This window comes from Diadema setosum, chromosome 16 (genome assembly GCF_964275005.1).
Source record: "Diadema setosum chromosome 16, eeDiaSeto1, whole genome shotgun sequence".
NCBI lineage: Eukaryota > Metazoa > Echinodermata > Echinoidea > Diadematoida > Diadematidae > Diadema > Diadema setosum.
The window spans coordinates 7,785,779-7,857,867 of NC_092700.1; the positions used below are offsets into that span (position 1 = coordinate 7,785,779).

Consider the following 72,089-nt stretch of genomic DNA (forward strand, 5'->3'; position numbering starts at 1 on the left):
ACCACCACCAAAGTTGCATAGATCAGGTTTCATGTTAAGAATTTGAAAAATGATCATAAGAAAAATACAGATCCCATGAAACACTTTTCACAATGTCACATATCAGATCACAGTACAGAAATTTCAGTCAGGTAATAATCAAAGGCTGATCATGTCAGGTATTCAATTTTTAGCTATAGTACATGAATGTCTATCAGGGCCTTTTTCCTTCAGATCATGTAGGCTCGGTATTGTTATTAGCAGTACATACTCTTTTCATCTTTAATAATCACTATTGTGAATGCTGTATCATCACTGTACAGTGTACTAACATTCATTTCATGAGACCAATACACAATGCTAAAACATTGACAATTTTAAAGGGATGGTACAGTTTTGGTTAAGATGGTGATTCAGCTTTTAACTTTTTGCCAGAAAACTACAAAACCACTTTTGAAGTATGAAAGAGCCGACAAATCTAAGAGGAATTCAGTTATCTTCATGAGATTCGTTTTTGAAATGGCTGAGATATCCAAAAACAAAGTAAAATGAAACGATCCTAATAAAAGGTGGGTCCCATCTTTGTTTTTGATGTCTCAGCCATTTCAAAACCAATTTTCGTCAAATAAACTTTGAATTCCTCTTAGAATTATATGTTTGTTTAATATTTCGTAGGAGGCTTCTCATTATCTTACCAAAGAGTAGGGATCCTGAAGCCTGCCCTCTGCACTAAAACTATACAATCCCTTTAATAGTCTGCACACTTTGGCCCGAATTCACGAAGGCGGTACAAATGAAACCATGGTTTAAACTATGGACAAAAACCACGGAGCGCCAAGTGTCGCACGGAATATTTCGTTACGAAATTGGTGATTTCGTCGACAAAATGACCGTTTCGTTACGTTAACGAAATTATCATTTCGTGGACGAAATGTTCATTTAGTTACGAAAAATGTTGTCATTTCGTCACAAAATAATCATTTCATCGACGAAATGACTGATTTCATAACGAAATATTCCATGCGACACTTGGCGCTCCGTGGTTTTTGTCCAAGGTTTTAAACCATGGTTTAATTTGTACCACCTTCGTGAATTCAGGCCTTTGTGTTTTTACCAATGCAGCAGGATGTTTACCATGCATACCACACTGACCTGCAGTCTGTATTATGCAGGGTAAAACAAAGCAAACGGTTTAAAGACTCATAGGGACAGAAACTTGAATAGTAACAAACATTATTTTTTTGCGCGATATGCCCATGATATATAAATACATGCATGTGATGACATAGAATATGCATCTAAGCGCTCTTTAGGATAATGCCCAAGCAAGTTTGGTGTGAATGGGAAACTTAACATAGTCTGTCTTGTAAGAAATACACAATAATTGCCTTTCTTTTTAGTGAATGGAACAATTTTTAATCTATAATTACATCATGAACAACTACGACTTGTCCACACCTATATCATGAACTACTATGATATAGATTGCACCATTTTCATCCCCAGGGTAAATGATACATAGATATTGATAATGCCATTTAGAATTTGGACGGAAGAAACATAACAGGTGGATGCTACCACATGCAAAACACATTGCATGTCTGACAGCAAATGAAAACAAAAACGGTGCCTCTCTACCTGGTATACTGAAAGAAACTTGCATAGATAACAAAAATAAATGCATAAGCTGTGATATGTGGTAGAGACAGCAAAAACTGAGAGAGTGATAAAGCTTTATGAGAGCTTGCATAAGTCAATCACTTGAAAATCATTTACATACATGTAGATACAGAGTTATTGCATCAAAGTTTGGCATTTTTCCTCATGACAATTTGATACACAGTTACATGGAAATTTAGTTAGAAATGATTTTTCTTCCCTTTCAGCAGAAACAATCCACTTTTACTCCACAGCCACGGTGGTATCATGGTTCCAATGCAGGAATAGCCATATCTGAGCATGGGGTGCTATACGAGCACACATAAATAGCAAATTGTTTTGTGTTTCTATGCCGCCACGCCTTTCTTCGTGCGAACTTTCCTTGGTATAGGCATGCAGAGTTCTTCAATGCGTGGGGTCGGCCTGCCGTGAATGGCAGCGGTTGACACCTTGTAAGGGTCAAACTGCTCTGACTTGCCCCGACTCTTGGGGCGGGCAAGCTGTTGGAGGCGCAGTGTGGCTATGGCCTTCAGGGCCGAGTCCTCCGTCTTCCAGCGGATGGGCTTGGCGAAGCGGAAGTGGTTGTGGAGGCTCTTTGGCTCTGCGAGCGCTTCTAGCCGCTCCGAGCAGCGGGCATTCTTGGCGGCGTCTGTGATCTCGTTGTCCCAGCGGTAGCAGTCAAACTCCCACGATTCCTTGATCTTGAGTGGCTGGTATGTCTTGGGCATTGCCAGCTGCTCAATACGTGCAGAGGGTGCGGCATTCTTGGCCGCTTCGCTAACAGTCGTCATGATAGGACGGTGGAGAGTGAAGTAGTTGGCCCAATTCTTGGGCTGAGCGAGGGCTTCCACACGAGCACTGGCATCGGCTTTTTGAGCTGCTTTACTCACCGGCCATTTGGGGGACGGTCTGTAAAATGCAACATGGAGAATATAAGAATATATCATTAGGATCATAGTTCAACAAACATACAAAATTAGCATCCTCCAAAACAGTCTAAATCAGAATAAATACAGTGAAATATATCTATCTTGCAAAGTCGTGCTTAGTTCGTTCTATAATGTAAATTTCATAACTTGCACTGTATGACTTATGACGATGCACATAAAATGGCCTATGAGGTGGTCACATCAAACAAAATAAAATCTAAGCATTGTAAGAAGAACATCAGAGAGTGAGTGCAAGAAGTGTGGGAACAAAATGACAAAAAAGGAGAGTTTCAGTAGATTTAAAGCTCTACATGTGTACCCTTGTTTCAGTAGCTTACCTGTCACTGACATATCTGCTGTAGGATTTGTGCTTGCTAAGGCCATCGACCCACTGTGTTACATCTGCAAAGAAAAATGGAGGATCAACATAAACTGATTTGTCACCAAGATGCAAACAATGAACAAATTGTGAAGTGATGAAATACATCGTGTATAAAGCCAAATGGGCATGAAATATGAATGCATCGTGCATATATTTCCCAGCAAAATGACTGACTATTGGATTGCTGGAAATCATAACAAAAGCTACACGCATCATATTCAATTACCCATGGAATGCAAACTTGAAATCATGAAACATCTGCAAACCAGTGTACATTTATATTTTATACTCGAAAGCATGTTTCATATTATGGATAACTGACAGAGTCCAATTTACAAAGATACCAAAAATAATAAAAACTGAAGCAAATAATTTTTGGTATGTATGTCTATGATTAGTGGAGAAATCTACCGTTGAGAACTGAAGCGATGGAATGAGAAATGAATGTTTTCCCTTTTAGATAAGCTAAGTGAATGATTTCCATTCTTGGAGAAGATTAGTTGTAACAGGGGGTATTGTTTTTGTGTCATTAATATTGCAAATATCAGCAGAGTCACAAAATTCAAGAAAAAAAAAATCACCATACAACGCTTTGCATACAAATCAACAACACTAGGAATTTCACCTTCTTATTTTGCTTAAAATTATCAATAGATAAAATGTGATTATTTCAATGCTCATAATTAAGCAAACTATTAGTGTTGGATATGACACTTACCAAATTTTGTGGTACCTTCTGGGCCAGGCATAAGAGGTGGTTTGTCGACCCAGTAAACCGATCGCCTGGAGGGAAACATGGTAGTTGGAATACGTTAAAGAAATATTGTAAAAATCTATAGATGTTTGATGTAAATAATACAGCATAGTGACGATGTAAACAAAAACAAACAAAATCTTTTGGTATTTGTAGGTGTCCACACATGATTTCAAAAAAAAAAACAAAAAATCCAAAATGATTATTAGATAAGGTTATTGCTCACAGCACTCACCATTGTATCGTTGATGGCAACACTCACTCTTCAGTACAAACGAAGTTGAAATTGAACACTGTTCAAAATCATACTTCCCACTGCATGATCATGATGATCGATTCTACACTACATTGCATTGTATATCTATAGTCGTATAGAGTTAGTATAGTATAGAGTAGGGCCTAAAGCATTTGTACAAAATAATGTGCACAGGTAAAAAGGAAACAGGATAGTGACGCCTCATGGCTCTGAGACCACATCAAAGTCGACGGATATGCAAAGATCTTGAAAGCCCCCGAGCCGAGGGAGTATTCTATGGCTTTATGCAATATATACCCGCATGGAGAGTCACACTACGTCTACGGTCGCGACTTACCTGTCCTCCCGGTATCCAGGCGGGAGCTGCTTGGGGTGGGCTAGCACGTCGATGCGCCTCGCGGAACCTGAGAACAAGACAAAAACAAAGCCAGTGTAAAAGAATGAAATCTTTGCTATAAAGAGTTCAGAATATCTCGAAATTGCGGATAGAGAATGATAAGAACTTACTTGTTTCAACCGTTGCCATATTTTGTACAAATAACCTGACGGGCAAGACTAAATCTATGATAGTTTCTTCAAGTGTATTCCCGCTACCGCTATCTACTTGTTGATTCTCTGCAAAGGCGTTTCAACTACACAAATTAATACAGAGCAAGCTAGCGAGAGCGTACGCGCGTGTGTGTATTATGTCGCGTGTGATCCACGTTGCCAAGGTACAGCAATGAATGGTTGCCACGGGAGCCTTGTGCAGGTTTACTTCCGCGTTACGTCTAATGAATATGCATGACCAGCTGCTTATATAGATAGTCTGAAAAACTAAGCCTGGCTGTGTCGTTGACAACGACGAATATACAACGTTAGTATCAAAAATTTTGATATCCGACATTGAAGAATCTTTCGGCAGGATATTATTGAAAAGCAATTGTTTTTCAATGTTTGCATTGACAAAATATGATAAGTAAATGCACAAAAACGACCCTCTGACCCAGTGGGACCTGTATTCATGCTTTGATTTCTTCTCGGTTGGATTTTTCGAATTCATTGTTGTGTAATCTTTCAAAAAAAGATGTCACAAAACTTCAACGGTTGCAAAATTCTGCTGCCCGATTGTTAACTTTTACTAATAAGTTTGATTCCATGTCACCAGTTCTCCGTTCCTTACATGGGTTACCTGTAGAAAAAAGGATTATTTTCAAGATTCTGTTATTAGTACATCATTCAGTTCATTCTTTTTCCCCAATATACATAAGTAATTCTGTTCAAAAATACAATCCGACACGAAGGCTACGTTCATCATCAGATGCATTCTTACTCCAAACACCCAGAGTAAAACATGGGTATGGTGATCGTGCTTTTTCCGTTATGGGACCAAAATTGTGGAATCAGTTACCTCTTCAGTTAAGGGAACTGTCATCTACAGAGTCATTCAAATCCAAACTTAAAACTTATCTGTTCCTTTCATACTGAGGACTGTAATTGCTGTATGTCATTAATATTGGATCAATATTGTATTTTTAATTGATATATGTTGTATTCTTTATTTAGTATATATTTGCTTTTGTTTACCATTTTCTTCTTTGTTGAAATGTTTGAATATGTATATGCATGTAAATATATGATATTTTTTCATTTTTGAAGCGCCATGAGCACTGAAAAGTGGACCTGTGCGCTATACAAGTGGCCACTATTATTATTATTATCATTATTATTATTATTATTATTATTATTATTATTATTATTATTATTATTATTATTATTATTAAAAAAAATAAAATAAAATAAGACACTCCTATATAATAAAATGAACAGGGGGTGTTTCATCAACGCTTGTCAGCGCCGACAACTGTCGGCACTGACCAATTTCAGCAAAATCATTGGTTTTGATTGGCTGAGATGCTCTGGTCACTGACTGTTACTACAGTGATTCAAGTTGTCAGCGCCGACAAACGTGGATGAAACACCCCCCATGATTATCTGAGATTTAGGCATACGGTCTCCGGACTAGTCATCGATTAAACCCTGCTTATCCAATCGCAAGTGTAAAGAGAAATTGAGGCATGTTTTCTTTCTTTCTTTCTATCTTTCTTTTTTAATGAAGGGGGTTGACAGCTATAGAGACTCTAAGTAAGTAGTGGTTGTTCTTGTGGCTTCCATTCCCGACTTTGGGGGTTTTCTTTCGAAGCTGAGTCAATTGAAAAGCCCCCCCAAAATGTACATGTGTGTGTGTTGGGGGGGGGGGGGGGGTCAGGGAGCTTCAGTGGTTATATCCATGGGTATTTAGGCACCTACCCTGCTGCAAAAAAAAGAGATAATAATGATAATAATAATAATAATAAAAATAATAATAGTGGCTACTTCTATAGCGCACAGGTCCACTTTTCTGGTGCTCATGGCGCTTCAAAAATGAAAAGATATCATAATATTTACATGCATATACATGTTTAAAAATTTCAACAAAGAAGAAATTGGTAAACAAAAACAAATATATACCAAATAAAGAATACAACATATACCAATCACAAATACAATATTGATCTAGCATTAATGATATAATCAGCAATTACAGTCCTCAATGTGAGAGGAACAGATAAGTTAAATAAAACAAAAACCAAATCAGATAATTAAACTCAAATCTCTGAATATGTAATTCTGATAGGATGATGTCTGACTTGTTCTAAAAGAAAAGAAAAATGCTTGATTTTCTGATTTAATTTTTAAATTATTACAATACAACATATCCTGGGTGGTTTATTGCCACTTCAAGGTGCTGGATTAGGCATCAGCTTCATTACGGTTTAGAATACGAAGACTATTCATTTTCAATTTCGTGACGCAAGTCGTTGTTTGCTAAATTGTAAAGTAATCCAACAATTAAATTTAAATATGATGATCCATATATGCACTCTTATTCCTAAAATGTCTTTTTTCTCTCAGAAAAATTATAATTAGTAATTATTAATATTAATTCTAGCCTGAATACACCGGTGAAATGTGAATTACTTTATACTACGGTAAGGTGGCGCATGAAATAAAGCTAGTTACAGATTTGACCAATCACAAACGTGCTTTCCCCATGGCACGTCAATTCAAAATAGATTTTACAGACACAAATTGTATAGCGCATTATGCAGCGATACTTGCCTGGTGCCAAAAAATAAACCATCACAAGGAAGTCTCCAAATGATTTACGGGAAAACAAATATAATCACATTGTATAATTCTCAATTATTCTTCAGCATCTGATCAACTTGGTAAGCAAAGAACACTATTTCATTACAAGTTTGTGTTTGTGTTGTTGTTATTAATTGTTAATATGACATGCATCGAGCATTGCGCATGCATACCGAGCAGATCCATCACGGTCCCACCTATTGCGATTTGTGTAATGTACCTAAATGATCGCTGTCACACTAGGCCTACTCCTCGATCCACAGCTCTGGCCTCTGCGCGCCTGCTGGCGCTGGCTAGTGAACACAGCCCTGTCATGTCGCTGTACACAAGTGTCGCGAGTCACGGCGTCTGGTCGGGCTATCCTCTCGGCTCTGGCCAGTCACATGTGGTTGGCTCTGCACTGATTGGGGGTTTGGGAGATCGGAGGAGTTTAAAATAGAAAACCTATATTATCGTCATGATTATGCGCGTACGCGTCGCGTGGCAATCTAACACAGTCCAATCAAAGATGCGTCTGTCCGGAGCTGAGCTGAGGAGGTATTATTTTTTTGACGTTATCGCTCTCCTCCGTGGCCGTAGGAGGGGATCCGCGCCGTGAAGCCAGACGCAGTCTCCGCGGAACATTATATCCCGCGACGACCAGATAAATTTACAGACCGATCAGGCCGGATCTTTCGGTCAATCCAATCATGCGCATGCACTTTACGGCTGAAATATGCGTTTAAAAAATAGAACCTCTACGCCCTTCTTAAATTTTATTTGGTTTGAGATTTAAATCTAGACTCGGGTCAGAGGTAACTTGGTTTTATTGATTGAAATTTTGCTGTTCCTGATCCCGCGTGTGCTTTGCAGGCGGTGTGGTGTCTGGACGACTCTGGTCAGTGCTAGTCGGTCTAAATTACTAATGTTACTAGGCCCTACTGGGCCTATGTTAGATCTATCTTTGTTAAACTTCAATTTTTAACCGGGGTGTAAGAAGAAGAAGAAGAAGTCTTTTACTCTTATCGGGAGTCTTTTTCCAGCAATGTGTAGTTGGTAGTTGATACTCGTCATACTATAGTGTATATTAGTGTTTGACTAGACTGAGACTGTTAATCATGTTATCTGGTTATGTTGCATGTTCTACAAAATGAAGCCATTTACATGCTCTCAGGTGAGATGTGCGGTGGTACGTGAGTGCACATGTTTGTATGCATAGTGCAGTAGTGGGAGCTGTGGAGGGAGTACACATTGACAACCCTGCATTTTGTCTTTTTTGTGTCATTGAACGATAATGAAATCCGGTGACAATTTATGTGATTCATCGATAATATCCATCATTCCATTCCTAGAACAGCCCTAGAGCATAGATGATCGATGATCATTTTTGCCAAAAGGAGCAAGAGGAGGATCATGTTTTCATTACTGTTTGTTTGTTTGTCCGTGTGCAAAGTCCTTGTGAACAGATTTGAATGAAACTTGCAGGAAAGGTTGAAAATGACACAAGGAACAGATGATTAAATTTTGGCAGTGATTCAGAAATTTCAGGATTTTCAATATTTTGGCAGGTTGGGTCAATGAACTTGGGAGTTCAAGCTGCACATTGTTAAGGTTTTCATATGTGCAGTTAAATGCGTGGTCTGGTTTCTGCTAGGGCAACTCAAAGGCACCGCGCAGCTGAGGGTTGATGACACAACAAACGGCTTCTTTTGCTGTGAGTGGGCTATTTTCAGCCTGCATACACATATGAGTGGAAATAATCTCTATGAAAGAACAAGATCAGTGGTGGAAAACCTGCTTGGCGGAGGTCTGTGCTCTCAGAGTGCTTTTCTAGTTGATTTCAAAACGTAATTCAGCTGATGATAATTAGTGACACGGTATCAGTGGCGGACCCAGAGGGGGGCGCACCGGACGCGCGCCCCCTGTTTATTTTGTGCTAAAAAAAAAAAGAAATAAAAAGAAAAAAATGGGGGCGCATGCGCCCCCCTTTAATTTATCCACTATGAATCCCCTTTAATTCCTTTATGGAATTCCTGGTCCCGGACCCGCCCATGGATATGGCTTGGTTAATTAATAACAATAATAATGATAGTAATGTCTTATTAATCCAGGGTAGCCTCGTGTCTTGAGCTCTTCAATGTTGCCACTACTCTACCAGAGGGCCTTGCCATCATGCCATTTTTAGTACCCTAGCGTTGCCCCCCCCCCCCCCCCCATTTTTACACTGTGGTTGAGAGGGACATGGTGGGTAAAAACATCTTGTCCAAGGAAGTGAGCACTGGGCAGGAATCAGACTTGGGTCCTTCAATTTGGAGTTGATTGATCGGGAGTCAGATTATCCTCTATGCTACAATGCCCCCATTAATCAAGTGCGGATATTCATAGAACAGTAGGGCCTACTAACAACGAGTAGTAAATCTAGCTCTAGACATCTTTTATGTCACCAATTTTCAAAAACTTGATTATTGTCTAGGTCTGTTGTAGCAGATCAACTTGTGCATAGAAATACAGATAGAATGCTAAAAAGTCAAAACTTTGTTGTTTATTCAACTAAAAAGGTTCTACATTATTGTGTCATTGTAGATATTTCTGATCATTTTGTAACACTGGTAACAATGCTGCTTTTACTCTTGCATGCAAGGGCCTATTCATCTGATGTCATTCCCCATTCCATGTGCTGTACTCTTAATCCTAACTCTAGCAGACACGCAAAAATGGACAGAGCCGACTATTTCAAAAAGAAAGGCTCCACAGTCGACACAAAGTTTGCGCGACTTCACCGCCGCTCCATTGACCAGAGGGCCATCCGGAACAAGACTTTCATGGACCACCGAAAGATGGACGACATCAGTTTCTCACCGGTGAAGGAGAACCCAGCAAAGACATTGATGCCACCTCCCACCAGTCTTCCTCAAAAGGCAAAGAAAGGTTTGTGGTTTGTGTTTTAATTCCACAAAAATCCATTTTTCATGAAAATCACACTTTCCATTAACCTGATACTGACATACATGTACACGTATAAAGGGTAGCAATTATTCCCCCTGCTTTCTGAAAGCAGTTAGTCAAGTGCTCTTTCATTATGCTAGAAAAGCGAATTTTTGTGGAATTCCCTTTTTTATTTTCACTACATTATTGTCCACACATGATGCCATAACCTCTAGTACAATGTAGTCTCCTCATCCAGCAGTTCTGACATCAAAATTTTAAGAATTGATAACTTTTGTATCGATTGTCAGATTTTCCTCAAACTTTCACTGGTGTGTTTTACTAATGTGGCTGCTTTTACTCAATCCACATTTCTCTTTGGGTTTTGGTTTCCTTGTAGTTTGTAGACTTGGGGATTTTTACATTGTATGCATTCAAAAAAGTCACAAATAATGCAGAAAGAAAGTTTAGCGAATGGATTACAGTGTACTCATCACCTGAGAGAAATCTATGGGTGAATTTGAATTCGCTGCAAATCTCCCTCCATCTGCCTGTCCCTGTTCATTGAGTTTCTGCCCATTGTGACGTGTTCAGGAAAAGGAGCATCCGGCAAGCCTCCGGCGAAAGAACCAGAGCCCCGCCCCAGGGCAAAGACGGGGGCATCAACAGCTGCACCGCCACCGGCAGCAGCAGCAGCCGCGGCAGGAATGACGAGACGAGAAAAGCTGATGAAATGGAAGGAGGAGAAAGAGATGAAGAAGAGACAGATGGCCATGAACAGCAAGAAGCCTCAGGTATCCAAGCAGGATTAGAGCTTGATGATCTGTTTCTGTAACCCTTCAAGTCCCTTGGCCCTGTTACACAAAGGTTGAAATCAAGCACAGGGTTCATACAGGTCATGGAAAACCTGGAATGTTATGAAATTTGGCCTAGCCTTTTTCCAGGCCTTGAAAGTCATGAAAAATTAATATTTCCATCAAAAGGTCATGGAAAGTCATGGAATTGTGAAAATTATAGAAGTTTATCTGTTGTTTGTGTGAGATGTGTATGTATTCCCTAGTTGCTTCGCTTTAATTTGAGATCAAGTTTTCCGTCTAATGTGTTAAAAAAAAAAGTGTTTGAAAGTCATGGAAAGGTCATGGAATTCTGGCTAGAAAGGTCATGGAAAGTTATGGAATTTAATTCATTAGAAAGAATATGAACCCTGAAACATATGTCAGGCAATCAAACATAAGTCAAATCAAACACAAGTCTGTGAATACTCCAGTCTTAATTGGCTAAAAAGAGACTTTCATTTCATTTTCTGTTTTATGCTTGATTTAATTTTTTTTTTTTTTTTTATGTAGCAAGATCATGGGAAGATGTTTTAGGAATTAAAACCATGCCACTGTCAAACTGGTACCTGAATTTAATTTCCTCTTTTGTAGCCTCTGCAAAGGAGGTTACAGTTTTTCTGGCCTTGTTTGTTTATTGGTCAGTTAGCTATGATATTTGGTTCACCCAAAAGTTACAAACAGATTTTAGTGAAATTATCAGGGGAAATACGTTGTGGTAATTAAGTAATATTGCTAGTTTGAAAACTGGGGTTTGTTTGTTTGTCTTTTCAAGGATGTGCACACAGTTCTGTGATGTTCATGACCCCATGGTCTCGGCGGAGGTATCTAGTTGTAAACAGTTCTTAACCTAATTTAATTTTCAGGTCTTCAGAGTCTCCAAAGCAATGGACCGCAAATCAGAGGTCAGCCTGTTCCGGTCTGATGCCAAGGCAGCTCAGGTGAGGGTTGGCTCCACAACTGTTTCCACTAGGCACATTCAGGAAAATCGTGATTCAAAGTGCGATTCAAATCACGCTTTTTTGCGCTCTTGTTTACACGTACACTGGCGAACAAAAGTCCTGACAATGAGTTGTTTGATTAATTTACTTTTCACCGCTTCATCTTATGCTCGAACCTCAACTCAATGCTTTCTTCTGTAATTATTTCACTGCCATGGGTTCTTTTGTTCAGGCAGTTCTAATGTTCTCCACAACCAATGGAAAACTATTCATTTGGAATTCTTTTAATTTGAGTCCTTTTTTTTTTGCATGAACCTTATCAAAAAGTTTAAAATATTACAGACATGTATCATTTCTCTTTTTAAGGAGTGCATTTACTGTTTGCAGTGAAACTACTACCCCTTTTCATCATTTTCATTTCCGTGATTGTTATCATACTCTAGAGCAATATTTTTACTTGATATGATTCCGAATGCATGTATTCAGAAACCAACGGGAAAAGTGACTTCTGCACCAGTTACCCGAACAAGGTCATCTACAAGGACGACCTCAGCCACTGTGAAGGACGCAGGAAGGACGAAAGCTCCAGCCAAGGTTGCGGTAAGCATAAGACATATACATACATGATTAAAGGAAACCAAAACCTAAAGAGAAATGTGGATTGAGTGAAAGCAGCAACATTAGTAGAACAGGTGGTGTTTCATCAACATTTGTCAGCTCTGACAAACACCATAGTAACAGTCAGTGACCAGAGCATCTCATCCAATCAAAACCAAGGATTCTGCTGAAATTGTCAGCGCTGACAACTTATCACTGAATGTTTGAGGAAGATTGGACAATCAATGCAAAAGTTATGATTTTTTTTTTGTTTTGGTTTTGGTGTTGGAACTGCTGGATGAGGAGACTACTAGAGGTTATGATGCCAAGTGTGGACAACAATATAAAGAAAATATAAAAGGTAATTCCACAAAAATTAACTTTTCTAGCATAATGAAAGAGCACTTGACTAACTGCTTTCAGAAAGCAAGGTAAATAATTGCTACCCTTAACATAGAGTATGTCAGTATCAACTTGATGGAATGTGTAATTTTCATGAAAAATGAATTTTTGTGGAATTTCCTTTATATTTTCTTTAAATTGTTGTCCACACATGATGTCATAAAGGGACCTCTCGTTTGTCTGTACTGCTCGCCAAGAGTAGGTCCTGGGAAGCCCAAGCTGGCCCAATCTGCCCCTCCCCTCTGATACACGGCACAGGATTGTGCAAGTTGAGCAGGTTTTATCAGCAGGGATTGGTTGTGACGGCTGGGTTGTTGACCTTCAGCAATAACTTCTGGGTGGGCTAAAAAAACGGCTTCCTCGAACCCCCTCAGCATTTATACAGCAGCAGAGGCTGCTATAGCAAGTCTAAAACCAGCCCTGTAGGTGGTTTCAGGACCTGAGTGGATCAGACTTGATCGGATCACCTCTGTCTGTTTATACTGAGCTGAAAAGCTGCTCGAGGCAGTTATGAGGCATTTTGTCATGGAGGCAGTCATTTTGAGCAAACATAAACAGGATTCCCTGGACTTGAATGGTTCATGAAATTCTTTTCGTCTTTTTTTTTTGTGGCCCTCAGTAGTACTTTTTTTCCTCCATTTCCATTTGCATAGGAGCCTGTACCCACAAAGAGACCCAGACGGGGACCTGTCTCCGCCCCTGTCCCGCCCCAGAATGGCCCTGCCACCAGATCCTCTACCAGGCAGTCTGCCAGGCTGGCCGCCAGGCAGGGCAAACCGGTTCAGACTGCATCCAAGCAGCTGCAGCCTGCCCAGACCAGATCGAGGCAGCCCAATCCGGTCCAAACCAGATCCAAGAGGGAGGTGGTGAAGCAGCCGGCTGCAAATGCAAAGCCACCAAAGGAAGAGAAAGTGGAGGAGGAGGAGGAGGAGGACGAGGTTGAGGAAGAAAAGATTGAGTCTGAACCACAAACAGAGATTGTGCAAAGTAAGGAAATCCGTGCCCTGTTCACATTCTTAGCTCATTATTCATTTTATTATTGATGATACGTTAGAAAACCCGTTTAAGGCATTATGATGGAGGGTAAAATAAGATATCATAACGCAAAATCAGGTTGGTAAAATTTTGCCTTCAGTGAAAAGACTGATCTTATGGATGAAGATACCCCCCCCCCCACAAAAAAGGAAAAATAAAAGAATAAAAAGAGACAAAAATACTTTAAGAGCCAAGATTTACTTTACAATGAAATTAAAGAAGAAAACACAAACTCTTTACCACTCATACTAATACTAAATAACATGTAGCCTACATGTACGTACTAGTAGTAGATTGTAATGTAAGAAATATTATGATACTACGACATTCTCAGCATTATACAGCTGGAACAACATGATGAACTCATCAATGCACTGGTAGTTTTGTTTTGTTTTTTCTTTCATGTCTCCAGTACTTATCAAGTCTTTCTTTAATCAAGACTTCACCGTGTTCTTTACCACCACATGAATACTTCATTTGCCTTCAAGCAAGTGTTTGATTTTCAAAATGAGTTCATTTCATTCTTCTTAACTGGAGATAATCTGTGAAAAGGGCTGCTAAGAACAAAGAAAGCACTTGATATTTAAGGAAATATGAGATATTCGTACATTGTAATCATAACTTCAAAAATATTCTTTGTTATGTAGCAAGTGAGGTTTCATTTTGCTCTTTCTAATCATGGACATCTTTAATACTTTAGAGTGCTTAAGATGTTGCTTACCCTGTATCTGGGTCAAACTCTTCATATGTACTAGATGTGGTAAATATTGATATCATGTCAACAGCTGAGCTATCCCAGAAAGTGACGAGGCAGCGAGGTCCCACCCTGATGGACACCTTCATCCCCTCTGGGTTCTCCTTCTCCATGGACCTGCCCGATATTCCCTTCACCCCCATCAGCCCAGCCAGCGCTTCCAGCTTCCTCTTCCCCATGGCCTCGGCCTCCTCCTCCTCGGTCACTCAGAGCAGGAGGTAAGCTGACAATTTTAAAGGGACACACCACTCCTTTATTCACGTTGACTGAAATGGATGTTTTGGCGTCGGGGTAGAAATAATGATTGTTGGTTTACGAAGAAATCTAATGTATTTCTTTGTGAGACAAACAATTATTTCTACTGTACAGCCATAGGATTCACTGCGATGTTCACTGCGCCAATTTCTTATCGGCCTAGGTTTAGTTAACCTAAGGGATATCGTCAAAAGGGAAGGGAGACGGAGATTGGTATAGTAAGTGTGAAGATAAAAGGAAACGGTCTGAGGGGACTGAAATAAATATAATGAAATAGATAATATTCCTATAAAAATTGGACACCCCCCCAAAAAAAAAAAAAAAAAAAAAAAAAAAATCACACTTTTTTGGGACATTTCCAAGGGCTGCCTTTCCACTTGTCTAAGGAAGGAACTGGCATGGTTCCTATTCTTTCCCAGGGAAGTGCCCGTTCATTTTGCGTGCACAACAGTTACTTCAAATTTCCCCGATGATCATGTACACATATAGGTGTGTAGTTAAATCTAATTTGCATATATATGATACAATGAATACATGTTATTATTAATGCACAAGTTCTGATAAAGTGCAACTACCCAAGGTATACTGTAAAACGAGGAATGTTCGCATGCATTTTAATTTCGCGAATTTCACAAGCGCCAAGATTTGCAACATTAAAATGCACGCGAAAGTTCTTGTCTACGCTATATGCATTGAACGACTGGCAATTCGCGAAAATTTCATGCCACGAAAAAGGCCGTCGGCTCCAATTCGTGAAAATTTCATGCCGCGAATAAATCATGTTTTACAGTACTCCTCTTGGTTCAATATCTGTAATCATGAAATATTTTATCATCAAATAACTTGGTCCACAATAAGCAAATTATGCAGTGTGACATTATTGCCAGGCAAAACTGAATCTCTGTTGAGAAATTGTGAAAAAAAAAATAAATAAAAAAACATTCAATTTTATGATTCTGCTCATATGGCAGGTGCTCTACCCCATATTCAAGGGATCTTCGTAGGAGGAGGTCGCAAATGGATCAGGAAAACACAGGTGAGCAGAAATTGTTCAACCAATCAGAACGCGGGGATTTATCTGACAGAATGTCTGGGTAGATTTTCCAACAAGAGCAGAATTTGGGCCAGTTCCTTGTTGCTCCCCACCCTGTAGGCTGTATCCCACCACTTGCCAAGTGTGGGTGTGTGCATCTGTGCAACCTGAGAAGGGTAGGGTAGTGTAGAGTGATATTGCAAAATTAGTGAAGGGTTGGCATACAGAAATCCTTCAGAATTTGTCAAAATGTTACAGCTCTCAAAATGAGATTCAAATGAGCTGAATTTCTCAGTCCAGAGAAGAAGGAGACAGCCTAGATTTGTACGACCCCTTGTGTTATTTAACTTCCATTAATGTAATTATGACCACTGATATCACATTTCGTTTGTTTTTTTTTTTTTTATCACCCAGGAATCTTGAATGTGAGATAATATTCTTACTTTGCATATTACATACTTGCCAACTACATGTAGTAAGATTTTATCAGATTTAGTAAGATTTTTTACGTTAAAAATAGCAAAATCAGATTTTCTGTCAGAGAAATCAGATTTTTAAAAAATATTTAGACATACCTTTTATGTGTATTTTTTGAAGATTTGACCGAAAGTAAGATTTTTAACTTCAGTTTGCATATAAAATAAGATTTTTGCAATCCACGAGTAAGATATTTCATCATAAAATGTTGGCAGGTATGATATTATATGTTTTTTTTTTTTTTTTTTTTTTTGGGGGGGGGGGGTCACCTAGGTTTGTGTGTATTATTAAGTCAGATATATGTATTTCACTCTAGGATTATGAAATCTTACAAAAATTCTTACTTGCTCAGTTTACCGTCATGTGAAGAATGAGAATAGGACAAAAAGAAAGTTCCCTTTTTTCCCATCCTGGACTTCCTTTCTTCAATTTAACCACTCTTCATCCAAGCAGACCATTGTGACTTTATACTGCTAACTAACTAAGGACAAAGGAACATAAAAAGCTAACACTTTGGTTTCTATTAAAATCATCAGTCAGTGAGTCAAAAGGAATGTTTATTTCTAGTCAGAGGAGGAATTCCATTGACTCAGTGTCTTTAGAGAATGGTATCTTTTGTGTTTCAGCAGGAGATCCTTCCTTGGAATGCCCCTCAAGTCCTAGTCACACCATATATTGTAAGCCTGGGAGTTGTTACCATTCATACGGTGTGTAAAAAGGTGGAATTCCGGGATAAAATGAGGATTTCATCTCACCAGCAAGCTGATGGAGCTGAGTCCAGCTGTGTTCCCTGTTAGTACATGTACATGAGAAGGGCAAGGCACTCTTGTATTGATCTAGTGTCATGCATCGTTGCACAAACCAGTGAAGTACAGAGCAAGGAACGTTTACAAGAGACAGTATGACTACCTCAGAGAGCAGTTCACCATGTTGCCTTGGTATCGATGTGTTTTTTATTTCTTCGTCATTCTCTGGGCATACTTTAGGAATACCACAGAGGTTTTCTCAACATGCACAGCTTTTCCTTATGATGTGAAGTGTTCTCTGTTGTGCTGTACTTCTGGCTGCTCTTTGTGTTGAACTTGAATCCATTTGCTTGAAGTCTCAGGATTGTTTCATGATCTGTCTCAGTGTTACAAATATTTGCATGATTATTCTGCAAAGGAATCCTAGAAATGGACAAATTTTGATTGAGAAGACATTGTCAAGGGTCACTTAGGATCACGTTGCAAAACCACTTTCAAGCATTTTTCTGATTTTGTCAGTAATCTGCTACGAATTTGATCCTCGTCTCTGCAGAGTCCAAGCTACCTGTCATGGACCCACTCACCGCAGCCACAACATTCAATGTGTCCCGTGCGGTAAATGCAACTGCGGCAATTCCAAGCATTGGTGAAGAGAATGAGGCTAAGGAGACGTCAGAGGTGGAGAAAATGGAAATTCAGAGTCAGAAAGATAATGGTGAGTGTTTTGTAGGTCGTAGTTTATTTATTCTTATATATTTATTTATTTATTTATTTATCCATTTATTTATTTATTTGTTTGTCTGTTTATTTATTTATTTCCATTTTCAATCATTTAAAAAACAGAGTAATAAAAAAAGCTTAAAAAGAGAGAGTTAAAAATAATAATCTTAAGAAATTGTACATATAGGCCCAAATTCTCAGCAAAGCTGTAATAACTATCCCGCTGAATAGTTATTCCGGGGAATAAGTTATTCCACCTTTGAGAATAGTTTCTGGGGAATAAATTGCGTCATTTTACCTCACGAGGGCCTGATTTGCATAAGAGGCGCAATAAATCGGCGGAATAAGCGGTGTGATAAAGTTATTCCACCTTTGAGAATTCAGGCCATAGAGACAGTACATAAAGAGTTTACAAATGTTCATGAATACAAAGGACATATTTGTCTGAAATGTATGTATGTATTTTTATGAAGGGATTAGATAGATGAATAAACAAACAAGATTAAAAGATAACACATTGTCCCTCAGATAGCAAAATAATGTATGACAGAATATTGACTTGTCACATATTTTAATTAGTGTCAGAGTAATTTTAGTTTAGTCTGACTCTTTAACCCAATCTTGAAATCAGAACAGCAATGCTCTATATTACCATTAAAGGGACTGTACAGAACCGGTTGAGGTGGGGATTTGGGTTTATAACATATCTAAATGAGATAATGAGAAACCTCTTATGAAATATGAAAGAGCATGTAATTTCAAGAAGGATTCAACGTTTATTTGATGAAAATTGGTTTTCAAATGGCTGAGATATAAAAAAAAAATGTTAATAATAAAAGGCGACAGGCAACGCCTTTTACTGAGATATCTTTGTTTCACCTTGTTTTTGGATATCTCAGCCATTTCAAAACCGATTTTCATTAAATGAACTTTTGATCCCCTTTAGAATTGCATGCTCTTTGACATCTCATAGAGTGGTTTCTGAATATCTCGCAAAACGTAAAAAGCTAAATCCTCACCTCAACCAGAACTGTACAGTCCCTTTAAAGATAATGACACCGAAGGAAAATGAAAGGCATTGTAAGGCAGTGGGGATCCCAGTTATTGTTCCTCATTTCTTTCTTTGATACTTTTTAACAGAAGTCGCTACAGAAGTCGCTACAGAAAAGAGAGAAGCAGATGCAGTGCCTGCAACCACGGCAATTCCAAGCGTGTCAGACCAAATGCTGACAGTAGCAGATAAAGAACCCAAACCAACTCCAGCAAGCCAGGACGCATCGCAGAGCAAGACGTGAGAAAAAAACCTTTTCATTTTGTTTAAATGCTCTTTCATTTCGAGGAGTAAATGATTAACTGGTTTCCTCGATTACCTCGATTTCTGGCATTCTCATCACGCAAGTCTCTCACCAACTTGCAAACAAATTTCCACTGAATTTCCATTCTTTTTTCACTGAGTAAAAGGAAAGACTGAAGGAAAAGGCAAATGATTTGCAGTAATTCAGCAATTGATACTTTTTTAAGTCCCGAGAAGAAGTTCTAGAGACTCTAAATAAATGGTAAAGCAAAAAAAAAAAAAAAAAAAGATTCTATGATACCTTATGCACCAGATGATTGGAAAATTGAAACTTACATGACATTATCACCACATCTGATCTGCAAAGTGCAATTGCGATCCAAATCATAGTCCATTGTAAAGACATTTTAAGGATCAAAACTCCAAGAATGCCATGCTTTTGTCTGACATTTACGAATCTTTTACTAGTCAATTTTGACTGCACTTTGTGTAAAATTTGAATGCCATGTGAGGTAGAGTTTCACTTTCATACTTCTTGCATGGACTAATACAACACCTTAATAGTGATGAAAAGGCATTCTCACCACGAATGAAATCTCTTGATTGCATTTCAGCGAGGCGCCCCATGCTGAACAGGAGAAGACGCCGCCAGCGGCCGATCAGGAGCCAGAGAAAAACGTTCTGTATTTCAAGAATCTCGTCTTTACGGAAACGGACAGGTTGCTGGGGAGATGCAAGGTCTGGGAAGACCTCATGTCCAGCGAAGATTTATCTGATGAAGGTATGGTATTATATCTAGGAATATGACGGAGCAGCTATTGTTTTATGCCATTGAAAGGATGGCAATGTACATACGATGCACGTTACTATCCTCTTGTAGATGAAAATCAAACCCTTTAATTATGACTAGACATCTCTGGGTTCTAATAATGAAAGGATCTCAAGCACAGAACATGAAAAGTGAGTAATGTGACACTAGAAAAAAAGAAGAAGAGAATAATTCTACTTCCATAATGAAATAATGTATGAATTTTGTACATGTGTGAAGGTCACTGAGAGCTACATAAGATTATACATTATCTTGGCTAATTACATAATGTGTGGTTTTAACCAAAACCACTGTTTTAAGAAAAAACACTAAGAATTGAAAATTTCATAACTTTCTGTTTTATGCCCACTTTTCCTGAAGCATGATGTATTCCTGCATTTACTTGTATATCAAAATCAATTTGAATATGAATGTGTCTCGCACTTTCTCTATCAAAAGCAGTGAAAATACAGGTGTACAACCATTTTCATAAAAACTAGACAAATGAAAATAGCGAGAGATTTGAACATGTTTGTCCCAATACACTATTTTTGTAGTTTGCGGTGAGATTCGCAGCGCCAGTGGTAAGGCTAAGCTCCTGATAGACCAACGCTTCAAGCAGTTCCGCGGACTGATCAACGACTGCGAGTTTGGTCTTGGGGAAAAGGCAACCCACTGCTCTGACCTGGCTGGGTTCTGGGAAATGGTCTACTTTCAGGTGAGCCAGGAAAAAGAGGAAATTTAAACATAAGATTTTCACTCTTGGCCCCCTTGAAATGGAAACTGCATGTTTTTACTCCCAAAGAATTAATATGTGCTTTTACGTGTAACAAGGAAAAATATTTAGATTTGTGTCCTTTCATTCATTATCATGCTAGTGACATGTCTCACAAAATTCACAAAACTTTAAAATTCCGTGAAAATGTCCACTTTTACAGTAAGTTATTGGAAGGTCCATCCCTTAAAATTTTAACATGTCACTTGAAACAAAGGAAAACAAAATCTGAATGCTGTGCATGTCAAAAGTATTACAAAGTGGAGTGCCATACTATTTGTTTGATTTTACTCTTTGAAACATGATCTCACCATGGAGTGGAATTGCTCTTTAATATTGCTGACCTTTAACCCTTTGTGTTCTTTGAGTGCTGAGGGGCACAGAAAGCCTCCATAGCATTGTACACACTATCCAAAGTTTCTGGCACAGAGAGGGTAAATCCTGGTGTCTGCTCCCTTTCCTCGACAGGTGGAGGATGTTGACGCCCTCTTCAAGGAGCTGGAGACGCTGAAGGTCAACGGTTGGAAGAGAGAAGAGAAGATTGAGACCAAACCCAAAGTCATCAAGGTAAAGAGGGGGTAAAAATGCACCCCTCCATCTCCTCTTGATACCACACATAACTTTTACATTTACTGCTTTTGGTGTTTCTTCTGTCTCTCTTTAAATGAGGGGCCGTCCTTACCAGTGATCCTGCAATGTTGAGCTTGATAATGGAACTTCTGGTACTTTGACAAAAAAAAGCTACAGAATTGCTTCATGAGATACAAAAGAAATGAAGAATGAATTCCCGTAAATTAGAGTTTAGTAACGCATTTGTAGTGTTTAATGTCTCCATAGGGAAGATGTATACCTTTTTAGGTGTAGACCAAACAAATTCATGAGTGAAGAACCAGTTTTACTACATGAGATTTGCAGCCTCTTATTTAATTTGTTTTGTTTTTTATATGTAGACAAAACGATTACAATTACAATTAGTCCGAGTTCTTGACATCATATGCAAGATTCACTATCCCTTGCATTTCTTCTTTCGTTGTTTTTAGAAAAAGAAACCAATTGCCAAGAAATCTGGAGCTGCTTCGTCGGCAGCCGGACGAAACGCTGCTCGAGAAAGGCTGATGGCGGCCAAGGCAGCGATGAAGGCGAAAGCGACCCGCAAGGCGGAGGCGGAGAAAGTGGTCTTTGAGGGCGGTTTCTTCAAGGTGGAGAGTCCAGCCCGGAAGGCTGTCAGGGATCACTGTGGGGGTAAGGAAGCCCCCCTCCTACACCCTTTGGAAAATTACTGGAATCCTGTGGGTTTTTAATGTGCTGATATTAAAGGGGAAATGTTTGTGATTGGGTAGGGAAGGGAGTGACCAAAGGAGGAGTATAGTTATTTTGCACAGTTGTTTGCTGTTGTCATTAAACCATGAAGATTCTGATGTTGAAAGGATGAAACTTTAGGTCATTCCCCAAATGTGGAATGACAAAGTCAGTATAAATGCTGTTTCACATTACAGTACCGGGATCTCATTTAGAAATTTAATGCATTGCATAAATTTCAAATCCTCATCATTATACCCTCGCCAAACGAAGTTTGAAGGGGGTATATAGGAATCAGCGGACGGTCGGTCGGGCGGTCGGGCGGGCGGTTGGTCCGTTGCAAATCTTGCGTCGCGAACTACTTCCTCAGTTTTCAACCGATTCCCATAAAACTTGGCGCAGATGTGTGCCTTGGGTTGTTACGGAGCCCCTAAGGGGACATGAAATTATTATTTTTTTTTTCAATTTATCACGGGGCCCCGACTTATTATCTCGGGGCCCCGACTTATTATCACGGGGCCCCGACTTATTATCTCGGGGCCCTGACTTATTATCACGGGGCCCCGACTTATTATCTCGGGGCCCCGACCTATTATCTCGGGGCCCCGACTTATTATCACGGGGCCCCGACTTATTATCACGGGGCCCCGACTTATTATCACGGGGCCCCGTGTTAATATCTCGGGGCCCCGACTTATTATCACGGGGCCCCGTGTTAATATCTCGGGGCCCCGACTTATTATCACGGGGCCCCGACTTAATTCTCTATACGATACCGTATATGCCACGCGTACAGTAAGGTGCGTGTTTATGCTTTTATATATTTTTCTCCAATAAACAAGTCAAATTAATTTTTCCATTCAGTCTCGTTAAAAAAAAAAAAAAAAACAACGAAAAAAAAAAAAGATTTGTGGATATGATACGTGCAATACATCTTCCCAATCTGACATAAGCCTATTGCAGATTGGGATTACAATAATAAAGGACATTTATATTGCGCAGCTTCTATAATAATTATACTCTATATACTGCACATTACAAAATGACACGCATACAGGAAATTCAAACAGAAAATACATTACTTCAAGAGACGACTTTTTAACCTGGCCTTAAACTCATTGATTGTAACTGCTTGTCTTACAAACAAAGGGAGATTATTCCATAATTTTGGTGCAGCGTACAGAAATGCCCTGTCACCAACAGTAACTTTTGATTTCCCCGATGAATATTTCAATAATGTTTGATCCCGTGAACTTCGAAGATGAACAAATATTTGAAATTATGTTTTTAACTCTACAAGTTCCTTTATACTACAACACATTACATGTATTGTCATTTTTATCATTATCAGTAGTATACCGCGTAGTCAACACGAATGCTTAATACACAGGAAGCAATATAGGCATGTATATCTGTATATGAAATAAACCAGAAACCAAGTTCTTGCTGACCACCATCAATTTATTTCAGCACGCAAATTTTAGAGTAGTTCGCAAGAACACTTGAGAAAGAGCAAACTTTGTGTGTCAAAACAAATTGTTGGGGATCAGCATGGACTTTATTTTTTGATACATGTATCATGATACAGACTTGTATTGATATCCTCTTGTACCTACATGTGGACTACTTATACTGTGTATATATATAATGAATATATATATATATATATATATATATATATACACATATATATATATATATATATATATATAAAATATCGTGGGAAGGGGGGGGGGTGTGAGTAGGGCGGTCCGCTATGAAGTAGAGAAAATGTTCTCATAGGTTTCCATATAGAAGTTGTAGTCTGATATCTCCTCTACAAGTTCCATTCAGTTTCATAAAAAAAAAATAAGTGGTTTCAGGCCTTCAAAAATCATATTTTCTAAAGCAATGTCATAAGCCGCCATCTTCGTGTACAAAGCCAATGGAGTTATATCGTGGGAAGGGGGGGGGGGGGTGAGTAGGGCGGTCCGCTATGAAGTAGAGAAAATGTTCTCATAGGTTTCCATATAGAAGTTGTAGTCTGATATCTCCTCTACACGTTCCATTAGGTTTCATGAAAAAATAAGTGGTTTCAGGCCTTTAAAAATCATATTTTCTAAAGCAATGTCATAAGCCGCCATCTTCGTGTACAAAGCCTATGGAGTTATATCGTGGGAAGGGGGGGGGGGGGGGGGGGGGGGGTGAGTAGGGCGGTCCGCTATGAAGTAGAGAAAATGTTCTCATAGGTTTCCATAAATGTGATGGGTTTGTTTGCAAAAACCGATAAGTTCATACTTGCCAAATGGAGATATTTGCAATTAAAGGTCAAGAAAAATAAAGAGAATAATAAGAAAAATTTTGCTTTTTTTGACCATAACTTAAAAAATGTACTTTTGTATTAGTGACCAATATATCATTTAAAATGTATCATTTTATACTTTATCACAGAGACCTACTTCAAAATCGTCAAAAATGGACTTATCGGTTTTTGCAAACAAACTATTTATTATAGAAGTTGTAGTCAGATATCTTCTACCCTAGTTCCATTAACGTTTGTTAAAATAGAAATATTTTAGGTCTAATGCAATCTATTGTGCGGGATGACAGCTGACGCAGGATGTCATTGTCATTCTTCCCTATTGAACAAGGATGGCAATATTATCTGGAAGTGTAATTTCTTTTAGAAAATCTTTAGTTGATTCAAATATGAATACCTATTTTGACGTTTTCAATGATTATGTTTATTTCATTTATTTGATTTAATCTCTGGATGACATTTTCTTTAACAGTAGGGCTACATCAATATTGTCTGGAGTATCATTTACATTGCACAAAATAACAGTAATCTATTTTTTTTTTTGGACAATTTTATTTTGTTTTCATACATGCACCTGTAAAATTTTGTGTTACATCTTATTTTCCATAAACGATTGACAAGAATAACTGACAATACTTCACAGTTTGACAACCGATAATGAATAGCATCAGTGCAGTGAATGAAGCAAGAAATGTTTGATGAACATTCACCTTTATCAGAAGATTTATGTTAAACCTAATTTCCTTGTTGTATAAAATAATCAACAAATTTTCACTTTTCACTGCTGGATTCCATGTCGTCTTGTATATTATGATAAAAGACCAACGACATTCAAGTGATTTTGATTTGCCAACTATAACATAAAGGATGTAATTTTCACACAACCGTATAGAATATTAGAAAAAGAAGAATATATGATAACGCATAAGAGATCAGGATATTTCAACTGTGTTATGTGAGGGAAAAAAGGGTGTTTTATTACTCTGTATGAAACCCCAAAACACTGTATCTCTGTGCTGATGAACAGCTTTAAATCTTTTCCATATGCTCTTCAGAGAAAAGTGGCAACAGTGGATAATAACGACGCATGGCTCTTACCGAAAGGGTTGTCCGTGGACAAACGTAATCGAGTCGTACTTTACAATTTAGTATACTGGCTGTTGGTGAAAATGAAGATTCACAAAAAGCACTGCAAAATAGCACTGGAAGCCGCTTTGGGTATGAAAATTGAAGTGTAGGTGTGGAAAGATATAGATTATTTTTACACAAATCTTAGGCACATTCGGCCTTGGTCTTATATTTTTAAACGTAAAAAAAAATAAAACAGATTCTGGAACGCCCTCTCTCGGTTGAATGAATACAATTATTGCATTTTCTTGTATTCGCCCAGAGGCGCGCACGCAAATCCTTTTTACCCGCAGCCATGTGAAGGCCCTGTCACACCTTTCCGAGCAAGCTACGCGGGGTTGTTGCATGTACTATAGGGATTTTCCTGCATACCGGACAATTTCTGAGGTCGGACAAGGATTTGGGCGAGTTTTGCATGTGTCTTCGCGTGCTAGACGCGTGCTACTAAAGTTCTACTTGAGGGTATTCTGTGGCCTGTGGGACATGCGTGTCAGGCGCGTGGGGATGACAACTCAGTGAAGAAATTATATCCTCTGAAGGAATAACTATTTGGCAGAGGTCCCAGAGAATGTCACAATCCTGGCCTGCAGCTGTCTCTCAACTAACCAGCAAAAAGGCAGTTAACTGACCCTCAACTTGCAAGCTGGTTAACTGCCTGTGACTTGCGGCAGCTACGAGCTTCCTACTGGTGTTCTGCGTGGACCTCTGCTGGCAATCCCCGCGAGCCACCCGGAAAAAGTTTTTAGCATGCTCAAAACTTGGCTGCGGGTAAATCGGACGTGCGTGCGCAACTACGGGCGGCTACATGCTATCTACCTGCACAGTGCAGGCCATCTGCGGTGCACGTAGCAAAAATTGTTCCCCGTAAGTCACAAGGAAGGTTTGCCTGGAAAGGTGTGACAAGCCCTTGAGCATGCTCAAACTTGTTCCGGGTGAGTCGTGAGGATCGGTCCGCATGTGTCCACGCAGAACACCAGTAGAAGGGCCGTAGCGGTAGCACTTCGCAGGCAACTCCCATGCAACTAGCCCGTAGCTAGAAGGTTAGTAGAAACTCTCCCAAATTCTTGTCCGCCCGCAGAAAATGACCCTGCGTGCTGAAAAATCCATACACGCAACAAGCCTGCGTAACTTGCCCTGAAAGGCGTATCATCAGGGCCTTTATGTTGTTTTTTTTGTTTTTGTTTTTGTTTTTTGTTTTTTATAGGACATTATAAACACATACAACAGCTATCTCCAGTCTTTCACTCTTCGTTAAATAAGGTCTACCAATTATTTTGTTCATCAGTTTCATTTCTTTGCGGTAGCATTAAGGTTTCACGTTGGCGATAATTTTCATATTTCCCATTTTCATTACATAACGACACAAAAAAAAAATCAAGCAAAACAATTACCCAACAGCTATATGAAAATACAAATGCAATTTGATACGGTTATATTATGTATAGACATGATGATTATCAATAATAATATACCTTGTATGTTTAAAACATGACTTGTATAAGTTTTTTGCTGTCGTTCAACATAATCGCTTTATTTGCGGGTTGTAATCAGGGCCGGCGGAGGGTTATCAAAAGTGGAGTGGCCCACTTCCGGGTTTCATGAGCGGAAAAAAAAGAAAAAAATGGTCTTCCTTCAGCTCATCTTTATCCTTCCACTTCCGGGTTTCTTCAACTGACAAGAAAAAAAAATGTCTGCAACTGCCTATTCTGATTCCGGCGATTAGATGAGAAAAATAGAGAGGAATGTGGATACGTGTTCAATCATACGTCACCAATTTTTCTTTATTTTTAACTTTAATTCTATGAAATCAGGAGATTATTACTGGTTTATAATTAGCACAATAATGTAAAAGAGAGATCTATCATTATGGAAATAGGTAAAGTTTGAAAGTTTTAAAGGATTTGGATGTATAACTGGCTGAACTACATATTGTATAAATCATATGCAGAAGAAAGAATGTTTAAAGAAGAGAGTAGAAAGGATATGGAAAAGACAGGCGAACAGTGTTACAGACAAGTCGAAGACAAGAGAATGTAACAGAGAGAGAAGAGATGAGAAAGGTATAACGAAGGAAAAAGAAGAGAATATTACAGAGAATTCAGAGGAGCAAAGTATTATAGCCAGGAAGAGAAATGTTAAGGAATAAAGGGAGAAGAATGTTACAAACATGGAGAAAGGAGAATGACACAGATATTTCAAAAGAGAAAATGTTATAGGGGGACGTAAAGAGACGGTCAATAAAAAATTGTAAAGAGGAGAATGCTATGAGAGAGAAGAATAAAAGGATGTTATAGAGAATTCAGGAGAAAGGAATGTTACGAACAAGTATGTACAGAGGAGAAATGTGACAGATAAGAATTAGAAAAATGATGAAGAGAATTAGGAAGAGAGGAGTGTTACTAGTAAGAAGAAAGGAGGCTGTTACAAAAAAGAAAGAAAACGAATACTATACAGGGAAGAAGATTGAAAAATGCTACAGAAAATTCATAAGTAAGAATGTTACGGAAAATTAAGGAAGGTTTGTATACACGTATATAAAGGGCTACTTATGACATTGCGTTGGAATTAATGCTATTTGAGGACCTGAAACCAAAAAAGAAATTTGAAGACCTGAAACCACTTCTATTTTCATGAAACTGAATGGAACTTGTAGAGGAGATATCAGACTACAACTTCTATATGGAAACCTATGAGAACATTTTCTCTACTTCATAGCGGACCGCCCTACTCACCCCCCCCCCTTCCCACGATATTATTTATATATAAATATATATATATAATATATATATATATATATATATATATATATATATATATATATATATACATACATACATTATATATATACACAGTATAAGTAGTCCACATGTAGGTACAAGAGGATATCAATACAAGCCTGCATCATGATACATGTATCAAAAAAACAAAGTCCATGCTGATCACCAACAATTTGTTTTGACACACAAATTTTGCTCTTTCTCAAGTGTTCTTGCGAACTACTCTAAAATTTGCGTGCTGAAATAAATTGATGGTGGTCAGCAAGAACTTGGTTTCTGGTTTATTTCACATATATACAGATATACATGCCTATATTGCTTCCTGTGTATTGTGCATTCGTGTTGACTACGCGGTATACTAGTGATAATGATAAAAATGACAATACATGTAACAAGAATAAGTGTTGTCGTATAAAGGAACTTGTAGAGTTAAAAACATCATTTCAAATATTTGTTCATCTTCGAAGTTCACGGGATCAAACATTATTGAAATATTCATCGGGGAAATCAAAAGTTACTGTTGGTGACAGGGCATTTCTGTACGCTGCACCAAAATTATGGAATAATCTCCCTTTGTTTGTAAGACAAGCAGTTACAATCAATGAGTTTAAGGCCAGGTTAAAAAGTCGTCTCTTGAAGTAATGTATTTTCTGTTGAATTTCCTGTATGCGTGTCATTTTGTAATGTGCAGTAGAGTATATTATTATAGTAGCTGCGCAATATAAATGTCCTTTATTATTGTCATCCCAATCTGCAATAGGCTTATGTCAGATTGGGAAGATGTATTGCACGTATCATATCCACAAATCTTTTTTTTTTTCGTTGTTGTTTTTTTTTTTAAACGAGACTGAATGGAAAATTTTATTTGACTTGTTTATTGGAGAAAAATAGATAAAAGCATAAACACACACCTTACTGTACGCGTGGCATATACGGTATCGTATAGAGAATTAAGTCGGGGCCCCGTGATAATAAGTCGGGGCCCCGTGATAATAAGTCGGGGCCCCGTGATAATAAGTCGGGGCCCCGTGATAATAAGTCGGGGCCCCGTGATAATAAGTCGGGGCCCCGTGATAATAAGTCAGGGCCCCGAGATAATAAGTCGGGGCCCCGTGATAAATTGAGAAAAAAATAATAATTTCAGGTCCCCTTAGGGGCTCCGTAGGTTGTAGATGTGCAAGACGTATTTTTTGACAGTACCCAAAAGTACGTTGCCATGGTAACGGCATATTATGGGCAAAAATGGGTACAAATCTTGCGTCGCGAACTACTTCCTCAGTTTTCAACCGATTCCCATAAAACTTGGCACAGATGTGTGCCTTGGGTTGTAGATGTGCAAGACGTATTTTTTGACAGTACCCAAAAGTATGTTGCCATGGTAACGGCATATTATGGGCAAAAATGGGTACAAATCTTGCGTCGCGAACTACTTCCTCAGTTTTCAACCGATTCCCATAAAACTTGGCACAGATGTGTGCCTTGGGTTGTAGATGTGCAAGACGTATTTTTTGACAGTACCCAAAAGTACGTTGCCATGGTAACGGCATATTATGGGCAAAAATGGGTACAAATCTTGCGTCGCGAACTCCTCCCACAGTTTTTGATCAATTTTTATGAAATTAGGTACAGATGTTCATCTGAATATGTTAATGTGCAAGACACATATTTCCGCAGTGGCAAAAAGTGCGTTGCCATGGTAATGGCATCGTAAATGAGAAGCAGACACAAATCGAGTTTCCGAGTAAACAGTCACCTTGAAGGCATTTAATGGAACCCAGCTTCAGACCAGATACCCAGCAGTGTGTAGCAGACAGTAACGCTACAGTCACCGAGAGGTGGCGCTATATAACAAGCTTGACTTGTAACATTGATAATCATTAACAACACTGGCGTGATTGCCTTTCTTTTTTACTCTTTCATTTTTCACCTGAATGATAAAGAAAATATAAAAGCTCTACTTGAGCTTAACAAACCATTACCTTTAAAATGAATAAGGGTGTAAACTATTATAACATACAAGTAGTTGCACTGTTCATGACCTATGATACTTTCAAGAGTAAACTGCCATGAACTATAATAGGCTAGCTGGCTTATAAAAACACTAAGCTAACACCTGAAAATAACAATTACACTAACACCTGACTTAGACACCAAGAGTGTAATCATAAAAACTTATTGGGTACCGTACGTTTAACAATAACACCAGATACGCATTCTACCATCAATTCTTCTCGTCAACGTTAAAGAAAACAAAAACAATCATGAATTGTTACAAGTATATAACCATCACATCATACCAATACCTCTCTCAGACGTGCTGACACTGAGTCATACAGTCCTGATTGACATGAAACATACCGTTCAGCAAAAACAACAAATTTGACAATCATGTACGACCTGATGGGGCAAGCTAGGATGGCATGAAATAAGTAGCTCCTATAAAGGCATAGACTTACACAGTATAAACAAAAATATGAAATGATGTACAAAATGTTCATGTGGGGACACAGGAAATACACATATCTATATGAAAATAGAATTACATATGCACGTAGCAGAAAACATTGATATGTACGAGTAAAGGTGCAATTAGGGACAGGCACCAAACAGACACCAGAGAAGTAAATATATAAAGGTAACTGGGAAATATTAAGAAGATAAGGGTATGTGATAATAAACCTGGTATTACATACACTCAGAAACAAGAAGGCGTATGCACCCACTAAGGATATAAGCATCATATGTTATACACAGCACAAAGGGGCAAATCACTGAGACATAAGCGGGGTGACTGAAAAAAAATACACCTATAGAACATATCCACAACTAAATTATACGCAGAACATACCAAGACAGCTAGGTGAGAGACAATAAAGATAAACAAGGATGTCATACAAGGACGGATTGGTAGAAATGAAGAATAAACATGATACAGGTACAGCTTAAAAGAAAAACAAAAAACGCCCGTTTGGGGCACCTCAGAAAAAAGGTTATGTTAAGGGACATAATGTAATAAACCAGATGGGGGAAATGAAATAACATATGTGGCACCAGAATAACATGGCTATAAGAGAGGTACATTGTAAGGATACACAGTGAGTGGGGGGGGGGGGGGGGGGGGCATTAATCTGAGGTAGCCAACAGTTGGCACAGAAAACAAAATACATGTACATTGTATATCATTGATTAATACATCAAATAATCATCAAACCTAGGTGGGAGGCGTCGGGAGCGCTGAGGGCGCCCAGTGGGGGTCACATGGGTGGGGGGACAACCTGGACCGTTAATAGTCGGAACAGTGGGGGCAGGTTCCTGGGGCAGAGGGGGAAGGGGGGCTTCAGGAGGGGGCTCCTGCAGGGGGACACACGGGACATCTGGCCCAGGAGGCAATGAGAGTTCCTGTGGAATGTCTCTGCAGGTGTCCGGGGGGAGCAAAACTCGCTCGTCATCTGGGGAAAGCAAGTCTGTCTCATCTTCGTCGGACATCTGGTGCTGGGGAGGAGCCACAAGGGGAACAGGGACCCTCATGCATTGCGATGTCTTTACACGATATGACGATTTTCTGAGCTGAGAGCCAATGAATTTGCGAATGTTACACCACTTGCCATCTATTGATGTTACAAGGTATCGAGGGCGTGCGGAGGACTTGCTGCGATCTGACCGGAGATAAACAAGGTCCCCAACTGCGAGAGGGTCATCATTGGGGAGGATGCGGGAGGGAGCCTTGGAACGCTCGCTGTGGGGATGGTTCGAAAGGCGCTGTTCATGTTGTGAAGAGATGAGGTCTGCATCCGACAGTGGAATTTGGCTGTGCGTGAATTGGTCGCGCTGAGTCCACATTTCACGTGCAGAAAGGCCACGCGAGCGAAGACGGCTATTGAGACGGGCAGTGGCGAGGGACAGGGACAAGGATGTCAGTGGTCCTCCGGAGGGCTCATGCCGCAGGATTTCATCTTCGAGTTCACGAATGGCCTTCTCAGCAACCGGGTTCTTATTGGGATTTTTGGCATGACCTACTTCAATGGAAAGGTGAAACTGGGCGAGCAGGGCATCATCTTGTAAGGAGGCGAAACCAGGGGCGGGGTCGGTGCGGATGACAGCAGGGGGCCCATCGAGCGGGCGAAGTTCCACACAGAGACGGATCAAGGTATCGCGAAGAGTATCTCTGCGCTCATCTGGAAGGAAACAAGTGGCGGTGTAGGAAGTGACACATTCGCGGAGAAGTAAAATCAGTTGTTTCGAGCGCTTGATGACATCAGCGGCGAACGATGTACCCACGGCTGCGGGGGGATCGCCAGTGGTCTGAGGGACAACCGTGTGTGGAGCATTCCGCAGGGATGCACACTGATGGCAAGTGTCGGTGACACGTGTGATGGCAGAGTCCATGTCCAAGGCAAAAAAATGCCGGTTGACAACGGTCTTGAGTTGGTGGTGGGTGGGATGATCAAGTTGGAGATGGAGTGAAGTAAGCAGGCCATCAAGAACGCTACGGGGGATGATGATGCACTCGCGAGGTGACAGGAGAGCCTGTTCACGGCGGACAACCAACAGCCCATCTCTAGCTATGGTAGCAACACGGAGATAGCGTTTGACGTCTTTGATATTGGTCAGTTTCTTAGAAGGTCGGGTGCCCTGGAGAAGGTGAGCATGAGTGCGTCGCAAGTCTGGGCACTCAGATTGTATGCTGACCCACGCTGGACGGGAAGTGAAGGGTAACTTCTGCTTCCCTGTGAGCACGTCCGTAGGGGACACTCTGTGAACAACAGAATCCTCTGTCTGACGAATGAAGAGGCATACCTGACAAGAGGAATCAGTGCACTCTGGGGCATTCCTGCTAGCAAAATCTGACGGAACATTGGCGGATCCAGCCAGATGGAGCACGGCACATTGGAACCGGCTAACTGTGGACAGGAAGGTTGACACACGTGGGCTGGCAGAGAACTCACCACGACAGAGTTTTTCAAAAGCCTGTACACAGGGCTTGCTATCTGTGAGAATGCATGGCCGGTGCTTGGACTGCACAATGTACGGGCTGAAATACTTGCAGGATGCTGCAATAGAAAGGGCCTCTATCTCACATGGGAGCCAAGTAACCTGCCGATCACGAAGTTTGGAGCTAAAGAAACCAGCTACCTGTGGCTTTCCTTGTCGTGTTATGTACAATGTGGCACCAATACCATGATCTTTGACAGCACCATCAGTAACAATCCAAAGCTGGTCGGATGGTCGGGGAAGGGTAATGGCACGGGGGGAGGCTAAGGCTTCCTGAGCGGTCTTGAAAAATGAACGCAGGTCATCGGACCAATCAATGCGATCACTCGACTGACCACCAGCAATTGCGGCGTCCAGTGGTGTGAGGAAGATAGCGCAATGTGGGAGAACACGGGCGAGCATCTTATATGCCCCAATGAAGGAACGCATTCCTTTCACAGTAGTAGGAGGGGGGCATGAGGCAAGCGCCGCAATGCGATGAGGGCTCGCTTGTAGGGTCCCTTGGGACCAGATCCAGCCCAGGACCGTGGTAGACTTTGGGCAAATCACAGTCTTACGGGCTGAAAGATGAAGGCCTGACTTTCGGAGGGCATGCTGGACACGTGACCAATTCTGGAGGAGCTCCTCGGGGGTATCACCACCAATGAACAAGTCGTCTGCAAGTTTCACAACAATACCTTCCACAAGTAGATCCCCAAGCACGCGACACATCAGCTCTTCAAGAGCAGTTTCTGAGCCTGGCATGCCCATGGCACAGCGTGTATACACACGGACTCCACGATAGGGGGTTGCAACACCACAATACTTCATCGAGGCCTTGGACAGGGGAATTTGATAAAAAGCATTGGTGAGATCTGTGGCAATGAGATGTTTCCATTGACCAATTTTTCTGAGGGTGGAATCCACATCAGGCATAAGGGAGGGCTGAGGCTTGGCATAACGGCCTACATCGGCAAAAGCTGTAACAAGGCGGAAGCCGCCGTTGGCCTTCTTCACAAGGAAGGATGGATTCAGGTACTCAACAGAGATGCCCACATCTTCTGGGCGAGCAAAGACACCCTGTTGTTCTAGTTCATCAAATTTCTCTTGGAGATCAACCAAAGAGTTACGGGAGTAAAGTGGCAAGCGACCCTTGCGTTGGGGAGGCTGAACCGGGCCCATGTTGACAACGGCCTCAAACGGGCCAACAGCACCATTATACCCAGTGAAGGCAGGGTCAAAAACATCATCGAACTCCGCATGGAGAGACTGAAAGTCATGTTTCGTACCAATGGGGATAATGCAATCAGGATCGAGCAATATTGGGTCAGAAAAACGATGCTCAGTATCACGTGAGACACCACTGGGCACGGGCCTATCGGGTACACGGGGGAGGTTATCAGACTGAGGCTCTGAAGGAACGTAGACCGGACGGACCTGGCAGAAATGTTCATGTTTACGGATCAGGCGGGGTTGAGGCGTAAGATTAGGGATACGCACTTTGCCTGCTACACTGGAGACCATGCACGGTTCAGGCCAAGATGGATCAGTTGGGGGAACACCTTTCTGAGGGACAATCCTGGGCTCAAGGGCAAGTGTGTCATGAGACAGTAGCTCATCAGGAACTGACAGCTCGACGAATTCACCAGGCAAAAGCACAGTAGACTGAGATGGGGCACGAAGGACATGAGCACGGCGAACTGCATGTGTCGCATTGTCCGAAGGCCTGCGAGAACCATATGAAATGATCATGTCATCACCCACACACACCTGGCGTTTAGCAGGACGAACCGACACATCATTGTGCTCCATGAATGGGGTACCTGCGAGTACTTCTACATCAAGATTATCAATGACCAAACCCTCAAACACGAATGACTTGCCGTCACGAGTGAAGGACAGAGTGGTCTCCCCAACAACATCAAGGGGGGAAGACCCATCGGCTTGATGAGCAGACTGCGAGCTGGGTTTTATGACACCCTGGAGGGACTGGACAGTAGAAGCTCTGATCATGTTACCAGTAGCACCACTGTCGACAGTGATGCGAACGACCTGGTGCCCGCAAAACGCATCAAAATATGGAGACTGACGGACCTGGACTCTGAGGGCCGATGAAGAGTCGCTGGTAGCCGTATCATCCTTCAGAGGGACAGGCTCAGACAGGTGGACCTGTTCAACTTGGCACAAATCATCAATCTCATCATCAGACTCTAAAATATGTGCAACCTGGCGGGCCTTAGCAATGAATCGCCTGTCTGCTTCGGGTAAGTACGTACACTCACTTAAATAATGAGTGTCTGGCCGGCGCGCTTCACGACAGAGAGGACAGTATTTACTGTTGCGCTGGGGGGTGCGAGTCTGCAGATTGCGGCGACTGCGGGGCATTGGAGCACGCTGGGGGCGTAGGCCTACAGGGCGCGGGGAAGGGGAGGTCAGGGTGCGCATAGCACGAGAACTCTCTGTGGTGTGGATTTCATCCAAAAGACTATCTAATGCCTGAGAGATTTCGGGTTTCAGTGAAGCTAGGGTACGAGAGCGCAATTCTGTCCCGTAGCGCTGCTTGACCAGGCGAGGAAGATCTGAATGAATGAGTTGGAGCCAAGTGAGGACGATAAGGTTTTCCAACGTGGGAGTAAGCTCCTCATCTTCGCTAACACGCTTACCATGGTGAGTTATGCCACCTGCGGATGTGAGCAGGTTGTCTTCGATAAAGGCCACCACCCTTTGGTAGAGGTCCTCAGGACGCTCATCCGGCTCTAGTTTGATGTCACTGAAATCAAGAAAGTGAGCGCCGGTACTTTGAAACCCATAATGAAGCCTGATCTTCCCCCAAATATCGTTGAGGGAGGTGGAAGTCTTGACTATGGAATTGCGTGAGATAATGGGACAATAATTAGCAATCTGTCCGAGCATAAGCTCAAGCATACTGGCTTTCTGGTGTGCTGATTTTCGAGACCCAGTCGGGACGCTTTCTGGGTCATCAACAAAGCCACGGAGTGGGCAAGATTTAGATTTTTGAGCCCATGAGCAATCATCATCTAGGAACGGCGCAAAATTTGAGTCTAGGGTGAGAGTGTACACTAAGTTTTGTCGCCAATTTTCGAATGAATTGACTGTTTCACGTTTGGTGAGACACCATTGCTTGGGTGCTCTTGGAGCTGAGGCCATCACTAAAGCCTATAGGTGGGACCGTAATGTAAGAGAAAAACAAGGAACTTACACCAACTCTGGATCGTTGGCCGATTTGGAGCTCAGCAAGCTTAACGTCTGCTTGTGCAGGTGAAAACAAATCCTCAGGAGTAGGTAACGTTTCCAGAGCTGCCACCACGTAAATGAGAAGCAGACACAAATCGAGTTTCCGAGTAAACAGTCACCTTGAAGGCATTTAATGGAACCCAGCTTCAGACCAGATACCCAGCAGTGTGTAGCAGACAGTAACGCTACAGTCACCGAGAGGTGGCGCTATATAACAAGCTTGACTTGTAACATTGATAATCATTAACAACACTGGCGCATGTTATTGGTAAAATATAGGGCAAAATGCTTCATGGCAAAACTGCTTCATCAGTGTTCTTCCAATTCTCATGGAATTCATATTGAATGTTTGTCTTAGGATATAGGTCAGCATGACACATTTCTTGACAGTGACAAAAAGTATGTTGCCATGGTAACAGCTCACATATTATGAGCCAAAATAATGGAAAATTTTGTGTTGCAAACTACTTCCTCAGTTTTTGCCCAATTTCCATGAAACTTGGTACAGATGTGTGCCTTTGGTTGTAGATGTGCAAGACGCATTTTTCGACAGTACCCGAAAGTGCGTTGCCATGGTAACGGCATATTAATGGCAGAAGATCAAGGAAAGATCTTGCGGATTTAACTACTTTCTCAGTTTTTTGACCAAAGCTTATCAAATGTTGTTTTGACCAAAGCTTATGAAATGTTGTTTGGCGGGGGTATAACCAGTCGCTGTAGCGACATTTCTAGTTTTAATGTTGACTTTGAGAAAAAAAAATGAGAAAAATAAAACAAAGAGAATTTTAGGAAGTTTCAATCAAAATAGAACATGAAATGAGAAAGTTGTGGAATTCCAAGGTTTTTTGTTTTCACCCAAAATACAAAAATTGGAATAGGCAATGATATCATCTAACACCCCTTTTGCCAGATTGTACACAAATTGTACCATCAAATCATTTGTTTGGTCATTGATTAAGCAGTTGAAAACTCTTTCCAGCAGTCCTTGTTACCATTTTATCACAAGACTACCATGATTTGATGCTAGGGATACATCTTGTTCATACTGATATCATTTCAATGCAGGAAATCGAGCAAAGTATTCGTCTTCAGTTTATGGGAGTCTTGTGGGGTGATGACATCACCACTTCGACCATTTTGAATATTAGATGTAAAACAAGAAACATTTGCGACATGAAATTTTTTTTTTTTTTTTTTTCAAATTGGAGCCAATAACCTTTTTGCGGCATGAATCTTTTGTAAATTTTAGGACTGGCATTTAATACAATGTGTAAGCAAAAACTTTCATGTGACAGTGTATTTTACTTTTCCAAATCTTGGTTTCTCATGAAATTCGTGAAAGTTTCATGCAAGGGAAAATTTCTGTTGAAATTGATGAAATTCTTCCGTCGAGTTGTTTCTATTTTGTCTGACTGTCAAATTGCCCTACATCGATTTATGTCAATGTAGGGCAATTTGTCAATCACTTGCAATGTAAATTTCTGGTTTTACAGAAAATGTCAGTGTTTTATGTGAACTTGAGAAACCTTTCAATTTCATGACTCCAGTTTTTGATTTTCAACTGATCAATGTGTGTGTTTGTCACTCTTCGATGTCCTCCCCACAGCCGGATCACCATTCAAAACTTCCAAGCAAGTGACGCCCTCTTCCAGGGTAGCCACGCCTAGAGTCCACACCCCACGACTGCTGGCCACGCCCAGAAATTCCCCCGCCGCAGCAGGTGCAACCAACACCACCACCACCACACCCAAGGTTTCCCACAACACCCCGACCGTGGCCCAGCTGTTCTCCCCTATGGTGGAGCCGAGGCGCTCGCTGCGCACCAAGCTGTGTGGCGAGATCAGCAAACTTGTTCTCAGCGACAAGAAGGCTACGCCCACTAGAAGGACGCCCTCTGTTGTAAACAAGGAGAATGAGGTCAGTGTTTGCTTGAAGAAAGTCTCATACGGTTTTGTGTAATACTCTATTATTCTTCTCTCAAGTTTGCAGTGTCCACTTTTTGTCTCGCCCACCGGAGGTGAAGGCGAGACTAAGGGTTCCAAATGGCGTCCTTCCGTCGTCCGTCCGTCGTCCGTCCGTCGTCCGTCGTCCGTCACAATGTTAAAGTTTACCTGCAAGACTCTCTTATGATGCATAACCTGGCAACTGTGACAGCAATGGCAGCCACACTTGGGTGATAGAAGCACTAGGGGTATCTTCATGTTATGGTGTTGTCGGAGGTCATGTGATGATGTCAAAGGTCATTTGAGGTCATATATATTTTTTGTTTGTTTTGTTTGTTTGTTCATTTTTCATCTGACATGATGGCTGGATAGCCCATATTCAGCTACGTTAAGCTGGTCTTCCATGGGGTCCAGTTGGATGTGGGGTACAACCACTTCACCGGGTTAGACACCCTGCTCTTTGCGATGAATGAATGAAGCGGGATCTTTTACGTGCATGAGTTGTTGCTCTCTCATACACGGGACCTCCATTTTATGTCCTATCCGAGGGACAGAGTGTTTTGCCTCTTGCTAGAGGGGACGGTATGTTTACACACAACATTGCTCAGTCCAGACGCGGGTTCGAACCCGTGCAAGAGTACATACGATGTGCAAGTTAAAGTTTACCTGCAATACTCTCTTTTGACAAATAACTTCACATAAGTTGCTTGGATTACAACCTAACTTGGGTCATAGATGCACTGGGGGTACCTTCATGTTATGGTGCCGTAGGAGGTCAAAGGACAAGGTCAAAGGTCATTTGAGGTCATACGTTAAAGTTTACTTGCAAGACTCTCTTATCACACGTAACTCGACACATGTTGCTACAATGGCAATCAAACTTGGGTGATGGATGCACTGGGGGTACCTTCATGTTATGGTGCCGTAAGAGGTCACATGATAAGGTCAAAGGTCGTTTGAGGTCATATGTTAAAGTTTACTTGCAAGACTCTCTTATCACACGTAACTCAGCACATGTTGCTACAATGGCAATCAAACTTGGGTGATGGTAGATGTCTCTTGGGAAGTTGAAGGTTTCCACAAGATCAAAGGTCACAGACAGGGGTCAACGAACTTTTAGGGCCCAATGTTAAGTTTTTAGGGCGCATTTCGTTTATGGCTCATAACTTTTGATCCTTTGTACGTTTGTGACCAAACTTGGATGGACGATGTCCCTTGGGAAGGTGAAGGTCGTCAGAAGGTCAAAGGTCACATACAGGGTCAAAAAACTTTTAGGGCCCAATGTTATGTTTTTAGGGCGCGTTTTGATTGTGGCTCATAACTTTTGATCCCAATGTCCGTTTGTGACCAAACTTGGACGGTAGATGTCCCTTGGGGAGTTAAAGGTCATCACAAGGTCAAAGGTCACAAAAAGGGGTCAACAAATTTTTAGGGCCCAATGTTAAGTTTTTATGGCGCATTCTGATTATAGCTCATTACTTTTGATCCCTTTGTCCATTTGTGACCAAACTTGGATGGTTAATGTCCCTTGGGGTGTTGAAGGTCACCACAAGGTCAAAGGTCATAAGCAGGTCAGTTAACTTCTGGGAGTTATAAAAGATATTAATTCCTTGTACGCGAATGGGCGAGACACAATTTGGCACTTGCCTTGTGATTTGGAAAAGACCTTGAATAGTAGAGACTCTTGAATAAACATTACTGGTTCTGCAAACTCACATAAGGTTTTTGAGCCTCAATCGGTGTGTCTCGTGTTCAAATGTCACGTTTTATATTCGTCACACATGAGCCACCCATCTGTATAGTCGAAAATGGATTTTGATAATCCTTGTGAAAAAAAGGGGATCGCATGCATATTGTTACTTCTGCTATGATGTCCAACACAACAACAACTTCTCTTACATAATGGTGAGAATGATAAAGATGATGAGGATGGTAATAATGATTTAATAATGATATCAATATACCAACTGTCAATAGTACTGCTGCTGCGACTACAGTTACTACTACTACTACTACTACCATAATTGGCCATTTCTTTGGAATCTGCCTGATTTTGCTATGTAATTACTGGTGGCTCTGTGGAAACGTTTTTATACACCTTAGTAAAGAGGAGTAAGTGTCATGCTAAAGGCCAGAAGTACCATATAGAAGTACCATTATAGCAAGGCATGAACCTTGGCCTTTCAGAATAGAAGTTCTATGTGCAAACCACTTGACCACAACACACCCATGCATTATCATTGATTATGAAATGGGTTCAAGAATGTAGCCAATTGGAAGTGCTGAAATGAGTCATGTGTGAGCTCATGATTTTCTTACTAACATGCATGGCCGTGCAAAAAGTGTGCAACGAAAAGTTATTACAGCACAGCGTGCATAATTGCAGAGAAAGCGTATGGTAACTGCTCAGTCACTGACATCACAATGTTTACACTAGCAGTGCACACTCAATCAGTTGTTACAAGTGTGTCGCGTGCTACTATACGTGCTGTCAATCCTGTAAACAACTTCTAGTTCGGGCTGCCAGCCGGCCGGCCTTGTGCATAACATGTGGCGTACGTATACTCTTATACGTACTTATATGTGCGGAATTTCCGAGTGCGACGTGCGTAAATGTTTGGGACGAACATCTTCGGACATCTTGACTTTTGAGCGAGTGCTACATGTAGCTGACTGGTATTGACCCATAAAGGTACATGAAAAATGCTGTTAGTTTTCGACCCGTTTTATAAATCAAATGATACACAGGTTTAAGTTCGTGACGTTAGTGGATTTCCCATGCATGTTTCACAATTGTAAATACCCTCGACTGCGCTGCATCTCCACTAACGCACTCTCACCTGTGTATTATTTGTTTATTATAGAATGGGTAGCGAGAATCCTGCGATCTGATTGGTCGAGAACTATGTGTTCATTTTTACTGGCCGCACGCTGAGTCACAGTGGTAAACATGTTATCGCGCACTTAGCAAGAGTACGCGTACTTGTAACAAAGGTTCGCGCACTAAAGCAAGCGTTCGCGCACTCAGCTTGGCCATGCATCCAGTAAAAACTTATGCATGGCTGGCCATGCATCCAGTAAAAACGGGAAGTACGGGTATGCATGCCCTTTACGGAAAGCCAAAAGGAAATGCATCCAGTAATTTTGTCATCGGGTAACACGATAGAAAACTGGGTTTTTGACAAGAAAATTACCCATTCTATAAATCAAATGACGCACATGTCTTTTCGTGCGTCAGTCGGAATATAGTGTGCATGCGGTAACTATGGAATTTAGCCTAAACCCACTCGGCTTCGCCTCGTGGGTTAAGCATTCCATAGTTACCTTATGCACACAATTCCGACTGACGCACTCAGACCTGTGCGTCATTTGTATATTGAAGTCTTTGATTTTTAAACGGCTTTGCCGAACTGGTTCCTTGCAGGTGGACCTGTCACTGTATCTCCAGCCGAGCATGTCTGTGGTGGATTTGAACCAGCAGGCTGAGGACCTCATGGTGACCGAACCTGCGGACCAACTGGAGCAACTCGGGGCGCGCTCTCCCGCCAAGAACCTGAGTGAGTCTGACCCTCCTCAGGAGAATTTCAAACACAGATACATCAGTTTAAAGGGGAAATCCAGTCCAAATATAAGTTAGTCTGATAAGAAAGAGTAAAATATTACGAGTTGCAACAGTAAAATTTTGATCGAAATCGGATGAAAAATAAGGAAGTTGTGACATTGTGAAGTTTCACTATTTTGGGGGGAAACAGTTCTTGAACAGTCAATATCAATATGCAAATGGCAAAGTGAGCATGTCATTTGCTCACAACTTGCCATATAGTTTGTGCATAAAACTTTGAAGTTTCCAGTATTTCATTCAAATGCAATTATGCCCGAGGCTCAAATCCTCGTATATCTAAATGATCATTATTTTGAAGTCATTCAACCAGGAATAACATCACGTTTCAGACTTCAATGACAGAAACAATGAAATTTTTTTCATTTTTTTGTACGCGATCAATGGAAAATTGTGAGGGTACGACATACACTTGTAGTTAGCTCACTCATTCGCATATTCATATCCATTGTACAAGAACTGTTTTGCAGAAATTAGCAAAGATTCAAAATGTCATAACTTCCTCATTTTTCATCCGATTTCAATCAAGTCTTTACTGTTAGAACTCGAAAAATTTTACTCGTTTTTATCAGACTAACATATATTTGGACTGGATTTCCCCTTAACCCGAAAAGGGCGGGGGGGGGGGGGGGGAATCCGCCCCCCTCGACGTTTCGCGCTATAATTCTGTAACACGAGAAGGCCTCGTCGCGAGGCTTCTTGACTTTATTTGTTTAAGTCTCACGCAACTTTTGAGACCAAATTTGCAACGTCCGCGCATACTTTTGCGAAGCCACGCCCATTTTTGTAACGGAATGTCTCCCCAAAACGGGCACAATTTTGTGATTTTGTGTACATTTCCTATGGGAAACAGTGCTCTGTCATGAAAGTCATAAAAACCTGATTATTTTTACAATTAATCACTTTCATTTATCAATTTTGTGCTAATTATGGTAGAAAAGTGGTCAGTGACAATTTCCAATGAAAAAACAAAGAAATACATAAGAAATTCTGAAAACAATAAAATACATTTAAGAATTGAAATGAGTTTTGAAACTTCTTGTGATGTACAATTGTTGAATATGCTAAAACAGATATACAGATCAAAAATTAGACTCTCAATGCTTTTAATTAGGCTAAAATATGATCTTGAGCTTAATTTGCATAATTAATTAATTAAAATTAGAAATTGATTGTTTCAAAAAATCTTGTGACACAATCTTGTAGATTATGACGTGAGTCTCATGCATGCAAAATTTCATCGCGATCCATCCCCCCACCCCTCCTCGACATTTCACGTCATGATTCCACAATGCGCAAAGATTTTGCCGCATCATTTCATGAGTTTTTTCATTGAAGTCTCCTGCACATTTTAAGACCAAATTTGCAACATCCAGGTACACCGCTCTGAAGTTATGTACTGTTTTGCATATGACTATCAACCCGAAAACAGCTCAAATTCATGATATCGTTTGCAAATCCAATGCAAAATGTGTTTTTCTGTTAAATTGATATAAATTAAATTATTTCAATTTTTGATCATTAGAATTAATCAATTCCAATGTAGATAAGCTTGAAAAAGTGCCTGCAAAAGATTTTGGCTAAAAAACAATAAAATGACTAAAGGTCGAAAAAAAAAAACCCAATAAAATACATAAGAAATTAACAAAAGAATAAAAGACAAAAGAAATTGATTGTGATTGTGCAATTTTTTTACAAGAAAATTGTTCGATATGTCTTGAGGAATTCTTAAAAATTTAGCAATCCTTCAGTCTTTTTAATGGAGTTTCAGGTGAAAATGTGATTTCATGCATAAATTTGCATAATAGATTTACGAATAGTCCAGTTACAATAGGGTTAAAGAATGTGGGCTTCTTTGGGGAATGAAAGTGCACAAAGATAATAGATGAAGTTGTGATCAATGAAATTTCCCCTCAAAATGGAGGTTTTAAACTCATGCACTCTCCAGTGCCACATACATGCACCGGAGTTTATCCTTATTCAGGAATTGATACAGCGCCAAGCCAGAAGCCATACAGTTTTGATCAACTGATAGATCATAATGAAAATGGACAGCCATGACAGCTATTTGAGTTCCCAACAGTGATCTAATGTTAAGAACATAATGTGGCAATCAAAACAGCCAAACTTTCTAAATGTTTGTCTAACTTTGCTCAAAGCATGGCTTGTCAGTTTTGATTACACCGATTTGATTAAAAAAAGACTTATAGCAGGGAATAATTTTCCTGGTATTGCTATATTGCTATGCATTTTTGTACGAGTGCTATACAAAATGTTATTTGCATAGCAATTTCATTACATAGACTTGTACACTATTTTGTTCGAAATGTTCTGTACATGTATGTCCATCGACTTAAAGTGCTATTCAATTTCAAGAAGGAAAATTATTCCCTGTTATAGTCATTCTGCTCAAACCATAGCTTATCTGTCAATTTGATTTTATACTCGTCAAACTGCCTTGTCCAAAAGTCATTATATCTACATTGTATGAGTGGACTAGAAAAACACCAGAATCACATCAGTAGTGAACACCCTTCTTTGTTTGTGCTCACAGGATCAAGGCGCTCTGTGGCGAAGGCAGCAGACCCCATCTCTCCCGCAGTCGGGACGAGAAGTCAGGCCCTTCGCAACAGCACCAACACCCTAGGAACCAACTTGTGCAGTCCATCTAGGAGAAAGACCAGAAAGGTATGATTCTAGGGAATTGCATCTTTCAATCCTTACACTAATTACCAATCAAATTTTCCACAGAGTGTATGGTTTGTATTTGCACCACTAAACACTATTTTCTTTTATTACCGTTTTATTTATTGATTCATTAATCAATATATTCATTTACTTACTTATTTATTTATATGATGTGTTTTTCTATTCATTCATGTATTCAATTGTTTATGCTCCATTCATTTTATTCACACATTCAATTCTTCGTTGCATGTTAATTTTCTTAAGATTTGTGGCATAACTCGTTGAACAGTATGAAGCTATACAGCCAGAGTTGTGTTTTGTGCTGACATGCTGCAATTGCTGCTTTGAAAAAGAATAAATCTTCATCCTAATATCCACTCGTAAATGACACAAGGACATGTTAATCTTGAAAAGGATAATAATGGGACTTGTGTTTGCTTCCTTTAAAATCCTCTCTTGATTTTATTTGATATTAGCATCTATGATGGACTAGTCTGTCTTCCCACTGTGACAGTGGTGGTTTGTTTGTGTTCTTGAACTTTAAATTCAGTACATGCTGGTCTTCTTCCCTCTTTTTCTCCTCCTAGAGCTCACTTGGATTTGGTCTCAGCGCCGCCGCATCCCTCTTTACTCCCTCGACCACGCCCGTTCCCTGTGAAGTGGTAGACGACCTGATCTCCTTCGACTAATTGCTTTTTTATTGCTCAAAATATAGCGGGACATGGAAAATACATGTACTCTTTTTCCCAATATGTATTACGACACATGTTTAATGCAAGTAAAATTGATGTCATGTTCATGTACCTTCCATACGTTAAAGGGAATCCAAAAATAGACCAGAATGTTTCATCTCGTGTTCGATGGGGAATGCATGTCTCTGTATCTGTGTTGGACACAAATTGAATGTCCCTTTAATAACCAGGAGCAATTTCTGTGGTGAAAAATTTAACAGTTACAGTATTTCTGAGTTCTATCTGTGTAACAAGAGTGAACACATTTAAAGGTGCTATACATGTATGATAGTCACCACTAAAAATGAAGAATGTAAAAGTAAGCCCTTAAAGATGTTTATAAATCTAATTAAACTCAGGATGTAGTGGTCCATGGTATTGGGATAAAATGCTTGTTCATCATATCGGGTGTTTTATGACATCAGTAGCAATTTACAGTATTATAAACAAGAACTTACATTCCACTGAGACCAGAAGATAGAGCTTTCTATAATGATTAAACTTGTGGTGTAGAGGTCTAATCAACTGTAGATTTCATTCCTCATATTAGGCATTTTGTTGTACCATTGCCCAAAATCCTTGAGAGAAATAGGAAAGCATTTCATCGGGACTACACAGCAGTTTGCTTGGATTTAATTTCTCAAACTCAGTATATCAAGGCTTAACGGACTGAAATTTTGTCCATCATGTAAAGGATTTTGTTATATCAATAGCCCAAAGCAGCAAAGAGTAAAAGAAATTGTTCTCTCTGTACCAAAGAAGAAGAGTGTGTTACATCACATATTTCATTATATCAGATCTTTTTATGTGCAGAGCTTTGAGTCATATATCAAGTGCCATCTTCCGTACATTACAAGTATTGTGCTAGGTGTGCTATAAATTGAGAGTTCACCTCAGCAAGATTCGCATACCTCAATTACAGTGTGCTCCTCTCTTCGTGGGACACTCAAAGTTGTCATTTTACAGTGCACTCCCACTGCAGTGGGACCTAATTACCTGGTAAGTCATTGTGGTATGAGGATCATTTGAAGAAGTAATTTTGTAGCGGTTAGTCTTGTTGGATATTTATGTGTATGTAACGGCGAACATGGTGCATTGTTAATTAGATGTGACTACAATAACTCAGTTTTTTTTTTTTGTGAGAAATGGAATGTAATTTAAAGGGACTGTACAGTACTGGTTGAGGTAGGGATTCATGTTTTGAACATTCCTAAGTGAGATAATGAAAAGCCTCCTATGAAATATGAAAGAGCATGTAATTTTAAGAAGGATTCAACGTTTATTTGATGAAAATTGGTTTTCAAATGGCTGAGATATCCAAAAAAGTGCTAATAATAAAAGGCGACATGCCCCAACTTTATTAGTAACTCTTTGTTTCACCTTGTTTTTGGATATCTCAGCCATTTCAAAACCGATTTTCATCGAATAAACTTTTGATGCCCCTTAGAATCGCATGCTCTTTGACATCTCATAGAGTGGTTTCTGAATATCTTACAAAACGTTAAAAGCTAAATCTTCACCTCGACCAGAACTGTACACACCCTTTAAAAGTTTTCATTGTTCTTTCAGCCATTCAGTCAGTCTTATATAATTCTATTATACAAAAGTTACAATCAACACTTTTTCAAATTGAAACTTCTCTCTTAATAAGTATTTAACCTACATGTACATGTATCAAAGTGTTTGGACTAAACTGGTTTATTATCTGACTTAGAAATACATACAATGTATGTGAAGTACTGTACATGTGTTTTGTGATGTAGGCACGGTTGTGACCTTGCATGTACTGTATGTTCGTTAAATAATGGCAAAAGTCGTTTATAAATCATGAGGTCAAAGGTCATGCTTATTGGTTGGATAGTTTTTGTTCTCCTTCACCCCTTGTCAGCCACCATAGTTGGGAGTGTAGCGAACGTGGTAGTGATGCAGACTTGGAGACCCGGTAGCGTGGGGATGCCATGGAATGGGAAAACTGGGCCAACTCAAAACATATTCGAGAATCCCTGTAAGGAATTATGTACAGCTTTATCACTGACCTCTTGGAAGCAGGTACACTGTTTATACAAACAGCTGAAGACTCTTGAGTGGATTTGAGCAATACTGATGAGCGTATGATTTAACTGTTGACCAGTACTATTTGTGGTTTCCAAATGTATCCCGTGGCTAGCAAATGAATCCAGCCATCCTTGAATCTCCTCGCTACTGGATCATTAAGAGTGACATATCCACGAACTGAAGAGAAAGTAGTGAGCCAACTGAGCCAAGGCTGGAATGACAGTTGTGTGGAACAAATAAATCATTTTCGTGGCAGTTCTTTGGCCGTTGATACTGTATTGCCCAATCGATCCAGAGCTCTGCAGATTGCTGTGATCTCCTACTTAGAGCAAATTTTATGAGAGTAGAATCTTGATTGGGTTCAAATGGAGCGAGTCGTACCAGTCATCAACCTAAATTTCATGTCCTTATTTTGGGTGTGATAGATTCAAGTGTGTATACATGTACTGTAATATATGACATGTCAAGATGTTCAGGATCAAGATGATGTTTTACACACAATTGTAAATGTAAGTGAAAAAAGAAATACATTCTGTAGATTGTGTTACTTTTGTACTTCCTGTTCTTGTTCTATGTGTATGTATGTCATGGAGCGGAACACGTTTTTTGCTGGGTCTGTAAATGATACCGGAATGATTGACGGTAAACGAACTGACGTGTCTCTTCGGCTTTACTTTTCGTTTTGAGTTATAAACTTTGAAGGAAAATTCAGTTTTTATTGGAGGCAGAGAATAACTGAAACCAGGCAAATATCAAGCATTCTACAGTGTAGCTACACTGTATATTGCTGATAATACAGTACAGTGGACTCCCGTTATAACGAAACTCTCGGGACTGGCAATTTTCTTTCGTTATATCAAAATTTCGTTATAACCAAATGAATAAAAAATACATAGAGCTGATAATGGTGTGGCCCTAAATTTCAGTTCGTTATAACCGGAATGTCGTTATAACCCGTTTGTTTTAACAGGAGTGCACTGTACATGTCCAAATGAGATAAATTCTCAATTTTAACCTTGCATGTCATGAATATGCTGGCAGCTTTGAGAGAGAGAGAGAGAGAGAGAGAGAGAGAAAATATATACATATATATATGAAGAGTTTGTTTGCAAAAATCGATAAGTCCATATTTGCCAAATGGAGATACATTTGCGATTAAAGGTCAAGAAAAATAAAGAGAATAATAAGAAAATTTTTGCTTCTTTTGACCATAACTTCAAAAATGTACCTTTATATGTAGTGACCAATATATCATTTAAAAGGTATTATTTTGTATTTTATAACAGATACCGTACTTCAAAATCTTCAAAAATGGACTTATTGGTTTTTGCAAACAAACTCTTCATATATATATATATATATATATATATATATTTAATAAACACACCCACTCTCATTTATCACCCACCCTCCCCCTCTAAATAAATATTTCTATCCCTCATACACAGACACACACTAGCTACAATATACAATAATTATACAAGTCATTGGCGAATCTCGTTTATACAGTGCACTCCCGTTATAAGTAACACAGGTTATAACGAAATTCTCGTTACATCGAAATCAAGATTAGGTCCTAAAATCATCTCTATATGTCCAATATACACCGTACTGCTCAGTTGTAACAAAATTTTGATATAACAAAAGAAAATCACCAGTCCTGAGGACTTCGTTATTACGGGAGTACGCTGTAATTCACAATCAAAGTTTCAATTGTGCCTTCGTGAGTTTTTTGCCTCTGCCGATGTCATCAGACTGACGTTGACTCTGTCAACAGTGGTTCACTGGCGTTTAACTCTGGTAAGCACTATCTGGGCACCCGTCCCGCTTCATCATGAATATTCATCATCTACGTGTATCCGTAATACCGTGGAAATACATGATTTTTACATTTCCCGGCAAAACTGAAAATTTTTCCATCTCCCCGCGAGACGTTTTAACATTCCCCGTTGATGCAATTTTTCGAGATTTTTATATTTCCCGGCAATACGTTTTTGCATTCTATGGCACGTATCCAGCGTTCTGCCATTTACTAGTACAGTATCTTACTGCCTGATGAATATTCATGATGAAGCGGGACGGGTGCCCAAATAGTGCTTACCGGTGTAGTAGGCGATTATGTCCCCCCTGGAGAAACACTCCGGGGGACCAAATCTCCGTGTCAGGTTTCAGGATTTAATGTCTTAGGATGTGATATCCTGATTTCAACCGGCGATATGGTCCTAGGTCTTTTCAACACTGACGGAAATAGTGTCCCTACTCCCACACACAGTAACTCTGCCAGCAGCGATAGCGCCAGTGGCCGATGTGTACTGCGACAGTACTGGACACTGGGTCGATATTTAATCATTTTAAATCTACATTTCAAGTGGTGTCTGTTTGGTACCATGACCGTATCTATTAATAGTTGAGTGGAAGTTCTGATGTGATTTGGATAACAAAATTACACTTCATATCCGAATATTAGTGTTTGATTCCAGACTTACGTGGTGACTAAGTCGCTGCGTTCTACATAACACTTAGTCCCACACATTCCTATTTTTGCTGGGCAAGAAAATCGTCCTATTATTGGTGTATGTTTTCTTTTTATTGGAGTATGTTTCTGTTTTATTTAGTGGTGCTTACACTGTGGTGGTGGTGGTGGTGGTGGGGGGGGGGGGGGGGGGGTTCAAAGTTAACCCCATCCCCATTACCATGCAACGTTTCACAAGTTCTACGTCTGCATTCTGAATGCCACCATGGGTACGACTTTCGTGAAATTCATTTTGGAAAAAATAATAATGATAATACACCTGCAGTCACTCCATGTATTCAGTATGGCGCACATATTCAATGTTGGTGCCAAAGGCGCTTTGAAAAGGAAGGAAGAAAGAAAAATATACACACATTACCTAGGCCTACATGTACAAAACATGACAACAGGGTATGACAAAAAAAAAAAAGGAAACATAATCCCTGACAAGATTTTTTTTTAAATATATATATCATGGATTGCAGTTATATGTAATCCTCAACACGTAATACGTCCCTAGTTTAGATTTGAATGTTCCTGTAGATGGAAGTTGGCGCCGTGGAATATGTTACAGTTTGCATGATCCTATGACCGAGAGAGAGAGAGAGAGAGAGAGAGAGAGAGAGAGAGAGAGCGATCCCCATCCATGTTAATTTCTTGGTATTAGAATGGACAGTGCATCTCACATGAAGAACGTATAGGCTTCGTCTCCGCTTCAATGTGTATTTGGGAATCGTACAGAGACTTGCAAGTATGCGGGGAAAGAGAGTGAACTGAATGATGTACTAATAACAGAATCTTGAAAATGATATTTTTTTTTTTCAACGTAAAGAACGGAAGATTGGTGATATGTTATCAAACTTTTTTTGTGACAGGCGGGAGGAATAATTTTGGTATTGTTGAAGTTTTATAACATCTCCCTGTGGAGATTACAATAAATAGCAGCAAATTCGAAAAAAAAAAAATCCAAGTGAGAAAATATAAAAAGGAAAAAAAAAAGAAAAAGCATTCATTTTGCAGATTTAGAGAATATCTTTTTTATGAAACTTAAATTATGCAACTGCATGATATCTAATACTCCGCTGAACTTGAATAATATGATTTGGAAAAGACATTTCCTGGACCCCTATAACACCTATAACGGACTGTTTTTGATGGAATGAAGTAAAATTGCTAGCAATGTGAACATACTTACTTAGCATGTCATTTGAATCTAATAGTAAATAAGAACAATTAAGCTTTACCATTAGTCAGCTTAAGGTCACTGGATGCAAACTAGATTTTCAGGTCTGGGAAACATTCTTCAAGACAGTTTTGCATTGGCGGATGACACGGTAAACGTAGTATAGGTTTTAAGACACAAAGAGTTTTATATCACCTGCATAACAATGATAACTACTACAATGTTAGCGAAATACACTTCACTGATTTATTGTGCACAAGTAAAAAAGATAGCGGGCTTCCAACAATACCCTTTCCTGGCTTTGGTACATCAAACATTGCCAAACTTGTGCAGTAGCTTTATGACCAGGGGTAAAATAACAAATGTGATTCTGACGTACCACTGGGATTGTTCAGAGAAATGGGACTAATCAAGGACGGTTTCCTCGATCAATGTCGATACCCAAATATTTCAACCTTTGAGTCTGCATAGCGTGATTTACTGTGCCACGAGCTGAGCTCATATCAAGCATGATAACAACAGTGATATTCCCATAATCCAATTCTCTGAGCACAATAATGTATGTTAAATTGACTAACAGTGTTTCCACATCATTCGACCAGGCTAAATTGCAGATCTAATGGATAAAAGAAAACCAATCTTGCAGATAGTTGTCAATTCTGAGAAAACAACAACTTTCAAGCAGTTTACTCAAAAAGAATAAAAGTGAGATTAGACGGTAGTCTCAGAGAAACTCCAAACCTATTGTTATTTCTTAAATTTTGATAAATAGCAACTCTTTTACAATCCTGTGGGAATACACCTTATCTCAGGCTGGCATGTTTGTGATTCTTATAATAACGGGTATAATACCCAAACTGTGCTACAATTCTTAACCAAATCACTTGTCAGTGGCGTATCTAGGGAAAACGGCGCCCTGGGCAAGCGCGAAAATCTGCGCCCCTAATTTCTGAAAAAGTGTTCAACCTAAACCCCATCCCGATAGAGACTTTATGCTTTTTCATATCATATGCTTTTGAGGTCTTTTGAGGGTGATTTAAATGTAATAAATTTTGGCGATTGAACGCAACGAGCGAGCCGAAAATGTTTGTATTTCAGCTTATAAAACATGGAATTCTTGTCATTTCAGCTTATTTAATCTTACAATAGACCAGTTCGTAATTACACTCTGCGCATGAGCAGAAAAAGGTCATTTTTACCAACAGGCATTTTGGTTTGTAAATTCATTGAGATAAGCATCCGTGATGCAATAATTATTCATGTGATCCTTTATAAATGAGGCTTGCCAGCACATCCACCTGACAACAAGACTGTTATTTCGCAATCATCGCTATAAGGAAATAGAATGTTATTGCATTCAAATACAAAACATGAATTCCATAAATTGTTACGTCGGGCACGCTTATGCATTATGCCCCCTTTGAAAACGAGTGAAGTGCCTAACCAGCAGAGAAAAAAGAAAGGTCCTTTGTACCAATGTGTAAATGAGGTAATTACGAACTGGCTTACTCTAATCAAGATAATATTATAGTGACGGCCTTATAGATAACGATTTATACCAATAAACTGAGGACTTGAAAAAATACTCCATCTTAGTACGCGAGAGTGAGCTGAAATTTGCATAGGCCCTATTTCCGCGTCATCATCTCGTTTTGTTCTTATATTTTTTTATGACAGATATTAGGCGAGCGAGCCGAAAATTTTTGTTTTCCAGCTTACAAAACATGGAATTCTTGTCATTTTTGCTTATTAAATCTTACAATTCTAGTCAAAATAATAATAGTGACGGCGTATAGATAACGATTTATACCAACAAACAGAGGACTTGAAAAAAATCCTCTGAATTAGTACGAGCGAGTGAGCCGAAATTTGTATATTTCTGCGTCATCATTACGTTTTGTTCTTATTTTGTTTTGTTTTTTTGCCCCTCCCCCCCCCCATGTTCGAAACAGTTGGCGCCCTCCTTTGATCCAATCGGCGATCTCTTCAAAATAAAAGAAATTGCAGCCGCTGCTACGTGAAACATTTTGCCTGTTAAATATAAAATGACATGTGTGAACACAATGTACATTGTCATTTTGTCCGCGTCATCATCATGTTTTGTTTTTATCTTATTTGATTTGACTGCCCCCCCCCCCCCCCGGTCGGGTCGAGGGTTTTTTTTTTTTCTTCTTCTTCTTCTTCTTCTTCTTCTTCTTCTTCGTGGTTTTTTTTTTTTTTCGTTTTTTTCGTTTTTTGGCGCCCCGAAGAAGTGGCGCCCGGGGCAAGTGCCCCCCTTGCCCCCCACACCGATACGCCACTGTCTGTTGGGATTGTATTTAGTTCACGTGATTTGTTTGGTGAGTTCTTGATTAATAAGTTAATGTTCTATACCATCTATAGTGACATACTGTAACTCACTCAATTCTTACTTGGCCTCACAGACAATGTCATCTGACTGTACGATGGAAGTTTGGAAAGACTGTTGAATTGCCAGGATTCTACCAACAAAATTCTGATTAAAACAATTTTCAAGCTCAGTCTGATCACCATAAGTGAGGTATTTTGGTAAAAGTTAAATCAATAACAGCTTTATACAGTTTCTTTGTGTCTTTCCCACAATCCGTAATGCTTTTGAATGGTAATTTGATGAAGACTTAATGAAGGCATTTACATATTGCTTTTGAGTACAATATCTGCTTGTGAAATTCCCGTTTTATGGACCTTAAATTTCGTTTTATTTGTCAGCGAAGATTTGCTCGAGCTATTTCTTGGGTATGGTACCATAAAGCGTTGGGGTGAATAAACCTTGAGCCGTTTCTCATGTGCTAATAGTTATCAACCTTCCGCTGCCCGCCTTGTTACACTTGCCAAGAAACGTGAACACATAATCCGTCAAGATCTGCACTGGCTTCCTATAAGATATCGTATTCAATACAAGATCCTCCTCATTACTTTCAAGGCACTACACGGAACAGCCCCGCACTACATTACAGAACTCATAACCCCATATAAGCCTACTAGATGTCTCCGATCCTCTGCTCGAAACTTGCTTGTTGTACCTACCATTCGAACGAAGTCTTATGGGGACAGGGTTTTTTCTTTTGCTGCACCTACTCTATGGAATTCTCTGCCAGACCCACTTAGAAGTCAGATGCCAATAGACAATTTCAAACAAAAACTCAAAACCTATCTTTACGAAATAGCCTATGATTGTTAAACTTGAAGTCATTTTTCAGTAGTACTGGCAGCTCTGACCTTCAATGTACGTATATTTAAGAAATAGTGATTGTAGGGTAATTGTGCTTGGTAAATTGTAATTTTTGTTGCTACATTTTGTATTATGGTATAATTTGTTTATTTGTTTGTAAAGCGCATTGAAATTCTTTTCAAGTCTGAAATGCGCTATATAAGAGCTTGTTATTATTATTATTATTATCATCATCAAGGGCAGAAGTGAAAAAGATGCATGTTGTAAATACATGTATTCACTTATTGAATTCTTCATCAACACTATAATAGTTAGGTCAGGGAGGTGAGACACCTCCCTGGTTAAGTTCATATTCTTAGGGTCTTAGGTTCATAATATTTACAAGAACAATGAATTTTCTTAACCAATTCTCAATTTGGGTTTCGTCAGAAACACAGCACCGTTCATGTCCATTTGAAGTTTATTGACCACACACCGCGCATACTATTTATAATCATTCTCATCTTATTGGTATCTTCCTGAACTTCTCCAAGGCCTTCGATACAATTAATCATGACATTTTACTTCACAAAATATTGTCTTATTATTGAATACGGGGGAAGGCCTTGGAGTGATTCAGGAATTACCTACAAAATCGAAAACAATACATAACTCTGAACGAGAACAACTCAAGTCTATTATAGGATTCATTGTGGCGTCCCACAGGGTAGCTTGTTAGAGGACCTTTACTTTTTGTTATTTACATGAATGGCTTTTGCAGATCATGTGACATACTCTCATTTATACTCTTTGCTGATGACTCAAATATTTTCTTTTCTCGCCAAAATCCAGATACTCTCGTTCGAATCGTTAATTCCGAATTGAAGAAAAAGTGTTTCAGTGGATAAGAGCTACTGAATTATCACTTAATCTCCAGAAAACCGAGTAATATGCTTTTTAGCAATTCCAGAAGCTTTACGCATAGGTTATTTCTGATGACTCTGCACGTATCACGATGGACGATAAACTTTCGTGGAGGCCGCATAATTTCGACTAATATTGATTTCATTGATAGACTCAAGTTTCATATCAAATTACCCTGTTTGTTGCGGTTGTATTTTCTCTAATTTTACCTTATCTTGATTACGGACTCCTAGCATGGGATAGTGCCCATCAAACTATACTAGATAAACTACTGTTACAAAAGAAAAAAACAAAAACAAAAACGAGCACTTCGTATTATTTGTGGCGTCCCGCCACATTCTTATTCAGATCCATTATTCACTAAATATAAGATTTTGAAAATCAAAGATTTGTACCTTTATTTTTTCATTTAAATTCATGAAATTCTTCCGTCGAGATGTTTTCATTGCAATTCATTCATGAATTTAAATAACAAAGCAGTACCCGCTGCATGCTATAAGGATTAGAACCAACACTTGCTGTCGGGCGAAAGCTCGGTGGTCTAGTGGAGATGACGCCTGTCCGGTGATCAGGAGATCGTAGGTTCGAATCCTGCTCGAGTATGTACGCCCATGATTTTTATCATGGCTACTACTAAAACACTGATCAATTCAGTGCTTATTTACGTCGATGTAGGGCAATTTGTCAATCAGTTGCAATGAAAACATCTCGACGGAAGAATTTCATGAATTTAAATAACAAAGCAGTACCCGCTGCATGCTATAAAGGATTAGAACCAACACTTGCTGTCGGGCGAAAGCTCGGTGGTCTAGTGGAGATGACGCCTGTCCGGTGATCAGGAGATCGTAGGTTCGAATCCTGCTCGAGTATGTACGCCCATGATTTTTTATCATGGCTACTACTAAAACACTGATCAATTCAGTGCTTATTTACGTCGATGTAGGGCAATTTGTCAATCAGTTGCAATTATTTTTTCATCTTGGCAAGTTTTGTGTTTAATTACAACACAAATGTTGTACGTAGCATGTTGTACTAAACGCTTATATTGTTTCTTTGGAACCTACATCCTACAAGCATTGCTTTTTAGTAGGTTCCTCATATTTACACATCATTTTATTACATGTCCTTATACATTTGTGAAATTATGTCTAAAATTGAATGTTGTGTTATACACATTTTACTCTGAAATCAAATGGAATATGAAGCCTGAATATAGAATGTGGAATATGGAACTTAAATTAAAAAAAAAAAATGCACTTCCCAATATTTTCACTTCAATGTTCCCACGGAAGCAGTTTTTTCATAAATATCCCACTAGGCAATCGATGAGTTTCATTACCCCTCCTGAGAACTTTATTAGCTCAGAATACATTTTATTTACACCGGCCCCAGATTTTGGAATTCATTAAGCTGTGAAGCAAAAAAAATATATATATATTCATCTTTGTATCATTTTAAGTGCAAGTTGAAATTCGTTCTGTTAAATCCTCTCTGATATCTTTTTTCTTCATTAGCTAGGTCTCATCAACCTCAGGGTTCAATACACCATCAATCAGTCAGTCACTAAATTCATTATTTCGCAATGATTTAGCTATAATGATACTTCCACAGCTGTGAGCTGTGAGCTCTGAAGCACCCCAATTCCCTGTTCCATTTCCCTTGTTCAGCGTGTTCAGGCATTCTCTTTTTTCTTTTTTTCCTTCCGTTCTTTCCATCTATTCTGTCAAGACGTCTTGTGTTTCTCCTGTTTGTTCCGTCCTGTCGTAAATTATATTTGTGATAAGTATTTGTAAATAAGTAATTCATAAGATTCTTTGAGTGGTTAACAGTATACAAGCTTGTTAGTGGACCTCTCAATTTGTTTTCTTAACTAAAACATAACTTTGCATTTTTGCCAGTAAGCATTCTTATGTTAAACTGTATCATTTTATCTCTTGCAGAGGCGAATGTTTATGTTCATGATGTAATTCCTGATTTATTCTGTTTTATGTTTGTTGGAAAAAGAAGAATGAAAATAAATGAATTGAATCAAATTGAATTGAATAATCCTTTGTTCATGATCTGATTCGTCCAGATTATGCAGTAAAAGATATCATACCGTATATATGATCAGGAGCATGCAGAGAAGGGAAACCTATTTGCAAATACTTTACAAATTTCCTACTTCGTTGACTTCTACACCTGATAATCAGTCTGTTCCCTATACGATGAAGTGCAAAAAAAAAATAATAAAAATAGTGAAAACATTCATGGACAATATGATATTTATACTGCCCTTAGAAGTAGGTCCCTACATGGCAGCTCCTTCTTTGCATATTTTGCCCATAATTTGTATGTCATTCAAAGTTCATTTCGTCTTTCGACAAAAACATAGTATGTACATTTCAATTTCTCAGGCAACAGAGAATGAGGTAAATATAACATTGTATATAGAATATAAGACAATATGATAACAGGCCTATATTGTGAGATAATTTCGACAAAGGATTGAATAGCATCAACTTCTTTTCTGCGGCCCCTGGTATTACCTTCTTGTTAGTGCAGGATGTTATTAGTGTTTTTGGATTTGTCATTTCTGTCGAGAAACAGCTGATAGATTGCATGTATGGAGAAAAGGTGATGATTTCCCTTTTTTATGCCAATAATTGGTCTTGCACTGAGAATCATACTAGTTTGTGGAGGGGGGGGGGGTGTTATTAAGCGTACCTAACCCTATGCCAAAAGAGTCCAATTCCTAACATTAACTCTAAAGTAGCCTACTGCTAGGAATCACATTTGTCAATAACCCCACCATGAAGGGACTATTATGGAACAGTTATATTATTATTTCTTGAATCCACTAAACAAATCAAATAACAACACCTCAGCGGCAATTCATCCTTCTGACCTGCTGATTTAAGTCCCTTGCACTTTGACGTTAGCGAATACTACAGTATAATAGTAGGCTTGTTCTTCTAAACCCACCGATCAAGTCCTTTCTCGGCGGCGATTTGGTCCCCCCGAATTTGCGTATAAATCCGCCCATTCGACCCCCTCAGCGGCGATTTGGTCCCCCGAATAGGCTTCTTCGTACAAACCCGGCGATTCGATCCCCCCTCGGCGGCGATTAGGTCCTTGCGAAACGGATATTTGGTCCTAGGATACTATTTCCTAAATTCGAACCCGGAAATAAGGTCCCCCGGAGTCTTTTTCCGGACGGACATTACTTCCTACCACACCGGTTAAACTCTTGGACCGTAAGACTGCACATACCCCATCTACGGCGAGTCAATGAAACCTCACGAAATAAAAAAAAAAAAAAATAATAATAAATAAATAAAAATGGAAACTTGAAGCCCCACCTCAACCGAAACTATAGGGAGAGACGGGGTGGTGAGGGGGATTGAATTTTTATGCCTCCGCCACGAAGTGGTGCCGGAGGCATTATGTTTTCGGGTTGTCCGTCCGTCCGTACGTCTGTACGTCCGTACGTCCGTACGTACGTCCGTACGTACGTCCGTACGTACGTCCGTACGTCCGTCCGTCCGCTTTCGTTTACGCGATAACTTGAGTAATATTTACTGGAATTTTACCAAACTTGGTCCAAGTATGAAGTATGATGGGGCAATTATTTGATTAGATTTTGGGTGAAATCGGCTAAAGGTCAAAGGTCAAAGGTCAAAGTCAAATCATGAAATTGTATCCGTTTACGCGATAACTCAAGACTGGGTGGAGCAAATTTCACCAAACTTTGTTGGAGGATGATGTATGATGGGACAATTACTTGATTAGTTTTTCAGTGAAATCGGACAGAGGTCAAAAGTCAAAGATCAAGGTCAAATCCTAAAATTTATCTGTTTACGTGATATCTCAAAACTTGATGAAGCAGCTTTCACCAAACTTGGTCCAAGGATGATGTATGATGGGACAATTAGTTGAGTACATTTTAGTGACATTGGCAAGAGGTCAAAGGTCAAAAGGTCAAGGTCAAATGCTACAAATGTTGCAATTTCCCCCATATGTATGCAATGCCCGAAGGTATTTTCTTGAAACTTGGTGTGGACATGTACTACTGCGTAAAGATTCTCCAGAGAGAGTTTTATGTCATAAGGTCAAAGGTCAAAAGGTCAAAGGTTAGGTGAAAAGGTTGCAATATTACTTTTCTCGCAAATGGTTCGATGTATCTTTGTGGAACTTGGTACATATATGCATGTACTGTCTGGCAGGGATTATCTAGGGAATTTAGGGGTCATGGGTCAATAGTCAGGGGGTCAAAGGTCAAGGTCAACTCCTCAAAATTTTACTATTTCCCTCATATACTAGTGTATGCAATGCTTGCAATGCTTAGTTTCAAAACTTAATACATGCATTACCTAATGGAGATTCTGCGGGAAATTTCGAGCCAGAAGGTCAAAGGTCAAAGGTTAAGGGTCAAAGGCCAGGTTTCAATGCCCCCCCCCCCAAAAAAAAAAAAAAAAAAAATCTATTTTGTACTGTCATCACACTCTTTCTTCGTACCTTGGAAATTACTCAATGCATAAACTTCCCAAATATTCCCCAAATATGTGTACCTGCACTCTTAGAAAATTATATAGCAAACCCAGTTCAAAACATTTCTGACAAACCTGTCATTTCAATATTTTGCCAGTTATGTGAAACTATCATGGATCACACATTGTGAAGACGCCTATTGGGAGAATCATGCATTATGGCGGAGGCATCAGTCGCCATAGCGACATTTCTAGTTCATTCTATTCCGTTTTCTGCATAAACATATGGATGACAGACTAGTATACAATTGTTCTTGTACTACACTGTATTACCTTTTTTTTTAACGATTCGACGTACTATCGGTGAATTAACACATAATTACTTATTTATGTGTACAATAGACTGATAAGCAGAAAAAAAAGGTTGAATTAGAACTATGAAGATGATTCTGGAATAGCCGTTGATCTAACTGAATTATGGCAAAATGTATTGTGGGATTAGAATGCAGGAAGCGTCTGCTGTAGTTAAATTATAAGCAAAATGGCTTGAAGAGACGAGAGCCTTTTAGTACAGTGTACTTAGCAATGAAAATAATTTTGTTGTTTTACCTATGGTGGACATACATTTTGTACTACTATACACTGTACAATGTACGTTTCAGAAAATTCAAATTAAAGAAAATCAAACCAACAGAATACACGAGTAAATCATTAAGTGCATAGGATTCTATATTTTCATATAATAGTTTATTAGAGAAAATGATCATTAAATACATTCGCAAAGCAAAATCCAAAAGATGGGGGTTTCGACAAGATGTGACAACAACTACAACAACAAAATGAGTAAAAACAAAGACAAACACAGAACGAAGATCAGGGCCCGCGGAGCGTTTTCAAAAGTGGGGGGGGGGGGGGGGGCACTTCCGGGTTTTATGAGCAAACAAGCAAAACATAACCTTACCGCGCTCACACTTCAAGATCTCTATCTATTTCTTTTAGTGCCATTTGCGCACTTCCGGGTTTAAAAAAAGTTGGAGGGGGGCCCAAAGTGATGACACCTTATGTATTTCTTTGTATGGTGCACATAAAGTTGGGGGGGGGGGGGGGGCGAGCCCCCCAGTTCCGCCGGCCATGAAGATGTGTGGAGTAGAAGATTCTCTCTGTTCCATGGGTATGAGGAATCAATGATACTACATTATTTAAACTATTATTATTATTATTATTATTATTATTATTATTATTATTATTATTATTATTATTATTATTATTATTATTATTATTATTATTGTTGTTGTTGTTGTTGTTGTTATCATCATTACTTTATTGCTTGTGCGTATACAGTGTGGTGATTTTAGAAGACAGCTTGCTTTATTCGGATAATCATGCATCATAATGGCGTACACTCTGAGTGCAGCATGATGAAAAATAGCGCCAGCTATTGACGGCATAGATCTGTGAAGATATTTTCTCCAAATCATCTTTCTGTGGGCCTCTGAAAAAAAGAAAGAAAGAATTGAAATCAAACAAAAGCGAGAGAAGGGGAATTTTGAGAAAGTGTCTCCAAAGCGGAAAATCTCCCGCCGAAAGAGTTTTCTGCGCTGATTGGCATTCTCCGCACACTACAAGGGTTTATTTACTGATTGGTACCAACTGGCGGGACGGAAGTATTACATTTGTAGGTCTATGTCCACGTGGACTTTCGAAAAATCAAATCAAAGCTCTTTCGTATACATTAAACCACGGAAAAGGGCCCTTTGTACAGGGCAGAGGGGGTATGATAGAAGCCCGAGGCCGAGCAGGATTATGCTACTGCGTACTAGAAGTGGGTAATTCCCCTTAAATTTGACACGAGGCACGCCAAGTGTTCGTACTAGGCAGCGCAAAGGGGTAACACTGGGTGGTCCAATTGAGTCGGTCAGCCTAGCGCCCGTCAGCGAACGATTATGTGCTTCGATCGGAAGCATACTAGTTCTTTCATCGGTAACGTTCGACTCCAGTCAAGAATTGTCGGCTGTCAGTGTGTATGCTTACCAAGAGATCAGTGATAAAACTGTACACAACTCGTGACGGGGATTCGGGGATATGTCGAAGCCAAGCCAGCCTTTTCCAGCACTGAATGGCCTCCCATCATGCACGCTCCCGTATCATCCATTCTGTGATCATACAAGAGGGGCGAGACTCTTGAGTTCTTGCTTTTAAAACTCCTTTAATAGGATAAACCCGAAAAATCGCGTTATCGCTATGCGGAATACAACTCCCTATTAGGACGCAACGGGTTAATATTAGGCCTATTTTGATGGGCCAGTGACCAGACATAAAGATTTCTGACTACCTGGTGATGGAAATTTGAGATCATTCATATGAAATATCTAAATCCCTGCTCCACCCTCACCAGCCCGAGGCTTGCACATTACCACGTGACTGCTATTGATTCCAAGGAGAAGTATCGGGAAAAAAAGGGGGTTGGGTGGCTGCATTTTACTATGCATTTAGCCTACCTCGTAAAACTTATTCTATAGAATACACTTATGTTTGGGCACGGTGCCGAATCGGGTATGCCGATTGTCAGCGAACGTTCTTTTCTCCAACATGTTTATCTATTGTGCCAGAATATTACTGCGCTGGAGAAGACGCGTTAACATGAATTCCGTGCACGGAGTGTGCCTGAATACAGATTTATTATATTTTTCATTTTTTTCCCCTGTGACATAGTTTTCATGTGTCCGGTATGAAATCGAATGAAATATGTCGTCCTGTCATTTTGTTTTGGTGGCTGCATGTCTTGATGCTCAGCAGGCTACAAGATGGGTCTCAGCCCAATGGTTTTGAAACAAGCTTGTGCTTGTTTGTATATCTGTCATCTGTTATTCCCACGTCTGTAGTGCTTAAGCTTGTGTGTGTTTGTATATCTGTTATCTGTTATTTTCACGTCTGTAGTGCATAAGCTTGTGTTTGTTTGTATATCTGTTATCTGTTATTCCCACGTCTGTAGTGCATAAGCTTGTGTTTGTTTGTATATCTGTTATTCCCACGTCTGTAGTGCATAAGCTTGTGTTTGTTTGTATATCTGTTATCTGTTATTCCCACTTCTGTAGTGCATAAGCTTGTGTTTGTTTGTATATCTGTCATCTGTTATTCCCACGTCTGTAGTGCATAAGCTTGTGTTTGTTTGTATATCTGTCATCTGTTATTCCCACGTCTGTAGTGCATAAGCTTGTGTTTGTTTGTATATCTGTTATCTGTTATTCCCACCTCTGTAGTGCATAAGCTTCTGTGTGTTTGCATCTGTCATCTGTTATTCCCACGTCTGTTACCTAAGTGCATAGGCATGTGTTTGTTTGTATATCTGTCATCTGTTATTCCCACGTCTGTAGTGCATAAAAGCTTGTGTTTGTTTTTATATCTGTTATTCCCACGTCTGTAGTGCATAAGCTTGTGTTTGTTTGTATATCTGTTATCTGTTATTCCCACGTCTGTAGTGCATAAGCTTGTGTTTGTTTGTATATCTGTTATCTGTTATTCCCACGTCTGTAGTGCATAAGCTTGTGTTTGTTTGTATATCTGTCATCTGTTATTTCCACGTCTGTAGTGCATAAGCTTGTGTGTGTTTGTATATCTCTGCCCTACTTTGGCAAAAGGAAGCAAGTGACAAAAGTGACATTTCTCGTAAAAGAGCAAAATGTGTCTGTCATTTACACTGACATCAATGGGCTATCACTGTCTTATCTAACATAATATCTCTTAGTAGGATGAGTGTTTCTGCATGAAATTTGGCCTGGAAAAAGAGCTCATTATGTGAATTATGAAAACATCAATAACTCAAATTTGGATGGTATGTCACTTGCTTCCTTTTGCCAAAGTAGGGCAGATCTGTTAATTCCCACTTCTGTATATAGTGCATTGTAGTGTTTACTACCTAATGGTACCATGCGACGCTGTGCTGTTTGCACAATGTCATTTCAGACGAGAGAAAGAGAGTAACAAGATAGGGGGACCGGAGAGAAACATTACTCATACACTAACTTATCATGAATTCCTAAGGAGACATTTGTTTCATATCTGTCATTGTGTTGATTGTGAATCGTTTGCCCTTTAGATCCGGATAAAAATTGTAAAAGAATGATCATGAAGGATTCATCACAGCAACCTACAACTCGGGAATTTTATCCCGTATAGTAAGTTTCCGTATAATGTCGTGCAGAAGTTACCGAAATATTAAGCAGTGCATGTCACACAGTCACAGTGAGAAAAAGGTTGCACTAGTGCAGAAGTCAAGAGAATAATAATGACAAATTTTGAAAGAGTCTAATGATTTCAATGCTGAGCCAGACGCTTTCCCCTTGAGTCTGCCTAGCTTTTTTGTTTGGTGGCAGCGGGATACCGTGTGCTGCGACCTCGCTTCACTCACTTTCAACAAATCGACCGTGAATGCTGCTACAATATAGTAGTATAACACTCCTGGCAGTATAGCAGTTACATTATTGCAGATTTTGGTACTTTTAAATATTTCATGTCCTGCCGTGCATTGAGAGCAGAGTTAAAGCCTACTTTCCAAGAATATGAAGTAGATTAACTTATCATGTCAGTTTACAGAATAACTCCCCACATTCAACAGCGAAGTTCCTCTAAATCTGCCATGGGCTGTTTTAACCTATAGTGTCGCACTCATGGGCCTTATTTGCCTAGTGTCGAAGTCATGGGCTGTATGACTCCTGGGCTGCATGACTCATGGACCGTGTTTCAATGTGGAATTCGTGGGCTGTTTACTCGTGGGAGTCGGGCTCGTGGGAGGACCCCGCAATGAGCATCAACTCTCGTATATGTGTGCATTAAAGGTACTGTTTACCTTTGGGAGCAGTGATTTGAAAAAAAAAATTGTTCGAGTTACCACATTGCATCTATGTGTAGGTCAGTTGTATCACAAAACATCCTACCATTTAAGAATTTTGTAATAAAGCCTAAAATATAAGAAGATATCACTACTTTTCTCACTAAACCATAACTGCAAACGGTTTAAGAAACAAGTTATGTTATCATAACTATTGTTCCCTTTTTGATTACTTCACAATACTTAACATTGATTTTACTAATCAACTTTTTGCACCTTTTTCCCTATCCCTATTAACTCACATTTCAGAACTATTTGAAGCACTTAAGCTTTTTGTTTCATCTTCAAATGGTAAGCAATGCCTCTAATAAAGTCACATCGATCCTAAACTTGGCAAGTAACATCTATGGTTTGGCTGACAACATTGTCACAGAAGAATAAAAGAGAGGTTGAAGCGAAGAAGGAGAAAAAGAAGGAAGAAAGCAGATACAACGAGGCATTGATGAAGACCCAAAAAACGAAAGCAGGCAATGCACCGTATACACTGTACATGACATAATACACCTGTAGTACTACGATCATTACGTCTTCTTTCGTGGTGCGCAGGTTTACGAACACTTAGCTCAAGATTTCACACCTCAACAAATTCAATTCTCGGCTGTAGGAGTATGCCATATCCCGCTAGACAAAAGCACCTACTCAAATACACAGAAGATTATGACTTTGACCATGGGTATGGCACATATTTTCTTGGTTTTTTTTTTTTTTCTCTCTCTCTCTTTCATTTTGTGGGTGGATGATTATTTGCCATTAGGGAGACGCTGATTGATGAACATTCATTCATAGTCGTTCCATAGAGTGATGTGATAAAACAGTTGAACAATAGTCTAGACAGCAAAAACTGAGCCAAAACGAGACAAAAAGCAGAATGTAGACTTTGACATCGTAGTCTTCATGACACTAATAAGACACGATGTGAAAGGAAAGTATAGGTTTTGTATGCCTGCAGAAGTGTCATTTTTTTTTTCTTTGCTCTACAATTACAATGTATAAACGTATGAAAAAGAAATAAGGCTTTGATAACATGAGTTCAGAGTCCGATAGCATAATATACCCAATCGTGGTTGATATATAATCAATTACCGATAATCAACCAATCGGGCCTCAGCAATTCACCGATCTCTCGCAATATTTAATTGTATGCAGCTTGTTCGAAATTACGCTGTAGTAATTAGGGTAATTATGGCACGATGAATCCTCGTGTAACTTTCTCCGTAGCCTCTTATACTGAATATTCTGGAGGACGCTTCAGGAAGGCAAGTTGTATAATGCGATGGAATTTATTCTGCACTTTGGTCTAAAAAGACTCAAGAGGAAAATATATTGTCCTGTCTATTCGCGTCAGCCTGACAAGTTTCTAGGTAGTCCCTTTCGATGTATTGTATATAAGCATAAATGATATTCCAAATGGTGGACAAGTAGAAGACACATTTTTTAGCTCTTCTGAGAAATTGGTTTCGGCTTTAAGTCAAGCAAGACTCCACTGATTGAAAAGCTGGCCAGGACCTCACAGCAATTATAGTGATTGCCTACATTCAATTGAACAGACATTCAAATTGAGATCGTTATGTTGGCTTTCATGGGAAACAGAGCGACTATAGAAAAAGCTTCAATGATAGGCGATTCCACGAATTTCCATAAAAGACGTGGAGGTGGGAGATTTCAGCATGAGCCTTCGCTGCCGTGCGAGTATTTTGATCGATTTCAAACCATCGATTCTGAGCACCATTTTGCGGCACTACACTGCAAAAAGTCCGGTGTCAAATATGAAACACCGAGCTGGTGTTAAATTTCCGGTGCTCATTAATGGTGTTACATTAACACCTGCGGGTGTCATTTCAAAATATAGAATTGTTTTTTGATAGTTTCTTAGTTACTGAATTTCTTGTTAATTCTGAACTTCAACAAGACGATGAAGAATTTTCGGATAAAGTACTTGATTTTTGAAAAAAATGTGTAAACACATTTACACCACAGTAACACCAGTTGGTGTGGTCTCCTATTGAAGCTGGACGGGTGTTATACCATTAAAATTAACACCACCAATATCAAATCAACACCATGCGGTGTCATTAATGAATTAACTCTAGCGCAGTGTCAAAAATATCACCATCTACAGTGTCAAATTAACACCACGAAGTGCCAGGTGAACAATTTTAACACCGTCACAATACATTTTCTACACCTGTGAGTGTGGTCCTCTATTGAAGATTGATCGGTGTTAGATTTAACACCCATGGTGTTAAATCTAACACCGATGTTTTTACAGTGTAAAGTGAAGAGCTTCCTAATAGCGTGAATAGCATGGATGATAAATGAAATGAAATGAAATGACGCAAGCAATGTTTAGGAGATGCGTTGCGAAAAAAAAAATCACGAAAATCTGTGTTTTAGAAAACAATGCAGTGGGCTGCCGTATCTTTCCGAAAACGAAACCTTTTACACTACAAAAAGTATAAGGTGTTACTGTAAATATGAAACACCGAGCTGGTGTTAAATTTCCGGTGCTCATTAAATATGGTGTTAGATTAACAACTCCGGGTGTCATTTCAAAATACACAATTGCTTTTTGAATAGTTCCTTACTTACTGTTCTTCTTGCTGATTTGAATTTCAACAAGACGATCAAGAATTTTCCGATAAGTAGGGGGCCTACTTGATTTTTTTTTTTAATGTGAACACATTTACACCACAGTAATACCAGTTGATGCGGTCTCCTTTTGAGGCTGAATGGGTATCATACCATTGGCATTAACATCAGCAATATCAAATCAACACCATGAGGTGCCTTTATTGAATTTAGACCAGTGAGGTGTCAAAAAATATCACCAGCTCCAGTATCAAATTAACATTTATTATAATGAAATAGCCATCATAATCTCTGCACGGCTGTATGCAGCCACCAGCTGTTTGAAGCACCTCTTCAATTCCCTCTTCAATTTCCTCTTTCGTGTCCTTGATCAGCGTGTTGGCATTCTCTTTCTTCTTTCCTTCCTTCCTTCCATTTTTCCATCTATTTTGTCGAGTCGTGTCATGTTGCTGTGTGTCTCCTATTTTGTTCCGTCTTGTCTTAAATTATACTTGTGCTAAGCATATGCAAATAAGTATTTCATTAGATTTTTCTTGAGGGGTTCACAATCTACAAGCTTGCTTTTTAGTGGACCTCTCAGTTCTTTTTTTTTTTCCAACTGAAACATAACCTTGTATTTTTTTTTTTGCGTATACATGCATGTAACTTTTATTATTGTATCATTTGATATCATTTGCAAGATGTATGTACACGATTGTGATATGATTCCTAATTTATACTGTGTTATGTTCTGTTGGAAAGAGGAAAAGAATAAAAATGAAATGAAATGAAATGAAATGAAATGAAACACCACCAAATGCTAGGTGAACACTTTTCAACACCATCACAACATCTACACCTATATGGGTATGGTCCTCTATTGACACTTGATCGGGGTTAGATCGTCTACCATTGTAATGTGTATAATACACGTGTACGGTATATTGATCTACGCAAGGATTTTGGAGAAAAGGTTATCACATATCAGTGTTTTGCTTTATGCAAGTTTGTAGAAAAAGTGCAACGACCCGGAAGTACTGATCAGCATCAAGAATCTATAAGAAGTGTATTTACCGTATTATAGACCACTCGAGACGTGACAATCGTAACTTGACTTCCGCAATTATTGTGTAATCCGAGGTCATGGGCCTTTGCTATTGTTAGGACATTCTACGAGTGGTCAGAGCGATTCAGAGCGGAAAGGAGACGAGATGTATCAAGGGCGCTCCAGTCAAGTGTAAAGCTGCTCAGTGCAACCTCACCAAACAGATGCACCAGAAAGACGTTAATCCTATACATTTCTGCCACGCCGAGACACAGAGAAAATCTTTCACCTCCGCTGCGGTAATCGCGAAATGAAACGACGCGATGAAGAGAACGTACGATCGATATCTGGATCACATAGTATCTCCTCAACTGAATTTAAAAGGATGGTAAAATATTTGTAGAGATGAGGATTGGGCTTTTAAAGGTCCTGTTTACCTTTGGGAGCAGCGATTTAAAATGTTCAAGATATCACTTTTGATGCATATGTGTAGGCCAGTTGTATCACAAAACATCCTAGCATTTAAAGTTTTTGCAATAAAGCATATAATCACTATTTTCTCATTAAACCATAACTGTAAACGGTTTAGTCTGGAAACATTTTTATCATAACTATTATTCACATTTTGTATATTTAACAAAACTCAACATCGATTATACTGGTTCAAATTTTTACATTGGTCGTTTCTATCCCTAATTCACATTTTAGAACTATTTTGGAGCATTATTGATAGGTTTTTGTATCATCTGCAAATGGTAAATTATGCCTTTAAGTTATTGCGAGATACTAAAGAAACACTTATGAAATGTCACAGAGCAAGCAATTTTAAAAGGAATTCAAAGTCTATTTGTTGAAAATCGGCTTTGAAATGAATGAGATATTCACAAACAAAGTAAAACAAAGCGATCCTAATAAAAGGTGTGTCCCACCTTTTACTAGGATCCCTTTGCTTCGGATATTTCAGCTTTTTTCAAAATGAATTTCATAAAATTAACTTTGAATTTCTCTAGAATTACATGCTCTTTCATATTTCTTACACCTCACACACAAAAAGGTTGAACTGAAGTTCCATCTTAGCCAAAAGTATATCATCCCTTTAAGTGAAAATGTTGTTTAAATCCTTCTTGCTCGAACGCCCCCCCCCCCCGATAACAATGATGATGATGATGATGATGGTGATGATGATGATGATGATGATGATTTTATTTAAAACAAACGTTGCAATGAAAATTACGTGGCATGTGTAAGAAACAAAAACGTTCAAAGTGAAAGAAAAAAATCAAGAGATGAATGAATCTAGCAAAGAGAGGATTGCTAATGCAGAAAGAATATTTCATACGATATTTGGATATTTAAATAAATGAAATAAATAAGACAAACGCCTATAGGTAAGGCTACACTCTCCACTCTTGTCAATCTCAAATTGGTAAAGGAGTTTCGTGCCGAGGAGGTGTCAAAATGGTCTAATGTACATAACCTCGCTGGACGTGACTTTGCATGAAGTCCCAGTTCATCCGTCGTTGACTTTTGATGGAGAAAAATCTTACAGTACTCTGTGAAGAGCTCTTGCACTATGATAAATTCAATAGTAAAAGATGGTTGTTTCCACAATTTAAATCAGCATACGATATTTAGCAGTGATGTTATAGCTTTCAAATAAAAAGAAAAAAAAAAGAAAAAAGAAAAAAGAAAAAGCTTTTATCTAGAGTGGTGCCCGAATTTCAAATGCATTGAAAGTTTCTGTACCGAACGGAGTTCTCTGTGCGTTTTTGAATGTCCTCTTTTGAAAGCATTTTCCATTGTCACCGACTGTTGTTTCCATTCATCGGATTTCAACTTTAAGACAGCCTCCGGTAACGGTATTTGTTCGGAATAACTGAAAACGTTCTCCAGGGGCAGTTTTACGCTTATGTAACTTTATGTCGCTATAAGATTACAATATTATGGTTACCGTTGTATTAGCATAGCTCTTTCTATTTAGGTTAACATAAAATTAGTGTCTGCTGATTACGCATAATATTGTGTTGATAATGTTCACATGAAGAAAAAAAAAATCACTGCGATGTGAATTCCATTTGTTTGTCTATTAGTAGATGAGTGTCTTACTTTATATATGGACCTATTACACATGGACATTCATCATTTCCTTAATTAATGCATGCCTTTGTCTATGTCAAAAGTGTTACAAACAATGCATTTTGAACATTCTTCCCTGCATTGATCGTAATGAACTCCGCCGCCGGCAAGCCGGAGCAAAACACAACGCAGCTTTGAAAAATCTATAAACTAAATGCGCAGAAGGTAACAACTGTCTTAAATCAAAGAAAATGCATGTGCAGATATGGCATGTATGGTATGTATTGGTATATCACCGCTCAGACATTTCCATTGGCGAAATACACGTACTTTTGAAGAGATAGCTAAGTTTTGGCTAATTGATCATGATTTGTTATCTCATTTTCCACCTTTTCCGCACATATTTCCAGAGTAAAAACAGATAGCAAGGGAAGAGAATATGTTTGTCTTACTATTAAGCAAAGTCATATGTGTGAGCGCTAGCGAGCGAATCGGTAATGTCCAATCCAATGAAACGAGATCAGTCATGTTCTGAGGTTTGCTGCTTCTCATCATTGGCGTTTATTCAAAGGGGTTTCAGTCTGAAAAGGCACATCAGCCAAATAAGACCAGAATTAGGGAAATAATTCTTTTGTCAGTGACAATGCATTATTATGCAATCATCATTTTTGAGACACCTGTATGTACTCATTAAGATGGGCATTGTCAGTGGTGGTGGCGGATCTCGTACTTCAAAGTGGTAGGTTTCGTTGAATTTCCATTCGTTAGTAGGTCCATGTTTTATAGTTCGCTATCTTTCATTATTCTCCGTTAAGAGTTGTGTGTGTGCATGTTAGTGTTTGTGCGTGTGTGTGTTTGCTTGTGTGTGTGTGTGTGTGACCCAAATATATTGTACTGTATGCTTGAAAAATGATTTAGCAGCACAAGAAAGAAGAATACAGCTGCTTTTTTTTTGTTGTTGGTAATATTAATTTTATTGTTAATATGGATTTGATATTGAATGAAACTCAAATAAAGAATATTATAAAACAAAGTGTGTGTGTGTGTGTGTGTGTGTGTGTGTGTGTGTGTGTGGATGAGAGGAAGGAAATAGATACTAAATAATACACTGCACTGATAAGTATTATGGATCAAGCGATAGAGCGATAAGAGTCATGCACTCATACAAAGATGAAAAAAAACAGATGGATGGCTCGAGAGATACAGTAGATCGATTGTGATGTTGATGATAGAAAGATACAGATAGATAGATGAATAGATAGAATGATTTATAAGTACATATCTTGATAGAGAGATAGATAGATAAGTAGATAGATAGATAAACAAATGAATAGATAAATAAATATGTAGATATGTAGATAGATAACTAGATAGATTGATAGATAGATGAAATATAAATATATAAGGAAGTAAATACTTGACGATAGGCGGATGGATAAATAGATATCTAGATAGATTATGAATGGGTGAATGGAATATAGTAGATAGTTATGTTTTACTGGAAAGCATAACTATCTACATAACTATCTGGTTTTGCAGTAGTGTTATGTTTTGCTGGAAAAAGAAAAGAATGAAATAAATGAATTGAATAGAATTGAATAGATAGATAGACAAACAGATTACATCCTAATCTATTAGAATCCAGTTGCGTCACGTTGATTCATTCGGAAATATATTTCCCTAAAGCAGGAGTCGGACAGATTATTTTGCCCTCTTTTCCTCTCGTCTTCAAACTGCTGGTGCAAGATACTTCAGACCTCTATGCACTTATAAGAAAACTACTCAC

General features: G+C 39.3%; 2 protein-coding genes across 2 annotated transcripts; one reads left to right on the forward strand and one right to left on the reverse strand.

Annotated features, from left to right (window-relative positions):
• Nucleotides 1-1,042: 1,042 nt before the first annotated feature.
• On the reverse strand, nucleotides 1,043-4,606 carry LOC140239932 (uncharacterized). The gene is made up of 5 exons (XM_072319750.1): nucleotides 4,467-4,606; nucleotides 4,297-4,363; nucleotides 3,668-3,732; nucleotides 2,906-2,969; nucleotides 1,043-2,547 (listed from the first exon to the last, which is right to left on the reverse strand). The coding sequence occupies exons 1-5, from the start codon at nucleotides 4,483-4,485 to the stop codon at nucleotides 1,986-1,988; spliced, it is 777 nt and encodes a 258-aa protein (XP_072175851.1). The 5' UTR covers nucleotides 4,486-4,606; the 3' UTR covers nucleotides 1,043-1,985.
• A 9,121-nt stretch (nucleotides 4,607-13,727) lies between these two features.
• On the forward strand, nucleotides 13,728-48,120 carry LOC140240158 (uncharacterized). Its single transcript, XM_072319963.1, has 13 exons — nucleotides 13,728-13,794; nucleotides 14,628-14,814; nucleotides 15,823-15,887; nucleotides 17,661-17,822; nucleotides 18,968-19,118; nucleotides 19,736-19,902; nucleotides 20,487-20,647; nucleotides 21,173-21,271; nucleotides 21,745-21,946; nucleotides 38,040-38,350; nucleotides 41,801-41,933; nucleotides 44,550-44,683; nucleotides 45,271-48,120. The coding sequence occupies exons 2-13, from the start codon at nucleotides 14,672-14,674 to the stop codon at nucleotides 45,370-45,372; spliced, it is 1,830 nt and encodes a 609-aa protein (XP_072176064.1). The 5' UTR covers nucleotides 13,728-13,794; nucleotides 14,628-14,671; the 3' UTR covers nucleotides 45,373-48,120.
• Nucleotides 48,121-72,089: the final 23,969 nt, after the last annotated feature.

What these genes read in the sequence shown, in the direction of transcription:
- LOC140240158 (XM_072319963.1), top strand. Translation starts at nt 14,672, where the DNA reads ATGGACACCTTCATCCCCTCTGGGTTCTCCTTCTCCATGGACCTGCCC. An exon ending in GGGAAATGGTCTACTTTCAG is followed by an intron (nt 20,648 to 21,172) that starts GTGAGCCAGGAA and finishes TTTCCTCGACAG; the next exon opens with GTGGAGGATGTTGACGCCCT. An exon ending in CTCTCCCGCCAAGAACCTGA is followed by an intron (nt 41,934 to 44,549) that starts GTGAGTCTGACC and finishes TTGTGCTCACAG; the next exon opens with GATCAAGGCGCTCTGTGGCG.
- LOC140239932 (XM_072319750.1), bottom strand. An exon ending in CCTGGATACCGGGAGGACAG is followed by an intron (nt 3,733 to 4,296) that starts GTAAGTCGCGAC and finishes GTTTCCCTCCAG; the next exon opens with GCGATCGGTTTACTGGGTCG. An exon ending in AGCAGATATGTCAGTGACAG is followed by an intron (nt 2,548 to 2,905) that starts GTAAGCTACTGA and finishes TGCATTTTACAG; the next exon opens with ACCGTCCCCCAAATGGCCGG.